At 38.7% G+C, this 72,089-nt stretch overlaps 4 protein-coding genes across 5 annotated transcripts; 2 read left to right on the forward strand and 2 right to left on the reverse strand.

Annotated features, from left to right (window-relative positions):
• Window positions 1–2,427: 2,427 nt before the first annotated feature.
• Window positions 2,428–3,695, reverse strand: LOC114300304 (uncharacterized). Its single transcript, XM_028245194.2, has 3 exons — window positions 3,241–3,695; window positions 2,854–3,063; window positions 2,428–2,746 (listed from the first exon to the last, which is right to left on the reverse strand). The coding sequence occupies exons 1-3, from the start codon at window positions 3,693–3,695 to the stop codon at window positions 2,428–2,430; spliced, it is 984 nt and encodes a 327-aa protein (XP_028100995.2).
• Window positions 3,696–8,703: 5,008 nt separating this feature from the next.
• LOC114300291 (UDP-glycosyltransferase 87A1) lies at window positions 8,704–12,040 on the forward strand. The gene is made up of 2 exons (XM_082904407.1): window positions 8,704–9,374; window positions 10,900–12,040. Exons 1-2 carry the CDS (start codon window positions 8,906–8,908, stop codon window positions 11,778–11,780), a joined length of 1,350 nt encoding a protein of 449 aa, XP_082760533.1. The 5' UTR covers window positions 8,704–8,905; the 3' UTR covers window positions 11,781–12,040.
• Window positions 12,041–12,148: 108 nt separating this feature from the next.
• LOC114300293 (uncharacterized) lies at window positions 12,149–14,984 on the reverse strand. Its single transcript, XM_082904826.1, has 6 exons — window positions 14,946–14,984; window positions 13,645–13,744; window positions 13,342–13,387; window positions 12,586–12,675; window positions 12,534–12,554; window positions 12,149–12,450 (listed from the first exon to the last, which is right to left on the reverse strand). Exons 1-6 carry the CDS (start codon window positions 14,982–14,984, stop codon window positions 12,360–12,362), a joined length of 387 nt encoding a protein of 128 aa, XP_082760952.1. The 3' UTR covers window positions 12,149–12,359.
• Window positions 14,985–18,308: 3,324 nt separating this feature from the next.
• LOC114300294 (uncharacterized) lies at window positions 18,309–20,449 on the forward strand. 2 transcript variants are annotated; one of them, XM_028245165.2, is made up of 3 exons: window positions 18,309–18,515; window positions 18,710–18,821; window positions 19,180–20,449. In XM_028245165.2, the coding sequence occupies exon 3, from the start codon at window positions 19,200–19,202 to the stop codon at window positions 20,181–20,183; it is 984 nt and encodes a 327-aa protein (XP_028100966.1). In that variant the 5' UTR covers window positions 18,309–18,515; window positions 18,710–18,821; window positions 19,180–19,199; the 3' UTR covers window positions 20,184–20,449. The 2 variants fall into 2 exon arrangements, with proteins under 2 accessions (XP_028100966.1, XP_028100967.1); XM_028245166.2 differs by lacking the exons at window positions 18,309–18,515; window positions 18,710–18,821 and adding an exon at window positions 18,885–19,077.
• The last annotated feature ends 51,640 nt before the right edge of the window (window positions 20,450–72,089 follow it).

Here is a 72,089-nt window from a genome sequence, read left to right on the forward strand (position 1 = left end):
CCTACAAATCAATTTTTACAATTTTTTATTACACATTTTTCCATAAAAAGTTAAAAAGTTAACCCAAACATCCATATTTTCTTCCTCAAGACAAAAAGTGCACTTATTTAGGATACCCCAAACAACCCCTAAATTAATTCACAAATTTCAATAAGATTGATAATAAAATTCATCATTTTTACTCTAGAGCATGATTTATCTACCTATTTTACACACATTTGATGAAATTCTTAAATGCATTAATTTGTAATTTTTTTTTATATATAATTATTCATCTATCAATTGGCAATATACAAAAAAATTGGGGAAATTATAAAAAAAAAAAAACCTCAGGGTTTTGCATGTTTTTCAAATTAAACCCAATCGTTTAAATTTTGACAAATTAAATATGGAGTTTCTTCCGTGTTTCAATGTGAACCCTTCATCTATATCCGTTTGATTGAACCAACGGAATCTAGATAAAATTCTTAGATTCAAGCACCCATGTTCAAACACTTTTATCACCCTTGTCGTAACTCTATTTCGCCTCATTTTTGCGTCGTTAGATTCATCTCATGGCCTAGTTTTCGTTCCACCCCTCATAAGCCTTGTTCCACTTTTTTTTTGCATACTGTCGAAGCTCCGAAAGTTGGTCAAAAATAAGATTTTTCTCTCTTTGGACAAAATTTTCAGATTCAAACACACATAATCAAGCACTTGTATCTCATTCGTCGTAACTTTGTTTTGTCTCATTTTTGGGTCGTTGGATTCATCTCATAGCCTAATTTTCTTTCCACCTCTGATACGCCTTGTTCCACCTCTTTTTGCGTGTTGTTGAAGCTCCGAAAGTTGGCCAAAAATATATTATTTTTTTCCCCGTCTATCGTATATCTCTATACTTCTTCCTTCCTCCTTCCTTTCCATAATTATTCTTTCTTTTCCTCTTTCTTCATGGTCCATCCCCCACTCTTATGTTTCTTTCCGTTCTTGTAAGTCATATACATTCATACTCGACAATACCACCACCGTCGAAGGTTCGGTGGCACCATGAGCTCGGTGGAAGGGCTATGTAGGAAAAGGAAAAAAGAGAATAACTGTGGAAAGAAAGTAGGAAGGAAGAAGCATGGAGATAGAAAATAAATGAGGGAAAAAACAAAAAAAAAAATTATTTTTTGCCAACTTTTGGAGCTTTGGCAGTATACAAAAAGAGGTGGAATAAGGCACATGAGGGGTGAAATGAAAATTAGGCCATGAGGTGAATCCAACAAAGCAAAAATGAGGCAAAACGGAGTTACGATGAGGGAGATACAAGTGCTTGAATATGTGGGTTTGAATATGAAAATTTTGCCCAAATAAAGAAAAAATTTATTTTTGGCCAACTTTCAAAGCTCAAACAATATGCAAAAACAGGTGGAACAAGGCTTATAAGGGGTGAAACGAAAACTAGGCCATGAGGTGAATCTAAAGACACAAAAATAAGGTAAAACGGAGTTACGACGAAGGAGATACATGTGCTTAAACATGTGTGTTTGAATATGAAAATTTTGCCCAAAGAGAGAAAAATCTTATTTTTTTTTCCAACTTTTGGAGTTCCAACGGCATACAAAAAGAGGTGGAACAAGGCGTGTGAGGGATGAAATGAAAACTAGGCAATGAGGTGAATCCAACGACGCAAAAATGAAGCAAAACGAAATTACGACGAGGGAGATACAAGTGTTTGAACATGTATGTTTGAACCTGAGAATTTTGCCCAGATTCCGTTAGTTCAATCAAATGGATATAGACGGAGGGTTCACATTGAAACATGGAAGAAACTCCAGGGTTTAATTTGAAAAATACGCAAAACCCTGAGGTTTTTTTTTTTTTTTTTGTAATTTATCCAAAAAAATATTTGTGCATGTATTAGTAAAATCTAGGAAGCACAGATACGGATACAGGATACAGATACGATACGATACGGATATGGCGATACGACAAAATTTGAAAAACTAGGATACGAGTATGGCAGGGATATGTTCATAAAAAAAATTATTTTTACAACTTTTAGTAATGTAACATACATAAAAATAAAACTTCAACAATTTTTTGTAATGTAGCATATATAAAAATAAAACTTAAAATAAAAGACAACTTGATAAAAAAAGAAAGATTCCTATAAAGCTGAGAGTCTTCAAGGTCAATAGCTTCAACTTGTTCCCCTTTATCAGTGAATATCACAGATTCCATATCTAGTTTATCAAGAGAAAGACTTGCAATTTCAAGTAAGCCTGCATCCTCCAATGAATCAAAAGTATCTTCACCAACATCCCATAACTTGGTTTCTCCTTTAATGTACTGTCGACTTCTCCTTGATAGGACACGAAGATTGTTGTGCACAAAAACCAAATCTTCAGCACATTGTGGTGTCATTTTGTTTCTTTTCATGGAGTGAATAAAGGAGTAGATGCTCTAATTCCTTTCACAGCATGATGAGGAACATGGCTGGCCAAGTAATTTTAATGTTAAAGATTGAAGCATAGGAGCAGGAAACCCATGTGTAAGCCACCAAATAAGTGGATCCAATACTCCTCTATCAATCTTTGAGTCAAAATCTCCAAACATATCCAAACCTCCTGAAAACTTGGCATATTCCACATTTACAACCCTTCTTTCCTCTAAATTTGGAAAGTATTTCTTGGAGCACTTGTTTCTCATACTTGAAATTTCTTCATCTCTATGAGAAGGGACACGATTGGGATTTTCATTGAGCCACGTTGAACTATAATATCTAGATTACAACATTAGAAAGTTTCAAAATTGAATTATGTTATTCATATTAAAAGACAAATGTCAACAAAGAAATCTAATTAGTAAGAGTATGAATTAAGTTATTACCTTGGATTCGAAGAATGTGCAAGGTAATGAAGAGGAGTGTTACTTTTGGCCCACCTCTTAACTAGTACATTGTGCACCACGGAATAAAAGATTGATTCCTCATGATCTAGCTTCCCTTCATGCCTAAAGATGCTTGCCTTCACCTTTTCAATCATGGTGCCCCACATTTCATAAACTAAGTGAAGGCATGGTTTGTCAGAGTCACAAAACCTAAGCATCTCATAGATAGGCAATGTAAAAGACAAAATGTAATCAATCTTATCTCACCACAGATCATTCAATAATTTTTCCTTCACAAATGCTGCTTTCTTAACATCGTCTTCTTTGTAAGAAACCCACTAGTCACTAATAACCATTGATTGAAGGCCATGCTTTATAAGTTTAAACCTTTTGAGCATGATAATGGCAGATGCAAAACGTGTGTCCACAACAACAAGCAACTTCAAGGGTATGAATTTATTGAAAACAACTAGCTGCATGGAATGGTTCATGATGAAGTTTTTGATAAACATCACATCATCAACACAAAGTATGATCCAGTGATATTCACCATAAGCAAAAGCAGTACCCCTTGTTTCCTTTGGAGCACAAATATTCTTTAGAGCAAGATTTAGTGTGTGAACTACACATGGTGTCCAAAAGATATTCGGGTACTTACTTTCAATGAGTAAACCAGTTGCACTACACACGGAAGCATTATCTGTAATGACTTGAATGACATTCTGATGTCCAACTTCTTCAATTGCTTGACTAACTAAGTTGGAAATAAAAAACTTGTCTTTGTGCTCACCTTCACAATTAATAACTTTCAAGAACACTGCCCCAGCTTCTGATGCTCCCATAAAATTAATAAGGGGCCTTCTTTGAGAATCAGTCCATCAATCTTAAACAATACTCAACCCCTTTTCCTTTCATGATGCTCTAGTTGGCTCCAACAACCTCTCTACATTAGCCCTTTCCTTTTGAAGCAATGTAGTCCTCAACAAGTTATAACCAAGTGGTACATAACCAGGAATTGGATTGTTGGCAGCAAATTGAAAAGCACTAACATAATATGTGTTCCTTGATAAATGAAAAGGTAACCTCACTGAATAAAACATGCAAGCAATCTCAGAATGTAATTGTTCCCGAATAACTGGGTTGAATGCCTTTTCTAGAGCAGAAGTTCCAGTAGCCTTTCTTTTTCTTGGTTCATACCCCTTCATCTTAAATTCTCCAGTATCTAAAGCCCCTGAACCTGTTGAAGTAGATTGGCAAGTGGAAGGTGGTAAAGGAGCTTTTTTAGGCATAGCCATCTTTAACCTTTTTTCAGCTTCTTCAATTTTCCTTTGCATTTCAGCAAGGTGTTGCGGAGTCACTTTGGGGCACATTCTAAGCCCATTGCCAGAAAGTTTTAACAAATGTGCCTTGACCCTAAAGTATGACCAGTTGTACTCATTTTGACAGTAACTGCATTTAAACTTGGTGTTACCCCTTCTCTCAATTTTTTCTAGTTTTGCAACATAACACCAAAGAGGAGCATGATCATCTTCTTCCGTTACTGTACCACTTGTTGAGCCTAAACTTCCCGTATCCGAACTCATTTCCTAAAATTTATAAATTTGGTAAACAAATAAAACAAAACATTAATGTAGTTATTTTTTGGCATGAACATCAAAAAAAAATTCATCAATTCAATTAAATTTCAGCAATTTCAACAATATAGCATCACCCATAACAACCATAATGCAATTCAAATTAAGAGGAAAAAATTTACAAAGTTCATTTATTTATTTGCTTATGAGAAATTAATTTATGGTGCTTAGTTGCAATTGTAAATTATAATTTATTTGATTTTTCAGGTAATTTGGCCCAAAACAGACAATGTATTTTTTTGAACTACATTATGTGGTTTTTTTTTAGCATAATTGAAATCCTTAAATATATATGAACAAATAAAGTGACATATATTTATTTTGATTATAACTTTTTAGGACATTTTTTTAATATTTTTTGCACAAAAAAAAAAAAAAAGTGACAATTTATTTAGCCATATAGGTTCAACTTTTTTCATAACCAAACACATTTACAACTTATTTTAATTCTTTTAAACTAATAACTAAAAATTTTATAGATATAAAAGCTAATATATATATATATATATATAATATCAAATGGGGCCAAAATAGGTTACAGAGTATACTTATAAAAAAAAAAAAAAATTGTATATCAAATGGGGCCAAAATAGGTTACAGTCTACAGAGTATACTTATAAAAAAAAAAAATGTGTCCAGAGAGATCGAAAGAGAGAGAGAGAGAGAGATCGAGCGAGATCTGTCCATCCAGACCAGAGAGATCGAGCGAGAGGGAGGGGGAGAAAGGGAGAGAGTGTGAGATCGAGCGAGAGGGAGAGGGAGAAAGTGAGAGAGTGTGAGATCGAGCGAGAGGGAGAGAGGGACGAACCTGATCGACGACTCTTTGTTGGTTGGTTGATAAAGACTCCTCCTCTCCTCTCCTCCTTAGCTGCTGCTGTCGCGACCTAGGTAGGGTTTGGTTGATTGATTTTTTTGTTTTATTTTACCTTACTTTTGTTATTTTATAGTTTGACCCCTATTATAAGTTTTTTAAATTATTTTTTTGCCCCGCCGTATCCCGAAAGTATTCCTGAAGTATTCTCGCGTATCCCAAACGTATCTGAAATTAAAAAAAAAAAAAAATAGGATACTTCTTTGCCGTAAAATTCTTAGTGAGTTTAAATTAAACTATGCCACTAATAAATTAAACTATTCTTAAGAAACTGTTATCAATTTAGTCATTTGTTAACATCCATTTCATTTCACTTGCTAAAAATAAAAAAACAAATAAATCATCATAGAGTAGGTGTGGTTTATCTAGGTTCATGGAGTTAGACACATCATACCCACCTTCGTTGACCCACCAACTAAATTGTTTATTTTGCGTTGATTAGTTAAACTCTTAACACGTTTCGATCCGAACAAATTTATTGAATCAGTCAATTTCTCAAATTTTTATATCATGTTAGGTTTATTATGAATAATGTTTTTTTTTTTTTGATAATTCACGGTGTCCGGACTAGCTTACGCGCACCTCAACTAATCTTTGAGAGACCAATCCCACCGTCCACTAGTGGGAGCCCATTTGAAGCCAGAGCAAAACTCTGTATGGACTGGCCCAACACAAGGATTGATAGCACTTAAGAGGTTTTAAATCATTAACTAGTGTACTAACTAATATATTAATTGATGATGTGATATAATTTAAGAGATTTTTGGTATTTGTGATGTGAGAGTGAGATCAGTAATAATATCATAACTAGTGTTAACAAACTACTTAATATACTAATTGATACATATAACACCACTAAATTATTATTATTGTTGTAATGAGTATATCTTCAATGCATCAATGCAATACCAACAAGATTGCTCCATCAAATAGTAATACATCGTAATAAATATATATAATTATTATAACATTAAACCTGATTCACTTGAATCAATCAAAAAGTTTAGGCTATACCCCCAGTGCTGATTTACTGTATATCACGACATAACAAACATGTAGGGCTTGTTTGGTAATATTTACGTTTTCAATTTATATTTACAAAAAATTTATAAATTGATTTTTGTTTATTTTTAGAAAAACATAAATTACAAACGCGTTTCGTTTAGACAAAATGTTTAAAAAATTTTAAAAATATAAAAAAGAGTAAGAAATGACAAGTGGTGGCTGGTGGTGGGTGGAGAGGAGTGGTGGAAAATGATGGCGGGTGGTGGTGGCGGCGGAAGACGGTGGTGGAAAATGGTGGCAGCTGGCGGGTGATGGCGGCAGAAGACGGTGGTAGAAAGTGGCGGGTGGTGGCGGCAGAAGACGGTGGTGGAAAGTGGTGATGGTGGGTGGTGGTGGCGGGTGGTGGTGGTCGGTGGGTGGGTGGCGGATGACGGGAGGTGGTGGGTGGGTGAGTGGGTGGGTGACGGTGGCGGGTGGTGAGTAGTAGCGAGTGGGTGGTGGCGGTGGTGGTGGCTAGTGGTCGGTGGTGGTGGTGGCAGGTGGGTGGCGGATGACGGGTGGTTGTGGGTGGTGGCGGAGGGTGGGTAGGTGACGGTGGTGGTGGTGGTGGTGGTGGGTGGGTGGATGGATGGGTGGGTGGGTGGTGGTGGCGGGTGGTAGCGAGTGGGTGGTGGTGGTGGTGACGGGTGGTAGTGGCAGGTGGGTGGCGAATGGCTGGTGGGTGGTGGTGGATGGTGGTGGCAGGTGGCTGGTGAGTGGTGGTGGCGGGCGATGGATAGTAGTGGCGGGTGGGTGGTGGTGGTGGCGAGGTGTGGGTGGTGGTGGCGGCGATGGGTGGGTGGTGGTGGCGAGTGGGTGGCAGGTGGGTGGTGAGTGGTGGTGGCAAGTGGGTGGTTAGTGGTGGTGGCAGGTGGTGGTGGGGGGTGGGTGGGTGGGGGGTGGTGGGTGGTGGTGGCGGAAGACGGTGGTGGAAAATGGTGGCAGGTGGTGGTTAGTGTTGGGTGGTAAAAAAAAAAAAAAACTAAAAACTCAAAATGTAAACTTATTTTTTGGCCAAATTTATAAACTGAGACTATTGATTTATAAATAAAAAATTTACCAAACAAGTTTTTATTTGAGTTATTTAAATTTTTGTAAATATAAACAGAAAACTGAAAACGTAAGTGTTACCAAACGGCACCGTAATAATTATTTAATAATTTTCAAGTATCATGTAATATTATTTAGGGAGTGTTTGGGAAGAGAGTTGTACTAAAATAACTCATTAAAAAATAAAATATTGTAAAATAGTCAATAAGACACAATATCACATTCAATTCATAATTATTTTATTTTTTTCTTTCACAACTATCAAATCAACTAAAAAAAATCAACAAATTTCCAAAACAAAACTATTTTAGCCAGGTTAAAATAGTTAAAAAATCAACTAGGTCTCGTTTGGGAATATGATAGTTTAGTAATTTTTTGACTTTTTACGAAAAAATGTGTAGAAAAGAAAAGAGAATGATGTGACAACTTATAGTGTCTTTTTAACTTTTTGATAAATAATAGTGCACTTTTTTATTTTTCTTTATAAAAATATGTATAAAAAAATAAAGAGGAGATGTTGATTAATGTGACCCAATAAATTTAAAAAGTATACTTATATAGTTTAACCCAAAAAGGTTTAGTCCCCAAATGAGACTTAAACTAACCAACTTCCTAAAGAAGGTCTTAAACATATAATCAAAAAACGTGGCAAATGAAATGGCTTATTTTGAAAAATAAGTTAAAAGTTAATTTAATTTTTTTTTTATAAAAAAAATGTGAAAAAAATAAAAGAAATAATATAGTAGTGTTTGGAAAAGTTGATTGAAAGTTGACTTTTTTTTTTTTGATTTTTTTGATTTTTTTATCTTTTTATAAGTGAAAATTATAAAAGTGATATGATTCAAAATGAGTTAAAAATTAAAAATTAACTTTTAACCAACTTACCAAATAGGCCTATAACCTCAAAAAGTTAAAAAATTAACATTTTAACTTTTAATTCAATTGACAAAATAAACAGACGCAATAATTATTTTTGTTAAATGATTTAGAGGATGGAATGTAACGCCCAACAACCCCACCATCATCAAAAGAGTTAGGTGAATTATAGCTCTCTGCCATAATAATTTCATTTTTTTTATATTGTTTTTACCAACGGAGTTAGGTAAGCCCAGATTCTTAAACATGGATTGAATTTTCAATTACGCTACAGTACAATCAAAAAATATATATATATATATATACTAATTAATATATACATTAATATAACAATTAATATTATATTATTATTATTAACCCCACTTATTAATTTCTAAAACTATAACACATATTAATTCATTAATTAATATATATAATATTATTCATCAAAAATCAATCTCAAAATTAAACATCACCCCATTCAGTCTCTCACTATATATACACAGACATACATACATACAAAATTTAAACAAAGCCTATCTTCTTTCGTAACAGTCAGATTAATTCAACACTGACTGCTCCGGAAAGCTTCGAACCAATGGCCACATGCCACGTGGTGGCCATGCCTTACCCCGGGAGGGGACACGTCAACCCCATGATGAACCTCTGCAAGAAACTGGCTTCCCGGAGCAGCCACATACTCGTTACCTTCGTCGTCACTGAGGAGTGGCTCGGCTTCATCGGCTCTGAAACCAAGCCAGATAACGTCCGATTCAGTACCATCCCAAATGTCTTGCCTTCGGAGTTGGGACGAGCTGCCGACATGGTCGGTTTCCTCGAAGCTGTCAGGACGAAAATGGAAGAGCCGTTTGAGCGGCTCCTCGATCGGCTAGAGACGCCGGCGACTGTCATCGTAGCCGATGCTTTCTTCAATTGGGCAGTTGACGTCGGGCACAGAAGGAATATGCCGGTGGCTTCGTTTTGGGCGATGCCGGCTTCGGTGTTTTCGATGTTTTACCATTTTGACCTCGTCGTTCAAAACGGACATTTCCCTGTTGAATTATCAGGTACGTCAATGCATAGTGTAACAATTCAACAAAAATGCTACAAATTTTAAAAATTCTACTCAGGCCAAGTTGGGTTACTTTCAAAAAAGTTAAAAAGTCAAAAAATTACTCAAAAAGTTAAAAAGTTAACACTATTCACCAAAAGTCAACAATTACGGCTGCACAACTCCCAATTCAAATTTTTTCCTACAAATTAATTTTTACAATTTTTTATTACACATTTTTCAATAAAAACTCAAAAAGTTAACCCAAACATCCATATTTTCAACCTCAATTTTTTAGTCCAAAAAGACAAAAGTGCACTTTTTTAATCTTTCCAAACTTGGCCTAAACATTTTACCATGGCGCTGTTTGGGAAGCTGCCAATGAGGCTATTATAGCCTCATTTCAGAAATAAACCAAAAAGTGGCACTGTTCACAATTTTTCAAAAAAAAAAAAAAAATAGGCACTGTCACAGCCGGAAACCCATAACATCAATGGCAAAATTACCATTTTGCCCCTTTATATTAATTTAAAAAATAAAAAGTTAGGGACAAATTTGTCATTTTAAATTTAAACATCATTTCAACACACTTTCCAATAGAAGAACCCAACTAAAAATTCATCTCATCTTCCCAAACACAAAATTAAAATAGCCTACTAAAATAGCTAAAAAGCCAAATAACCTACTAAAATAGCCACTTCCCAAACGAAGCCCATATATCTCACATAGATTTGGAAACCACATGAGACATATACTGTATGATGAGACATATACTGTACACTCATACGAGACATTTGATAAATTTTTTAAAATTTCAAATATTATTCACAATTTAATGACCAAGTTCAGATTTTGGTAGTATAAATTTGGGCGTTCGGGAACGAACAAAGAACAATGCAGCCTTTCTATCCTTTTTTTTAAGTGTTTTTTTTTATATTATAAATTATGTAATTTTTTTATTCCGTTCAAGAATTTAAAAAATAATAAATAAAAAAAACCAAAAATAAGTTTAAAATGTCCACTAATTTTTTTATTTATTTTTTTTGTCTTTTTTAAAAAACTTTCATGAATTGTTTTAAAAAAAAATAATTTTCCCCGTCAAATAGCCAAAAAGCCTGAAACCTTTTGGAAATTAGAAAAGAAAAGAAAAAAAAAAACCAATAAAAAAAATCACAAAGATGTAAATCCCAAAAAGTTTGCTGAGTAATGGAGCTATAAATTTAAAAATTGTTTTTTATTTTTATTTTATTATCCTTACAATTTAAATAAATAAAATGTTTTTTAAAGTTTTATTATTTATAAATAATATATCATATTATCCCTTATTTTTATTAATACAGACATTTTATAATTATAAAATTAACATACTCCTTTGACCCGTTAGCTTCCTTACTTGCCCTAGCTCCGATATGATTGGGACACGGGTAGCCCACCTCTGTGAGAATTCTGATTAGAATTTATGTTTGTAAGCACTAAAATCTCCATTATGTTACATTGATGACATTGACTTATGTGCTTCATTGCTCATGCATGCATGATAGAAAAAGGAGAAGAGTTGGTGGACTACATTCCTGGACTATCTCCAATTCGACTAGCAGACATTCCAACTATCTTCCACATGAAAGATAAACGACTCTCGCACAAAGCTCTTCATCTGATGTCCAATGTACCAAAATCACAATATCTCTTATTCTCCTCCATCCTTGAGCTTGAATCTCCAGTTGTTGATGCTTTGCAACTCATATTTCAATTTCCCATCTACTCTTTAGGCCCCCTCATACCTTACTTCAATCTTGAACATAGCAACTCTCACACCACTGCTTGCCACGACGATCCTGACTACTTCAAATGGTTAGACTCTCAACCTCAGAACTCTGTTTTGTACGTTTCACTAGGAAGTTATCTCTCTGTTTCAAGCACCCAAATGGATGAAATTGTAGCTGGTTTGCTCAATAGTGGTGTGCGGTGCTTGTGGGTGGCGCGTGACAAAGCGTCAACATTAAAGGAGGCATGTGGCAATGCAGGGATGGTGGTGCCTTGGTGTGACCAATTGAAGGTGTTATGTCATTCTTCAGTTGGTGGATTTTTGACACATTGTGGGTGGAATTCGACTATGGAAAGTATTTTTGCAGGTGTGCCAATGCTTACTCTGCCTCTAATGCTGGATCAAGCCCCAAATTGTAAATTTATCGTTGAGGATTGGAAGATTGGGTGGAAACTGAAGAAATGGGAGATAGAGAATTTGGTGCCGAGAGAAGAAATTGCTGATCTTGCACGGGCATTTATGGATTTGGAAAATCCTAAGAGGAAAGAAATGATGAAAAGATCAGAAAAAATGAAAGAGATCTGTCGAGGAGCAATCCAAAAAGGAGGGTCATCTGAATCGAACCTGGATGCTTTTATCAAGAATATCTCCAAATGAATCCACCATTTACTTGATGTGCTGTGTGCATGTCAGTGTTTAGACTATCGAGCAAAATTTAAACAGTTTTATTGTAAAACTTTGTTGAGAATTCCAAGCTCATGGCTACTAATGCATTGTCAGGACAAGTTGTTGCATGCATCTTTTCCTTCCCTTCTATTGGAAGCCATGCTCTACCTATGTTCTTTCTGATTGTTCTCTTTTGTAATGTTTTGTAGTGGAATACCCACAATAAAGCTTTTCCAATCTTTCATGTCTAACTTTTCCCCAATTCAAAAGATTACCGTATGTTTAGTGGTGAAATTTTCAGCAAGATGAATCAAAAAACACTTTCAAGACCAATTTAAGCAAGATGAAGCACAAAATCATTGTAAAATCCAACAATAAATTGCATTCCAAATCAGAAACAAATTAAGGATACAGAAGTCAACATACATAACATGCCGAAACCAAGCAAATCTTGATTTGTTCACTATCTACACAAGATGACATAATCTGCATGAATTCAAATCCAAAGCCCAGAGATCTGATACAGCACACTACATTTCTCATCACTACTACTCATAAACTCTTTATCCATTACTTCTTATTCTTATTATTAGCTACACTATTATTGTTCTTCCCTTGTGCTGCTTTTTTCGCCAATTTCTCTTGAAGTGCTCTCGCATCCCTAACCATCAAAATTCAATACCCAAATTAGAATTAAAAATTAGGTCTGAAAAGAAACAAATTTTGGAGAGATAGATACAGAACCTCTCTCTCTTTTGTTCAGGTGTTAAACAAAGGTCTTGGAATACCAAGAGATACAGAACCATCTTCCTTTGGCTGCCTGGCCTTGTTTCCTGCCCTGGCTTGAGCCCTTTCTCGATCTCGATCCCTTTGGCTACCGCGCTCGCTAAAGTTAAGGTCCACTAACACATATCAAAATCCCACACAAGCATTCCGTTTAGTTGCTGAGAAAATGCAGGAAAATAACTTTCTCATTTTCATAGTTTCTTCACGTAAGTTTAATTATTTGAGATCGAAAAAGATTTGAAAAAATACAATCATGACCTTAAATTTTCTCGGCGACCACACAGAGGGCCTAACAAAACCTTGTTATGCTTTCATTAAAAGAAAATTTGCCAAAAAAACGCTGCTAAAAGCCATCAAAATAGGAAAGCAACAGGTCGATCTTAAATCAGAGAAAGGAAACATATCATAAGGATACGAGACATTATTCTCGATTCTCGAAAACCCAAAGCCCTGAAAACTCCCCCCCCCCCCCCCCCCCCCCCCCCCCAAAAAAAAAAAATCCAGCTACTCAACAATGAGAAACAAATTACAAAACGAACAACAATGGTAGAGGACCCTAATTTTTGTGGCTCAAATGGCTCGAATTTGCCAAAACGACGTCGTTTTGAGTACAAAACAACATTAAAATTGCCAAAACGACGTCGTTTTGGCAAATTTGAGCCATTTGAGCCACAGAAATTAGGGCCCTCAAACATTTTTCCAAAACGAAACAAATTAACACAAAAACAGATTGATGAGTTTTAGAGAGAGAAGCGGGAATACCTACCTGATCGAAGCTGGTGGCAGAGAGCTATAATTCGCGTTAATTTGCAGGCCCGTTTGGGACGTACATTTTAGTCCAAAAAAAAAAAAAAAAAAAAAAAAAAAAATCAAAATGTTATCATTTTAGTCAAAAAGTCAACAATTCATATTAAAAAGTCAAATTTTTTCTTTTTTTTTTTCTACTCTTTGCACATTTTTTTATAATTAGTCAAAAAAATCATTCCAAACATATAAATTTTTTTTACTTACATTTTAGCTAAATAACTAAAAAATTACTTAAATTACCCTATTCTCAAACGAAGCGGTGGTGAAAGAATCGATAAATAGAGGGAAGAAAGGCTGTAAAGGCGGTATCCAGAAGGGTCGAGAAGCTGCGGAGAAGATAGGCTGTTTCTTAACCGTTGGATCTATAATTTTGTTTTTTTTTTTATTTGATGATATTATTTTCTAGTTAATGTGCGGTTCATAATACTAGTTGTTGTTGACCACTGATCAGTAATGCTAGAAATTTAAAGAATTTATTAAAAATTTGAAAAATGCCTAAGACTCCAGTGGGGTCACTGGGAGTCGTGTGTGTAGATCCGTGATTGGTCCAAATTTATTTATTTATTTATTTATTTTTTTGTTTCAGCGAATGGCAGCACGCCACGTCACTGAGGGTTTGAAGCAGCGCCCTAAAAATTTTATTAAGGTCTGATATGGGTATAAGTCTCTATGTTCGTGAAATGAGACTTACTATATGAGGTGTTTGTTTTGAGAAATAGGAATGAGACTTTCTAATCTCTTGGTATTAGGATAGACCTTGGAAGGGATACTAAGATGAAGGAGGTGGAGATGGTATTACAAAAATAGTCTTAGGGACTAGATATTTTTTTATTTTTTTATTTTTTACATGTAGGGCATTTTTTTTTAACATTAATGTTCAATTTTTTGTATTTTTTGTTAATTAAAAATCATTGTTTTATTTGTTTTATTTTTTTTTTGAATTTTATTTTTATTTTTTTACATGTTAGGCATTTTAAAAAAAATATTAATGTTTAATATTTTTGTATTTGTTTTATTATTTTATATTTATTTCACATAAAAATAATTTAACAATCCTTATATTAATAACTATCATCAAAACAAGCATAATTTTACTTAATTCTCTCACTATTAATCCCTCACTATTAATCCTTTCGTTATGAATCATTTTTATTCTACCTCTGCAAACAAATGAGGCGCAGGGGTCTTCCATCCATATAAGATATTTACTAAAAACTTTAATAGAAATTTTGAAATTTTAAATATTTTTTCTAATCTCAATCATCAGAATTGACACGCGGAGGTGTTATAGGTCATATGAGTTTGCATTTTGTAGCTCTACCAAATCATACGATGAAACGTGGTACTGTGTAGTGAATAGAAAAATGCTTCAGAACTCGAAATTCTTGAGGCTTGAGTGGCCCGAATTCAAAACGATGTCATTTTGAATTTTTTTTTTTCCCTTTCGTTTATTTGTCAAACAGAGGAAGGGAGGAAGAGAGAGAAAAAAGAGGAAGATAAAAGAAAGGAAAAGAGAAGAAATAGAGAAGAGGGAGGGGAGAGCAGATCTTCTCACGTCGTTGCCGTCGTCGCCGCCGCCTCTTCCTCTTCCTCTTCCGTCATTGCTGCGACTACTACTGTCGCCGTTACACCACCTCCGTCGGCGCCCTCTCTCTTCTTCTCTTCTCTTTTTCTATATATATATATATATATATATATATGTGTGTGTGTGTTTGTGTGTGTGTGTTTCATGGATTTGGCTTTTGATTTTTTAGATTTGTATATGTGTGTGTGTGTGTTTCATGGATTTGTGTGTTTGATTTGTATTGGTTTTGATTTTTGGGTTTGAATCTCTTTGCTTTATCTCTTTCCTCTCCTCATCTTCTTTCTTCTTCCTTCTTCTCTTGCCAGTCATGAAAAGGAAGAAGAAAAGGAAAAAAAAAAGAAAAGAAACTAAAGCGATGTTGTTTTGAGATTTCAGGCCACTCGAGCCTCTAATTTTTCGAGCTACCTAACGGGACTGGTAGTGAATAATACTTTGAAAAATGCTACTACCAATTGTTTTATTAAATATTTTATCAAATATCTGATGTAAATATAAAATTTATATTATATGAGTTTCACATTCATTAAAACATTTAAATCCTTAGCATAATAACTCTAATACTTTTTGCCCCGGCCATTTACACGATCGGAAGCCCATATTGGCAGATTGGTCGAGCTCAAGCCCATGTGCTTGATTCGAATATTGATCTGTTGGGCTTTCTTAATCAAAACTACATAGTAATTTGATAATATATAGTAAATGTCAGTTTTGTAAAATAATTATTATATTATTAATGTTTTTATTTAAAAATAAAATAAAATACTAAGTTATATAATTTTATACGTTTGTATGCAATTTATTATTATTTTTTTGGTATTATTAAAAAAACAATTTTACTTCTCATATGGGCGAGTCTTACATAGCTAATTTTAGGTAAAAAAATTATGGTGTACGTGTTAAAACAGCTTATAGATTACAACTTAACAGATTATAGATTATGACTTTAATCAGAAGTTGTTAATCTATTTGGTGTAGCTGTTGGATTATAGATTTAAGTTGCTGAGTAGTGTTTGTTAAATAAGCTGTGAAATAGCTTTTTTAATTAATTTTTATTTTTTGTTTGTCTACATTTCTCATAAAAAATAATAATAATAATCTATAGTCCATTTGAGTCTTTTTCTATTTTAAAAAAAATAAAAAATAAAAAAATTTAAGAGTATAACCATAAATTAACATGTTCACAGCAGAAGTTGATAATCAGAAACAAGGGGTGAGCAGCTTCTCAGAATCAGTTTTTTTGAGTTAAAATAAGCTGTTAGAATCAGAAGCTGTTTGAAATAAGTTTAACCAAACAGTCCAAAATAACTTTTTCAAAGTTAAAAACCATAAGTTGACTCTGAAAAGTTCAAACAAATACCCCCTATATCCCATGAAATTTTATTTGCTTAGATTTTTTCATAAAAATATAATCCTTTATGTATTTCGTGTGACTTTGGGATACCAAATGTCAATTGTCAAGCCAATTATAAGGTTCCGTGGGTTCGAAATATAAACTTTATTGAGAATGTCTAACATCAGCCAACTCATGCACCGTTAGCAGCCACTACAAAAAAGTTAAATTTGTTTTAATTTTGTTGTCTTTGTTTTTTTTTTTAATTTCTTTAAAGTTTGTATCAAACAAATTGCTAAGATGTATTTAAAACGAAAAAATTATTGGGAGAATTGCTCAACAGTGTAATAGAATAAAAAAAATATAAATTTGATGGGATCCACTATGTTTGTGTAATTTTTATTTTGTTCCATTATTAAGTGATATTTCAAAAAAATATTATGAAATTTTAAAAAATTAACTAAAAAAATTAGTTAGACTTTTTTAATTATTAATTATTTTTGGCTTTCTAGTTTAGTACTATTTAAAAAGTTAAAAAAATATTAAAAATAGAAAAAATCAACAAAAAGGGTTGGTAATAAAACATTTGTAACACCCAATCTCAAATATTTATGTTCAATAAAATACCACTTATAAATGGGTCCAAGTGCAACTTCTTCTTCTTCTTCTTTTCTTATTTTTTTTTTTTTTTGATTTTGATTTTTATTAATAAGCAAGTCCAAGTCCAACTTTCTTTTCATTTATACTGAGGTCAGGTTTGGTAATTACCTTAGATTTGGGATTAATTTTATTTATTTATTTATTGAGCTTTTTAATTTTTAATTTTTTTACATTTTAGCTTCTATTTAATTAGTCTCTCATTTAATTTTTTATTGTCTTAAAATATTAATCCATTTTCAAAAATTAAGAAATAAAATAATATAAATTTATTATTTTGTCATTCTTTCAAATTTATTAATAACATAAAAAGTATAATTATGACAACTAATATTTTTTAAAAGAGTTATGGCAGGGACCTCAAATAATTTATCAAATTTTCTACCAAATCTCTCACATGGGTGTAGAACCCGCACACATGTGGGTTTGTGTTGGTCCCACACCCATGTAAGAGTTTTGGTAAAAAATTTGGTAGATTATTTGCGGTCTATAACATTTTTCTTCTTAAAAAATGTACAGTCAAGGGTAATTTTAAAAATTTAATATTTTTAAAATGTAATGATTGTATTATCAAAAAAATTTAAATTCCTCATAAATAACTATTATTTTAGAACGAAGAGAATAACCACCATATTTGTTTCCATTTTTTGAAAACACTTTTAAGTAAATTCTACATTCTTATTTTTTCATATTTTTTTTGTTTTCACTAATTTTTTTTTAATATTTTAAACAATTTTTAAAAATTTTAGATACATGTAACATAAATACACTCTAAAAGTATACTTTTTGTGAAAAAATATTTAAAAAAATTCACTAAATATAAGAAATATAAAAAAATACGAAAATTCAATATATTTTTCGTATTTTATGTATTTATTAATTTTTTTTTCACATTTTAGATATATTTAAGTAAAATATATCTAAAAAAAAATATTAAAAATATTCACTAAACATAAATAAAAAAAAAATCAATTTTTAAAAAATTGAAAACAAACATTTTCAATATTTTTTATTTTTTATTTGGGTTGGCAGCAAAATTGTTGGCAGTTGCAGCAGCTACAGAAGTGATGGTCATTTAGGGTTTGTTTGGCGAGAAGAGTTTGGGGTTTTTTTGGCTATTTTAGTCACAAAAGATAAAATAGGCTATTTTAGCCACAAAAAATAAAACATCACATTCAACCCATAATCATTACACTCTTCGCTCACAAAAAAAGTTAAAAAAGTCAAAAAGCCAAAAAACCCTTCCCAAACCAAACTTTTTAACCCAGGCTAAAATAACTAAAAAACCAAAAAGTCAAAAAGTAAACCCCTTCCCAAACGGAGGCTTAATACAAAATTTTCCAAAACAGACGGCACGGCAAACGAAAGCCAACGGTTCCACAAGACTCGCTCCGCTGTTCACCTCCTTCCCCCACAAAGCTTTTCTGTTGGCTCAACTCTCTTCTGTTGTGACCCTATGATATACACACACACGAAGAGAGAGAGAGAGAGAGAGAGCAACACTGGGCCAGCAATGGAAGAGAGATAAAAAGGGACAAAACAAAGATGGGCAAAACTTTTGGTGCGTTTACCGTGTGATAATGATCTTATCTCTTTCTCTCTCCTTTTTTGACTCCACTCTCTCTTTTCTTTTTTGTCTCTCTCGCACATTCTCCCCAATCATTCTGATACTCTCTATCTATGCGTTTATTATTGTCTTTCATTGCCCGACCCCCCCCCCCCCCCCCCCCAAATAACTCACTTTTTACCCAGCAGACAATAAATAACACAACACGATCATTCGAAAGAGCTGTGGATATACATATATCAGATCTGATCAGGTCCTTTCATTGTCAATTGCTCAGACGTAATCGACCTGACACGAAAGGTATCCAATGCTCTGTTTTATACTTTCTCGCTCTTATAACATTTTCTATTCAACATATTTTCCGAGAAAATTCTCATTTTTGACTTGCACTTTCCCTGATTCGATCCTCGCATTTTGATTTTCGCTTTCTGTGCATTTTTATTTTTTAACCGTACAATTGAGCTTTTTTGATGCTAAACAAAAAAAAAAAAATGTAGATTTTTCCGAGAAAATAAATTTTGTATTTTCCTGAGCTGTAACTTTCCGATGAAACAAGGTTTCCGATTCTTACATTCCCGAGAAAGTGTCAATTTTCCCGAGAAAAAAACGCATTCTGTTTTCATTGAATTGTAATTGTTTGTTAATTTTTTTTTTTTAGGAATTAGTGGTTCGTATTGAATGGAAGGTGTCGGCGACGGTGGTAGTCGGAGGCGACAATTTCATGCTGACGAAAGGTCCGACTCGGCGAACCTTCGAGATTTTCTTCGAGTCAAAGAGGACGACGATGGCCGAAACTTGGCCGGTTTAACATTAAGCGCTGTGCTTGGTTGCGAGAATAGACCGGCTCAGCTTCAGGCGACCCGGTCTCTTCACGATATCATCCGAGACGATCCGTACGGCGGCAAAGACAGCAAGAAGAGCTGGAAGGCTTTCAAAGAGAAGCTTCGCCTCCGCCGCAACGGTTCCTGCTCCGGCGCCTCCTGGACCTCCACGGTTTCGACACCGGCCTCCGACGTCCCGATTCAGAACGCCAATCGTATGATTTCTCGGCGAAATTCGACTCGATTTGGGGATCAAACTCATCATCATCATCATCATCATCAAGAACTGTCATCGTTGAATTCAATCAACGGAGGAGAGAATCACGTGGAATTGAATTCAATGCCGAGTAACAGAGCCATGATGCTTCGCCGGAATTCGAGTCGGATTCCGTCACGCACGACCAGCCGGTACGGCGGTTCAACATCGTTCAACAATGCCGGTGAAGTTGCGGAGCTACACCGACGATTGCCATCTGGCGAAGAAGAAGAGGAGGAGGAAGGTGGAGAGGAGGGGGAGGAGGAGGAGGAGGAGGAGGTGGCGGAGGAGGACGGAGGAGAGCAGCCGGTGAGGATGTCGTTGATGGCGCTGTTGGCGGAGACGGACAGAGAAATGGGATTGGATGGAGCGAATTACATGAGTGATGATGAGGAGGAGGAAGAGGAAGTGATTGTGGGTGGAGAATACAACAATTGCTGTGTGTGTATGGTGAGGCATAAGGGTGCAGCGTTCATACCTTGTGGCCACACTTTTTGCAGGTTGTGTTCTAGGGAGCTTTGGGTTCAGAGGGGTAATTGCCCTCTCTGCAATGGCTTCATCTTGGAAATTCTTGATATCTTCTGATCCGCCATGGTCGACCATCAAGCTCTGAGATCTTGCAAACTTTTTCGTATTTGTTTTGGTGTTTTTTATTTTTAAAATTTGTTTTGGTATTTTTTATTTTTAAAAATTGTTTTGGTAAATAAGAAGTTTGTTTGTGTGATGTGCTTGATAATCACAAATCAGGGATGATAGAGTGATTTATTATGGTAGGTTGGGTTGGCCTTTGGCCCCCTTTTGTTGTATATGTAAGGTTGGTACATTTGCTGATATGCATTACAATTTGAAAATTTATAGGATAAATTACATTTATCCTATTTGGAGTTTGAGTTTAATATATATTATTTTTGACGTTTAAAAAATTACATTAATCCTTGTTATTGTAATTATTTAAACAGAATGAAAACATTAAACTCATGCATTATCTTCTTTTTTTTTTTTTTGTGCTTTACTTTCTCTATTTTTTTTTTCTCTTTCTTTTACTTTACTTTATTTTTTAAATGTAATTTTCTCTATTTTTTTATTAGGAGTTGTTTTATTTTATATAAATAGGATTGTGAAATGAGACTATTAATTACAAGAGTGATAATATAATTTATAGAATGTCAGGAGATTGAATGTAATTAGATCAAATCTAAAGGATATCAGTATAATTTATCCAAATTTATATTCGATGTTTTTTAGTGTATCACATAATATTGTAAATGTAAAATATATTTTTAAATAAAAAAAATTACATCTAATAATTACATCATTTTCTATTTTTGTAACCCATGTGGCTTAATTTGTTCCATTTATAAATAATAATAATAATAAAATACTAGTATGTAATAAATATGAAGAATCACCTACTAATGTTACCATAAAAAGTCACAAATAATGCCTATTTTGGGAAGTTGGTTTAGAGGCAACATACACACAGCAATTATTGTATTCTCATAATTAATATTTTTTTGACTCACATATGTCATGCCAACGCTCATAACCACACAATTTTGATCATAATTAATATTATATATGTCATAATCACTAATTACATATCTCATAACTAACACTTTTGGGTCATAACCAATACTCTTTGGCTTATCATCACACCACTTTTATCATAACTAATATCACATATCTCATAATTAACACTCTTTAACTCATAACAATATCACATATCTCATAACCAATCCCATTTGACTCATAACCACATTACTTCAATTATAACCAATATTATATATATACATATAAATACACACACATATATATATATATATATATATAATTTAACTAAAATTTAATAAAAAAATATGTTCAAATTCTTTAGTTACGGCGTGATTTTATTTTGTTATTCTAAATCATTTTCTCAATTTTTCTTCTTTTCTCTCCATGTTCTTTTCTTTCTTTTCTTTTGCTCTATCAATCTGTCCTCTTTTACTCTTGTTGTCTATTATATGGCTTCAAGTCATTGATTAAATTATTGAATGATTATTATTATATTTTGTTTTCTCAGTATCTTAAGAGGTCTTCATTAGTGATTTTATGATTTTTTAGTGGCTGGTTACTCATTTTATGATTGTTGTTACGAAAGTTTATATATTGATTACGATATTTATGGTTTTTGAAATTTTTTGCTTATTTTTATTGTGTCAATTAGTGTGTTGTTATATATATATATTTTTTATTGATGTTATGAAACTTTATGAATTGGTTACAACATTTGTGATGTTTAAAAATTTTGATTATTTATATTATGTCAATTAGTGGTGTAGTTACACATTTTGTAATTAATGTTACCAAATTTGGTGAGTTAGTAATGACATTTGTGATTTTAAAAAAAAAGTATTTTTGTTACGTTAATTAGTGGATAGTTAAGCAATTTGTAGTTGATATTACGAAATTTTGTAACTTGATTTCTAATAATTTCCAATAATTTTGTTATGGCAATTAGTGATGTGCTTACGAATTTTGTATTTTTGTGACTTAATTAAAATATTTGTAATTTTTAAAATTTTAAATATTTTTATTACGCAATTAGTAATGTGGTTATACATTTTTTTTGGTTGATAATTAAAATATTTTTTTTTCGACGATTTTACTTAATAAAAATAGAGAAATAATTTATGTTAAAAATAAATAAAAAATTTATAGTATAATTTAATAATTAATTTTATTATAAGACCGTATTGATGAATATTTTTACTTGTAATTGTTACTAATTTTTTTTAAAAATATTTTACCATAATTTTTTAATGTTACTAATAATTTATTTTATTATAAGACTTTCATTGCTCCTCACCTTGCCGATCGCCTCCGCTGCTGTTAGCGTTGCCAATCATCGACGTTGTCGCTGGTGTTTGCTGATCGTCGGCGCCACCGCTAGCCCTATCGGTCACTGTTGATCGATTTACTCAAGAGAAATTTATAGATTATGTAAACTACCCTTTCTAATTCAACTTTATGTTTTTTTTTTGTTATTTCAATTCTTAATTGATTCGTGTTTTCGTGTTTACGTATATGTGTTTGTGTGTTTTTGCTTGCTTGGTGATGATTGTCATTTTGATCCATGGAAAATCCATCGAATCGATGATGGATCATATTATTGAACTACATAGTATAGGGAATTACGAGCGTTTATTGATGATGACGCCACGTCTGCTAAAAAAATTCTTATCAAGAAACTAAATTTAGGTTTTATTCAATTTTCTGTGACATTGAAGGAACAAAAATAGAAAAAGGAGACTTCTTGGTGCAGAACCAGAAGATTCCACCCCAGGGTTTCTAAAAACATATTCTCAAATGAATAATAATTCATTCAAACTAAAAGCCTTAAAATATGCTCTAAAGAAGTGGAATTATGAGGTGTTTGGTATTGTGTAGCATAAGCTCAAAGCTACAGAGGAGGCAACTCATGCCCTTGATCTAGTTGCTGAAGATAAGGTACTATCTGCACATGAATTGGCCAGAAAGCGAGAATTAAAAGGTGAAGCTTGGCAGTTGGGTAAAATGTTGGAGAGGTTGTGGTTTCAAAAATCTAGGCTCTAATGGGCATTATTGGGTGATAGAAATACCTCTTTTTTCCATGCTATGGCCAGGTGTAGAAGCAATAGGAATGCCCTATGTTCCATTATGGTTAGTGGAATCACCATAGAAAATCCTCTAGGTATTAAAGCTCAGGTGTTAAATCATTTCAGTAACTTTTTTGCAGAACCTTGGTTGGTCAGGCCCACATTAAATGGTCCTTTTAAGGCTATTGGAGATGGCCATGAGGTAGGTTTTTTGGAGGCAGATTTTTCAGAGGAGGAAATTAAATGTGCTATCAAATCTTGTGGGGGAAACAAGGCCCCTGGGCCAGATGGTTTTAATATGAGTTTTTTTTTTCCCAGAAATGTTGGAATATAGTGAAGGAAGATGTCTTGGAATTTATGAGGGACTTTCACCAAAATGCTAAGTTGGTTAGAGGGCTGAACAGCTCCTTTATAGCTTTAATTCCAAAAATTGAGAACCCTTCTAGCCTTAATGATTATAGGCCTATCAGCTTAGTGGGTTCCCTGTACAAGATATTGGCTAAGGTACTATCAAATACGCTGAAACAGGTGTTGCCAAGGATCATTAGTGTCACGACCCAAACCCGCCCCTGTAGGTTTAGCACCGTAACCGGCCAGTAATCCGTGGATTACCAAAGGCCTCTGAACAGATTAGCAAATATTAAGGGGCTGCGGAAGCAATAATACAAAATAGACAAGGTCCAATGAGCTGTGATAACGTACATGGGACAGAACATTTCAAAACTTACTTATAGATATATAAACATGCTAGTCCAGATACACAATATTTACAAAATATTTACAGAAGTAAACTTCCCAAGATCTGACTTTACAAACAGTTACAGAGACTAGCATGAAATACAAAAACAGCCATGGCATTAGACTTCGATCAGAACCTCTTCGGGAGGCACAACAGTTGGCTGACAAAAACAGTACAAAAGGCCGTCAACTCTGGCCCTGGTCATGTGTTGGCTCACCTACATACATAATATAAACTGTGAGCGAAAGCCCAGTGAACAATAACAGAGTAAAGGGGTTATATGAATGATGTCCAGCACAAGTTAGAATCCAGCATTTAAATCAGAGCATAATTAGACTTCAAAACAGAAACAGATTCATATACATTTTCATATTCAGATTTTGCATAAGATCATACGTGGTACACCCATTAGCTATATATCAGATTGGTCCAGAGACCCACATATATAGTTGGTACCAATGACCACAAAGGTCCATAACTTGCGTGCAAGTAGCCATGGTATTGTTACCCCCAGGCAAGGGCCACGTGCAGATTGGCCGCGGTATTGTTACCCCCAGGCGAGGGCCACATGCAGATTGGCCGCGGTATTGTTACCCCCGGGCGAAGGCCACGTGAACTAAGGGTGCCACAAATACTTTTCAGAAAATTGGACATTCATTCATCATTAGTAAGATAGCATTTCAAAAAACAGATTATACCATACCAGTAAAAAAATACTTAGGTTAAACATAACTTTACATAGTTATTACTCACAGTGGGCCTTAAGTCAGACAGACGGAGTAAACTTGTCAAACGGTACGTGACACGTGACCTACACAACACATAACAGATACACACTTGAAACACACGTTCTAATTGTACAAAACTTATTTCATTGGCTCTTAGTGTGTTTCTAATCTCTTACCCTCACTATAGAGTCTTAAACATGGCCTAGGAATGCCTAGGATGGAATGAGGATGCAAAGATGCACTTTAAAACACTTTTCAAAATTTTGCTGAAACAAGGGTCCCGCTCGAGCGTGGCCTTCTACGCTCGAGCGGATATGCAGACAAAAGGAATCCGCTCGAGTGTGGATTACTCTACTCGAGCAGACTGCAAGCTACAGTAAAAGTACTGGATGCACGAAATTCACGCTCGATGGGCGCTCGATACCCGCTCGAGCGTGAGACACAAGTCCTCGCTCGAGCGTGTATTACCTCGCTCGAGCGGATTGTAAACACATGCAAAGTACTGGATAAATGAATTTCACGCTTGAGCGTTACCTTCTACGCTCGAGCGGAGTTCATGTATTCAGAGTGTACGCTCGAGCGTAAAGTCCTACGCTCGAGCGTGGGTCCAAAATCTAAAATTTCCAGATTGAACCTCCAAGCTCAAAACCAACTTTTAAAGCATCAATTTCGATCCTCTTGGGCTAATTTTCTGGAAAACTCTTGTAAACTCATAGTATGACATGTTTTGAAGATCAATTTGCTAAATCAACGTCCAAAGGTAGTTCAATTAAACACAATTTCACATAAAACTTCAAGAACAAAACAAGAGCTTACATGCAAGTGTTCATTTTAAATCCAATGCTCTAAAACATGACCAAATGTAAGATTGAGCTCAAAATCATGATGAATTCATGGACTAAGGCTAGAATATGAGCTTGCATGCAAGAACTACCATGAAAACACTTCAAAATGCCAAGATATGAACATTCATGCATGAATTAAGCCTCAATTCATCACTTAAAACCAATCCTTGACTCTAAACTCTAGTTTACCATGAACCATGCAAGAAGTAAATCAAAATCACAATGGAGAAGGTGAATTCTCTACTTTATGTCTTCAATTTCAAGTTTAGGAGCTCAAATTATGCAATTCTTCTACAATTCTACAAGTTTCAAGCCAAAACTTTGTTGAGCTCAATTTTCTCCTCTCTCACTCTCCTACGTTTTTCTTGGTCCCAAAAATGGCTGAGAAAATGAATCAAAAGCTCCTAATCAAAGATTGAACAATGTGGCCCACTAAGGGGCAAAAATGTAATTACGAGCATTCACTAAATCTATGTTTTATCTAGCATTATTTAATCTAATTTAATCATTCCAAATCAAATTTGAATTAATCCTACCATAAAATCACATATATTCTAACTATTCTAAAACACTAATCAATTTCGGAATCGGACGCCGATAAGGCTTTGAATTCGCAATTTAAAGTCAAAGACATGAATAGATCATTTTAACGCAAACAAATAGAAACACGTAAATAATGCAATACACAAGCAAATTAATTCGAAATCCTTCCTAGATTACTGTTAAGCATAATTAATCATGAATTAGCATTAATCGGAGGTCGGGGTCATTACAATTAGTGACACTTAATCAACATTCTTAAAGGGCAGAAACATATTAGATGGTATACTTATTGCTAATGAGATTGTAGACGGATGGAAAAAGGCTAGAGGGAGTGGAATTGTACTTAAACTGGATTTTCAGAAAGCTTATAACACAGTCAACTGGGAATTTCTGTTTTCTATGTTATCAAACTTTGGGTTTTAGAACTAAGTAGGTGAGTTGGATGAAGGAATGTATTGCATCTGCTAGAGTTTCTGTGTTGGTTAATGGGTCCCTAACATCAGAGTTTTGTCCACAGAAGGGTCTTCGACAGGGAGATCCATTGTCACCATTCCTATTCATCATTGTGGCTGAAGCACTCAATATTTTACTGGATAGAGCTAAAAGTTTAGGTCTGATCAGAGGGGCATCTGTTGGCTCCAGTGGCCTTAGGATCACTCATTTACAATTTGTAAATGACACCATTCTGTTTTGTGAAGCTGATTGGGGGGAAATTGTTAATATAAAAAGAATCCTTAGGTGTTTTCAAATCTTGTCAGGCCTAAGAATCAATTTCAACAAAAGTGTGGTTTGTGGGGTGGGGATTCCTAATGAACTGGGTCATGAGTTTGCAGCAAGGCTGAATTGTAAATATCAGAATCTGCCTCTTAAATACTTGGGCTTGCCATTAGGGGCCAGCCCAAGTAGAATTAGAACTTGGCAGCCAATGATTGATAAGTGCTAATCATGTTATTTAATTTTGATGATGTCTAAAATATAAATTGAAAATTTGTAAATAATATACATATTTTATAATATTTGACACAAATATTATATGTTTAAAATATATTTTACGATACATTTGTTAAATGTTATTTAAATAAAAAATATTCTTGAAAACTTTACTATTCACTTTTTGAAAAATTAGGCTGATAACTATTCATCTTTTGACAAATTTGATATTGATTGGTTTTATTAAATTTGATATTGATAAGTTGTCCTCTTTTGACAAAAATGATATATCTACACGGAGTGATAGGTTATATTTAATTTAAAATCTCCACAACATATACTTAAATTTAAAAATGGTATATATGTTCAGATCTATCATAAATATTACTTAAAGAGATTTTTTACTATGTATGCAAATATTTGTTTAGCATATGATATATAATGTATATAATATAAATAGAATACATCACGTGAGCAATTAGATTTTTTACACAATTGATTATATCATGACACACATATATATATATATATATATAAATTTTTATAATAAAAAAAGAAGAAAAAGATGGAGCAAATAATTTCATATCTTGCTTGTTTAAATTCAAAGGTGTAAATATTATATATATAGTCAAAGTCTTGAAAGTAATATAATCATTTGACAAGAGCTAAACGGGACTTTTTTGGCTATTTTAGCCACAAAAGACAAAACAGGCTATTTTAGCCACAAAAAACAAAATATCACATCCAACCCATAATCATTATATTCTTCTCTCACAAAAAAAGCCAAAAAAGCCAAAAAGCCAAAAAAGCCAAAAAGCCAAAAAACCCTTCCCAAACCAAACTTTTTAGCCCAGGTTAAAATAGCCAAAAAAGCCAAAAAGCCAACCCACTTCCCAAACGGAGGCGTAATGATTAAAGGAGAAGACTTATGTAATTTTTCATTATAAATGAATCTTTGAAGATGTTTTGCCTACAGAATGAAAAAGGAAAAAAGTTACAAAATGCTTTGAATTTGCTTACAAAAAGAAAAAGAAAAAGTGAACAAAAAAAATTTATAGTTTGACAAAAGAAAAGGTGCCCATGTCATCTATGATGTCTGTAAGGAGCGTTTTACCTCCAACGGATATATTTTTGTATATAAATAGAAATGTTGTGTGTGGAGAAAAATCAAAAACTTGAAGAGAAAAATTTCCGTGTGCTCCAAAATTCTAAGTTTATTGTATTCTGCTCTTTTACTTTCAGATCTAAGTGTAGCCTTTGTTCTTATGCTTTCATATCTACTCTTTGTGAGAGAATTATTGTAAAAGAAGGTTTAAGTACATTTTGTAAGGGTAAGACATTTATTGTTGAGTGAGGCTCAATAGATAAGAGTAAGTTTTGTGCCAAATCCACAAGCTTGGTGGTGTATTTATTTAATTGATAGTAAATAAATTCTTAAGGAGGTTCCTTGGGGATGGATGTAGGCCTGATGTGCCGAATCATTATAAATCTTAGTGTTTGATTTTATCTCCCTATCTGTCTTACTTTTATATTGATAATTATTATTCTATTTTTTTTATTTGTGAAAATTTTGAATATTGTGCTAATTTTAATATTGTAAAATTTTTAATAACCCAATTCACCCCCCTCTTAGGTTGCCTACTTGGGATAACAATTGGTATCAGAGCCTTGACTCTAGTTTGTGTGACTTAACTGTCTTAGAGTAGATCATGGTAACCCCTAGTTATTCCTTACCTGAGGGACAAGCATCCAATAGGTCACCACTATTTAGCGGCACAAATTTTAGCTATTGAAAAACTAGGATGACCATACATGTTCAATCTAATGATTATGAATGCTGAAAAATTATTTGCAATGGTCCAAAAATTCCTACCAAAACCGTAGATGGACTTAGGGTACCAAAACTTGAAAATGAGTGGAATGAATAAGATATTAGAATGGCCCAAATTAATGTCAAAGCTAGAAACATGCTGTACTGCGCCTTAGATGCCAACGAGTTCAACAGAATTTCCACATGTAAAATCGCAAAAGAAATTTAGGACAAGCTTATAGTGACTCATGAGGGAACCGAACAAGTTAAAGAATCTAGAGTCAATTTGTTAGTCCATAATTGTGAACTCTTTAAAATGAAGCCTGATGAAACTATTCCTTAAATGTTTACTCGCTTTACTGATATTATTAATGGTTTAACTTTTCTTGGAAAAATATATACTAATGCTGAAATAGTAAGAAAAGTGCTTAGGTCATTGCCAAAAAATTGAGAGACAAAAGTCATTGCCATTACTGAAGCCAAGGATTTATCAAAGCTAAGTTTAGATGAGTTAATGGGATATCTCTTAACTCATGAGCTCATAATGCAAGAAGGAAAGGAAGAGGAGGACAATAACAAGAAGAAATGAATAGCCTTCAAATCCACCTCGAAACATCAATAGGAAAATGATTCAGATGATGATGAGGAAATGACATTCATCACTAGAAAGTTCAAAAGGTTTGTGAAAAAGAAACAAGGCATGCGGAATTTTTTAAGAAAATATTTCAATAATAGGGATTTTCAAATGGGAATCACAAAAAATCTGAAGTTATCTGCTATGAATGCAACAAACATGGGCACTACAAATCAGAATGTCTAGAACTTAAGAAATAATTCAAGAAAGACAAGAAAAAAGCCATGATTGCGGCATGGGGAGAAGATAACGATGAAAGCGACTCAGAAACCAAAGTTTGCAAAAATGAGGTTACTAACCTATGCTTAATGGCACTTGGAAACGAAGATGAGGTAAATGATGAATCTTTTACGTTTGATAAATTACAATCAGTTTTTGATGAATTACATGCTGAATTTAAGAAACTTAGTTTGAAAAGTAATAGTTAAAAGAAAGTGATTTCAAATTTGTCAAAAGAAAATGAATCCTTAATTTCCAAGATAAATACTTTAGAAAATGAAGCCATAAAAATGAAAAAGGAAGATGAGATTTAATTTGAAAAGAGTCTTCAACTTCTGAGAAAAGATTAGTTGTATTACAAGAAGAAAATGAGTCTTTAAAAAAAGAGCAAATTATTTTGAAAGAAAATATTGAAGACTTGAAAAGTACTCTTTCAAAATTCACTCAAGGTAGAGAGACTTTAGATGAAATTCTTAAAAATCAAAATCGTATTTTTGGTAGACAGGAATTGGATATAAACCTTTTTCAAAAGTAAAAACCATCAAACATGGTTTTGTGCATGCATCCTTTGATCACTCTCATCTCACATGCCATTTTTGTGGTACAAAAGGTCATATTTCACCTTTATGTCTTGTTAAAAGAAATCTTTTTGCTAAAATAAAAAAGATGTGGATTCCTAAAGACATTTCAAGAGTGTCAAATTCTAACTTTTATGGACCCAAAAAAATATGGGTATCAACAAAAAAATCAAATTTTTGTAGGTATGTTTCAAGACAAAATCCAGTAACGATAGATGGTATCTCGACAGTGCATGTTCGAGGCACATGACCGGAAATAAAACTATGTTCGCCACACTCCAACCAAAGGATGGCCGATATGTGACTTTTGGCGACAATAGTAAGGATAAAATCATTGGTATAGGAAGTATTGGTAAAAATCCTTCTCCTATTATTGAAAATGTTTTACTTGTTAAAGGTTTAAAACATAACTTGCTTAGCATTAGTCAATTATGTGATAAGGGTTATAGAGTTATTTTTGAGAAAACTCATTGCACTATTGAGAACACCCTAAAAAACAAAACTTTATGTGTAAGATATAGACATGAGATTGTATATGTGTTTAATTTGCATGATTTATCTTCTCATTTTAATATTAAATGTTTATCTCCTATAAATGATAATGGTTGACTTTGGGATAGAAGATTAGGACATGCTTATTTTGATTTAATTTTTAAACTTTCAAAAAATGAGTTAGTCATTGGTTTATGAAAAATTGTTTTTGAAAAACACAAACTTTATGATGCATGTCAATTTGGAAAACAAACTATAATTTCTTTTAAATCAAAAAATATCGTTTCAACTACTAGACCGCTTCAACTCTTGCATATTGATCTATTTGGACCATCTAGAACATTAAGTTTAGGAGGAAAATCTTATGCCTTTATTTGTGTTGATGTTTATACTAGATATACATGGGTATTATTTTTAGCACACAAAAATGAAACTTTTTATAATTTCTCAAAAATTTGTAAAGAATTCAAAATGTGAAAAATCTTAATATTTGTAGTATTAGACGTGATCATGGTAGAGAATTTGGAAATGATGATTTTATTATGTTTTGTGATGACTTAGGAATAGATCATAATTTCTCAGCCCCTAGGACTCCTCAACAAAACAGTATAGTTGAAAGAAAAAATAGAACTCTTGAAGAAATGGCCTGCACTATGCTTTGTGAGAATAATTTACCTAGATATTTTTGGATTGAAGCTGTTTTCACTGCATGTTATGTTGTAAACCGTGCCATGATTAGACCTATTCTTAAGAAAATCCCTTATGAACTTTGGAAAGGTAGAAAGCCTAATATTAGTCACTTACATGCATTTGGTTGTAAATGCTTTGTATTGAATAACAATAAAGATAACTTAGGAAAATTTGATGCTGAATCGGATGATGATATATTTCTTGGTTATTCAATTTCCAGTAAAGCTTATAGAGTATTCAATAAAAGAACTCTACTTATTGAAGAATCTGTGCATGTTGTTTTTGGTACAAAATGGGTTTCTGAGAGTCCTGTTGGAAAGACACTTGATCACTGCTGTTTCTAACTGGAACTCTAGCAACGCCACGGGAATGTCATTATCCGGAAATGAAATTCGTATGTGTTTATGTGGTTATGTGCTTATGTAGAGTGAATTACAGTTGTCCATCGTATTAAGACGCGAGTGAGATAACTTCGGCACATTTGTAAATGTGCTAATCCTTTTGTTACCTTTACTAGGATGTCAGAACGAGGTCGTGGTAGTAGGCGTGGTAGGCTTAGGAGGTAAGAGATGCCTATACCGGATGAGATTCCGGCTCAGGAGGAGGGAGTTAGTCAGGCCAACGTGGCCGAGCCAGTAGGTCAGCAGGCCATGGGTGCCTTAGCCCATGAAATGGTCGGGGCATTGAGAGAATCTATGGACATTCTCAAGGCTAAGAATCAAGTCCAGGCCCAAGTAGCTGAGGCAGGGCCATCTTTTTTGAAGAGGGAGTTCTTCCGGTTGAATCCGGATGAATTTTTGAGTGATCTTAAGGAGCCACTGAAGGCGGATGAGGGGCTTGAGCAGATGACGAAAACGTTTGAGATGCTTGGCATCGAAGACGGGGGCTTGTGAGTGACCTTGGCGTCCTTTCAACTGAAGGGAGACGCGGATCAGTGGTGGAAGTATGTGCGGGGGCGCATCGGAGGGACTTGGGAGACCTTTGTTGAAGCTTTCCAGGACAAGTTCTTGCCTGCTACAGTGAGGGAGAAGCTGAGGGATCAGTTTTCGCAGCTCAAATAGTTAAATACACCAGTGGCGGAGTTCGAGGCCACCTTTACTAGCTTATCTAGGTTTGCACCTGAGTTAGTGGCGACTGAGGAACACCGTTGTTTGGAGTTCGAGAAGAAATTGAGGACCAGACTCATGTTCAGAGTTGTCGGGTCCATGATTAGGGATTATGGGCGCCTTGTGGAGGCTGTAGCCCATCTTGAGACCATTATGCATGCGGAGGAGGAGAGGATGAGGGGCTCCAGAGGGAGTCAGGATGGCCAGGGGAACGGTAAGAGGCAGAGGGGTTCTAACCCTCAACAGTCCCAGGGAGTGCATTCGAGATCTACCTTTCCAGTACCAAGTTTAGGTTCTGGGAGAGGCGGTCAGGGAGACATCACCTGTTACAAATGTGGTCAGATGGGCCACAAGTCTCCAGTTTGCTCACAGAGGGGAGGAGGACAGCGTGCAGCATCATCTTCGGCTCGTTCTCAGGGCCAAAGTCAGGGCAGAGGCCAGCCGCTCACTTGTTATCAGTGTGGGCAGGCAGGGTACTTGAAGTGGTTTTGCCCGTAGTTGAGTGGCACATCTGGTGCATCTGGTTCGAGGCAGACACAGAGCCTTCATCTAGTGCAGTCAGTTCGAGCGAGAACCAATCAGGGAGCCTCTTCGACTCAGTCTGTGCAGCAATCTTATGCTCCGAGAGGTGAGCAGGTAGATCAGAGACCTTTAGGGCGTGTATGCTATTACAGCGCCGGATCTTGTACCAGCTCCATCTGTTGTGAGAGATACCTTTTTGTTTTGCAACTCGATTGCTAATGTGTTAATTGATACGGGTGCATCCCACTCTTTTATATCTTCTGTATTTGCATCTGTTTTGGGATTGGAGTTAGCGCAGTTAGCATCTCCTATTTGTGTGGTATCACCAATTGGGGGTGAGATGGTTTTGAAACAGGGGTGTCGGGACTGTGATATAGAGGTCACCGACTGCCGGCTTTCATTTTCTTTTGTATTGATGGATATGTCTGGGTTTGATGTAATTTTGGGTATGGACTAGTTATCGTCATACTGGGCTGTTATAGATTGTTACCGCCAGAGGGTTACTGTATGTACCTTGAGCGGCGACTGTTTTCATTTCTTGGAAGATCGGGTTGGTAGAGTCTTACCACCGGTGTATGATTTGCGAGGGCAGAGTGAGCTTAGTTGTCTTCTCGCTAGCTTTATGGGTAGTGAGTGTGATGAGACTCGGGCTGAGTTGCCAAGAGTGGTTCGTGAGTACTCAGACGTTTTTTCCAATGATCTTATTAGTTTACCACCCCATCGAGAGATTGAGTTCTCTATTGACTTAGTGCTTGGCACGGCACCGATTTCCATGGCACCGTATTGTTTTGCCCCAGCTGAGTTGAGTGAGTTGAAGATTTAACTCCAAGAGTTATTAGACAAGGGTTTTATTCGCCCTAGTACTTCGCCTTGGGGAGCACCGACCCTCTTTGCTAAAAAGAAAGATGGGGCTTTGGGACTTTGCATTGATTATCGAAAATTGAACCAGATTACGATTAAGAACAAGTACCCTATGCCTCGTATAGATGACCTGTTTGATCATTTGAAAGAATCCCGTTGTTTCTCTAAGATAGACTTGAGATCGGGTTACCATCAGTTGAGGGTCAGGGAGGAGGATATCCCGAAGACGACATTCCGTACGCGGTATGGCCATTATGAATTTCTGGTGATGCCTTTTGGGGTTACCAATGCACCGGCTGTGTTCATGGACTTAATGAACCGGATTTTTTGAGAATTCTTAGATCGTTTCGTGGTCGTCTTTGTGGACGACATTCTGATTTATTCACCTTTTGAGGAGGAGCACGGGGAACACTTGCGAGTAGTGCTTGAGTTGCTTAGAGCCCATAAGCTGTATGCTAAGTTTGGAAAGTGTGAGTTCTGGCTAAGAGAAGTGAAGTTCTTAGGCCATGTAGTATCCAGGGAAGGGGTGACCGTAGATTCATCCAAGATAGAGGCAATGCAGGATTGGGTACAACCTAAGAATGTTTTCGAGATCCGTAATTTCTTGGGGTTGGCCGGGTATTACCATCGGTTTGTGAAGGACTTCTCCAGGCTAGCTTCTCCTTTGACTAGATTGACACGAAAATGGATCAAATTCGTGTGGAGTGAGACTTGTGAAAGGTCGTTTCAAGAGCTTAAGGTTAGACTTACCACCACTCCAGTCTTGATTATTCTGGAGAGAGATTTAGTCTATGCAGTGTATTGTGATGCCTTACGAGAAGGTTTGGGTTATGTACTGATGTAAGAGGGGAAAGTAGTAGCCTATGGCTCACGTCAGTTGAAGACACGAGAGGAACTACCCTACTCACGACCTAGAGTTAGCGGCTGTGATTTTTGCCTTGAAGATTTGGAGGCACTATCTTTATGGTGAGAGATTTGAGGTGTTCTCGGATCATAAGAGTCTGAAGTATCTGTTTACACAGAAAGACTTGAATTTGAGGCAGAGAAGGTGGATGGAGTTCATTGAAGATTATGATTTCGAGTTGCACTATCATCTAGGGAAGGCCAATGTTGTGGCAAATGCCCTAAGTAGGAAGTCCATCAGAAGTGTAGCTTGTATAGCTATCCAGGAATGGGAGATGTTGGGTGCCCTTGGTGAGTTTGACTTGCATCTGGGCGAGTCTATTGAATCTGCAGTCTTGTTCTCTGTAGTTGCACCACCTACACTTGTGAACCGAGTATTAGAAGCGCAGAAGGGTGACTTTAAGGTAGAATCCCTCCGGGAGAAGATCTCCAGTGGAAAGGTAGAGAAGGGTTTGACTGTGGAAATGGGAGCATGTCACAATGGATTTTGTTGTGGGTCTTCCGAGGACTCAACGGGGTAGTGATGCCATTTGGGTAATAGTTGACCAGTTGACTAAGTCAACGCACTTTATTCCTATGCATGTAAGAGATTCGGTAGATTATCTTGCCGACTTGTATATTCAGGACATAGTGAGGTTGCACGGTGTCCCAGTGTCGATTGTCTCAGATACAGATCCGCGTTTCACAGCTCGGTTGTGGCAGAGCTTGCAAAGTGCCTTGGGCACTAGATTGACCTTTAGCATGACCTATCATCCTCAGACTGGCGGGCAGTTCGAGCGCACTATTCAGATTCTTGAGGATATGATTTCAGGCTGTGTCCTTGACTTTAAGGGGTCATGGGAGAGACACCTACCCGTAGTGGAGTTTGCCTACAATAACAGTTTCTAATCTAGTATTGGTATGGCACCGTTTGAGGCCTTGTATGGCCGACTATGTAGATCTCCAGTGTATTGGGCCGAAGTGGGTGATGCACCTTTGTTAGGTTCAAAATTGGTTCGGAAAACGACGGAGAAAGTGACACTTATTTGTAAGAGATTGGTTACAGCCCAGAGTCGCCAAAAGAGTTATGCCGACCGTAGGAGGAGGCCGTTGTCATTTGAGGTGGGAGATCACGTCTTTTTGAAACTATCACCTAGACGGGGTTTGATGAGGTTTGGGAAGAGTGGGAAGTTGTCCCCTCGGTTTATTGGCTCTTTTGAGATCCTTGAGCGGGTTGGGGAGGTTGCCTACCGTTTGGTGTTGTTGCTGCAACTGTCCGGAGTACATGATGTGTTTCATGTTAGTATGCTTTGAAAATATGAGTCAGATCCATCACATGTGTTGGATTGGACCGACTTAGAAGTAGATGAGGATGCTTCGTATGAGGAGAAACTGGTGAGGGTCTTGGATAGACGGGACCAAGTCTTGTGAGGCAAGACGGTTCCCTTGGTCAAGGTGTTGTGGAAACATCACGGAGTTGAGGAAGCGACTTGGGAACGTGAAATGGTAGTCCGAGAGAAGTATCCGGACTTGTTTGCTAATGTATAACTTTGTATTCAGATTATAACTGTTGGTAAAGAAAAGTATGAACACTGTATATGTTTAAATTATGAGAACATTGTATATGTTATGGACATCTTGGAAACATGAGTTTATTGTAAACATTGCATATGTTTGGGAATATGGAATATCACGTGTATTGTGTTACCTTGGGAGCATTGTATATGCCATGTACACTTCTTGAGAATTTGAATTTTGATTAAACATTGTTAATGTTTTGAAAATTGTGAATTTTGTTTCAATATGGGGCTTGTGTATCGAGTCGGTGAAAATGAATGACCGGAGGATGGGTCATGGTATTGGATGTGTAAGAATAACATGGTTGGGAATGACCAAACGTTGATTTTGAATTTAATTTGTAATTTCGGGGATGAAATTCTTTAAAGGGGGAGGTTATAGGGATCCCGGATTTTAACCCGGCCCTTATGGTATTCTGAACTCGGGTCTTGTGGTTTAATGTTGTTGTTTATGCATTTTCTTCCTCGTACTCTTTGAATTTGAGTTTTGGAATGTCTTGAGCATGTTCAGAACAGGTGGGTTACTAGTTGGTCTAGAACCTTGTTGCCTAGAATTTTGGTTTTCCGCTCGAGCGGGCCTTCCTACGCTCGAGCGGGGTTTACAATCTTTTAGTACTTTGTCTGTCTGCAAAAATATTATAGAAGTGTTTTTCACGCTCGAGTGAAGTTTCTTACGCTCGGGCGGGTCTGAGCTCGAGCGGCCCCTATGGCGCTAGAGTGACTGTCTGAAGTCTGTAAAATACTGGACGAGTGTATTCTACGCTCGAGTGGGTATCATTGCACTCGAGCGGGTAGTGCCTTGATGTTGTGTCTTAGCGATCGAGCGGCCTTTGTTGCGCTTGAGCGGGTCAAATTTATGTGCCTGATGCTCGAGCGGACTGTACGTATATCAGATCACGAAAGCGACTTTTTAAATCACTTTTTCTGTCCTTCTCTCTCTAAAACTTTCCAAAACCCTAAGTTGAAAGCTTCTTTCTCTAAAATACTCTCTCTCTCTCTCTCTCTACATTTTGACCTAGATCTAATGATCTCTTCACCCTCCATCCCTTGATAAAAAGTTTGAGCTCTTTAAGATCTCCATTTTCATCTGAGTGGAAGTTGGTTTCGCCATCTTTGGAGCTAATCTCTTGCTTGGCTCATCTTCTCTTCTTGAGGTAGGGATTTTCTACACTCTAATATGGTTTTTAGCTTAGTTATTTGCTATTGTGTATAGATGATGAGATTTGGTTGTGGTTTGGACAAATCTAGGATTTGGGTGTGAGATGAAAAGAAGGGTTTTGATGAATATGAGGTAAACGAGTATGAGGCTTGAATATAAGATCATCCTGTGCCAAAATAGTTGATTTTGGTGTTTGGATTGATATTTGGTGAAAGAGGGATTCTGCCCTAATTTTGATTAAATTATTATTTTGCATAAATAATTGGGATTAACATTGAAAACGTGAAATTGGAAGGTTGTAATTATAAATGGCGATATTGGATATGTATTATCTCACCTATGAAAGTTTTGAATAAACTATTTATTTTGATATTGAACATCTCTTTATAAATAATTGCATTGGGCTATCAGTGGAGGATAGCTATGATTGTTGTAGAAATTACATGAAGATTAGGCGATTTAATGCTAATCCATTGTTGGTGTCATTGAATATGACCATGTTATAGATACATTGTATATGTATGTTTATTGAGAGGAGAAAGGGGATGTATTCCATATGTGATTATGTTTATAAATACATTGCATATGTATATTTGTTTGGGAGGAGAAAGGGGATGGACTCTATTTAAAGCAAGTTGGCCGGAGTGTCTTGGGTGAAAGACCCAAAATTTTATATATAAATGGGTGTCAATTCCTTCGGACGAAATATCCGTAAAATGGCAGGTTTGAAGTGTTTATGTGAGTTTTGCATAATTGGGAAATCATTGAGTTATAGTCTCATTTTGATTGTTGAAAGATAACGAATTTAACTCATGAATTGAGTAGCATATATAAACTGGAAATGAAATTAAAGGAAAATGGAATAAGGTTGGTTTTAGTGGCATATGGATATGTAGGTCTTGTGGATGTTTCCGGATCGGTATCGTTTATGTATGTGGTATTTATACTTTTGCTAAACCTCATAAATTGTGTTAGATTATTTCCACTGGGTTGTTGGCTCGCCCTATATGGGAATATCATTTTTAGGTATAGGTGAGATGCTTCCTCTAAGGCAATAGCGTGGATGGAGTTTTGGGAAGCAAGAGCTTGTTAATTATGCCTTATGTGTGTATGTTTGTTATTTGTAAAGCCAAGGGCTTAAGATGTAATTTGCGAGACTTAATTTGTGTAACCAAGTAATGACTTGGAAACATGTAAGTCTACATGACATTTAAGTGGTTGGTAAACAGTGAACTCTGATATATGAAAGTATGTTGTTTCTTATATTTATTCCGCATATGAGTTTTCTTTATTGTCTTATTTTGGGAGCGTGACATAAGGAATGACATGATTACACAAGAAGATAAAACAAATTTTTCTCTCCAACACTTGATATTTTCGTCTCTTTGCCTATCATTCTTGTCACTTTTTATACACTCCATCGATCCAATCCTCGATGCATATCTGCTTAAATCTTTTGTTTGTCAACATTTTGTATCTCGAGATGCTCCAAAATCCCCACAATGATCTCGACAAGACCTAAGGACTATTACTATATTTTTGGCATCTCAAATTATTTTATCAAATGTGTTTGTTTCCCATCTCCATCTTTTATTTTGATGATGTCAAAGGGGGAGAAAAAATATCGTTTTGAATTACTGTGGATGCATGTGCTTTAAATTATCAAGGGTAAATTACACTGACACCCCCCGAGGTTTATATTTATTACAGTTCCCCCCTCACATTTTGAAAATTATATCTCTCCCCTTGAAGTTTAAAGTTTCATTACAGATTCCCCCCTTAGCCCTTTTAATTTTTTTAAATACCAATTTTACTCTCATTGGGTAAATTACATTGACACCCTTCACATTTTAAAATTACAATCCACTCCCTAAGGTTTAAAGTAATATTACCAATTGCCCCATCGGTTAGTATTAGTTGGAAAAAAAATTCATTGAAAAAAAAAATTCATTGGAAAAAAATTAATTGAAAAAAAAATTTGTTAGTAAAATTTTTAAATTTTTGTTTAAAAACCAACGTAAACTCATTTTTTGAATTTACGTTTTTTTCTCAAATTTACAAACTGAGACAACTATTTATAAACCAAAAAAATTATCAAACAAGTTTTTATGACAGTTTTTAAAATTTTTGTAAATATAAATTGAAAACTGAAAGCGAAATGGTTACCAAACAGGCTTCAGATGGTAAAAATGTCGTAAAATTAACAAATAATTAAATAAGTTACCAATTTTAGAAATGACTTATCAAAAGATTCTTAGGCTATGTATAGTTTGATTTTTAGAAATTTTTTTAAAAAATTAAAAATTAATTTGGTTAAGAAATAAAAAAAAAAAAATTTCATTTCGTTTAAAAAATAATTTTTTTTTTATTTTTTATTTCTTAACCAAATTAATTTTTAATTTTTTTAAAAAATTTCTTAAAATCAAACCATACATAGCTTAAGAATCTTTTGATAAGTCATTTCTTATGTTGGTAACTTTTTTAATTATTTGTTAATTTTACGACATTTTTACCATCTGAGACCTATTTGGTAATCGTTTTGTTTTCAGTTTTCAATTTATATTTACAAAAATTTTAAAAATTGTCATAAAAACGTGTTTGATAATTTTTTTGGTTTATAAATTTTGTCTCAGTTTGTAATTTTGAGAAAAAAAAGTAAATTCAAAAAATGAGTTTACGTTAGTTTTTAAACAAAAATTTAAAAATTTTACTAATAAATTTTTTTTCAATTAATTTTTTTCCCAACTAATACTAACCGAGGGGACAATTGGTAATGCTATTTTAAACCTTAGGGAGGGGATTGTAATTTCTAAAATGTGAGGGGTGTCAATGCAATTTACCCAATGAGAGTAAAATTGGTATTTAAAAAAATTGAAAGGGCTGAGGGAGGAATCTGTAATGAAACTTTAAATCTCAGGGGGGAGATGTAATCTCCAAAAAGTGAGGGGAGAATTGTAATAAACATAAATCTCAGGGGGGTGTCAGTGTAATTTACCCAATTATCAAATAGCTTAAATATCTTATGTAAATATCTTATGTTGCAAAATTATCTAATAACTTGTTGATTTTTATTTTGTGTCAAATTCATACAAATATTGCCATCATTAAAAAGGGAGAGATTGTTAATCATGTTGTTTAATTTTGATGATGTCTAAAATATAAATTGAAAATTTGTAAATAATATATATATTTTATAATATTTGACACAAAATATTATATGTTTAAAATATATTTTATGATACATTTGTTAAATGTTATTTAAATAAAAAATATTCTTGAAAACTTTACTATTCACTTTTTGAAAACTTAGGCTGATCACTATTCATCTTTTGACAAATTTGATATTGATTGGTTTTATTAAATTTGATATTGATAAGTTGTCATCTTTTGACAAAAGTGATATATCTGCATGAAGTGATAGGTTATATTTAATTTAAAATTTCTACAACATGTACATAAATTTAAAAATGGTATATATATTCAGATCTATCATAAATATTACTTAAAGAGATTTTTTACTATGTATGCAAATATTTGTTTAGCATATTATATATAATGCATATAATATAAATAGAATACATCACGTGAGCAATTAGATTTTTTACACAACTGATTATATCATGATATATATATATATATATATATAATTTTTTATAATAAAAAAAGAAGAAAAAGGTGTAGCAAATAATTTCATATCTTGTTTGTTTAAATTCAACGGTGTAAATATTATATATATAGTCAAAGTCTTAAAAGTAATATAATATGATGTAATGATTAAAGGAGAAGACTTATGTAATTTTTCATTATAAACGAATCTTTGAAGATATTTTGCTTGCAGAATGAAAAAGGAAAAAAGTTGCAAAATGCTTTGAATTTGCTTACAAAAAGAAAAAGAAAAAGTGAACAAAGAAAATTTATAGTTTGACAAAAGAAAAGGTGTCCATATCATCCATGACGTCAGCAAGGAGCGTCTTACCTCCAACGGGTATATTTTTGTGTATACATAGAAGTGTTGTGTGTGGAGAAAAATTAAGAACTTGAAGAGAAAAATTTCTGTGTGCTCCAAAATTCAAAGTATATTGTATTCTGCTCTTTCACTTTCAGATCTAAGTGTAGCCTTTGTTCTTACTCTTTCATATCTACTCTTTGTGAGAGAATTATTGTAAAAGAGGGTTTAAGTACCACTTTTTTTTTTCATTATTTTTGTGAGAGATTTTGTATGGGTAAGGGATTTATTGTTGAGTGAGGCTCAATAGATAAGAGTAAGTCTTGTGCCAAATCCACAAGCTTGGTGGTGTATTTATTCAATTGATAGTAAAGAAATTCTCCAGGGGGTTCCTTGGGGGGTGAACGTAGGCCTGGTGTGTCGAACCACTATAAATCTCAGTATTTGATTTTCTCTCCCTATCTCTCTTACTTTTATATTGATAATTATTATTTTATTTTTTTTAATTTGTGAAAATTCTGAATATTGTGTTAATTTTAATATTATAAAATTTTTAATAACCCAATTCACCCCCCTCTTGGGTTGCCTACCTAGGATAACAATTAGTGTAAGCAAAGACTTGCTTCTTGGAAGAGAAGATTTATGTCTTTTGCAGGGTAGATTGACCTTGATTTAGTTTGCCCTTGATAGCTTACCTTTTTATTATCTTTCTCTTTTCCAGATGCCTGAGCTGGTAGCAAAACAGATTGAAAGAATCCAATCTTCCCTCCTTTGGGGTGGCTCAGATCTGAGGAGGAAAATGCATTTGGTAAAGTGGGAGGATGTTTCTAAAAGCAAAAGCATAGGAGGATTGGTGTAACATGCCCGAGAGGTAGCCGCGCGCGTTAAATAGTTCGAACCCTCGAGATCTTTGATCTAGTCTCACGAGTGCAATGTGAAATATAGATGAGAGTCTAGATTTGGCAACTTTTATTGTAAATCCATTTTATTGCAATTTTGTCAAAAATGGATTGTGTCATCAAATCTCAGAGTTGCCACGTAATATTTTGGGAGAGAGTAGTTGCCCTTCTACCTCCTAGAGAGAGCAGCCATGTCCTCATAGATTACATGTGTCTATTTTCTCCAAACTACCACTAAACCACCCTCTCAAAACCACCATGAAAACCACCATGGAAGCCATGAAAGATGCTATAATCAGCTGGTTAGACCAGCACACAAGCCACAACCCCGGCGCGACAACCCACTAACGAACGACGCAAGCCGGAAACCCATAACAATGACCTGCAACGAGATTCGTAAGACCCATATCACATAACAGAGCTGGTTTGATCAGAATAACCAGTGAACATGGCCACTCCGGCGAGAACCACTGCAGCATTCCAGACCAGCGCCATTTTCCCACAACTGCTGCTGAATTGGCATTGCAAATCCGACCACGTTCCGGTGTACTCTTGACAGTGTGTTCAACTGTTGATGACGGTGCAAAAATCCGACCATTGTTCTTTGTTCCTGTCTACTACGTTGGCTGTAATGTCCTTCAATGAACAACTGTAGCACATACCTTTTTTGCAATGTCATCTCATGGGAACGCCCCTCTTCTATCTCTCATTCTTTTGAGCCTAACAACAAACTTGTTTCAGAAGCCCCCGAAAGAGAGCCTCGTGAAGGTGCTACTGCTGCCATTCATAAAAGACCAAGCTCATCATGTTTCCTACCCTATCTCACATATATTTCTCACATCACTCGGCCCTCAGGCTCGGTTTTTCTCTAAAAACCCTTTTTTCGCTTTTCTCTCCATGTACACCTCTCTATTCTTTAATCTCTCATTTTTCATCCCTCCCCAGATATAGTTGATGGATAAGTTGAAGGTTGTGGACTCATGCCCAGAATATTCAGCACCCGGCTATTTCTTCCGTCAACGGCTAGTTGATGTTCTTGATGAGGGATGGTGGTACGAATGGATGTGCAGTCTGTCTGCTGTCAGCATTGCTTGGCGCTGCCCCTGGCTCAATCCGCCAGCGATGAGTTACAGCATGTCCCGACAATTGGACATTCAGCTGATTGGCCTGACACATTGTGTTTTTTACTTCCCATTTCAATTCCGGCTCCAATTTGGGCATGATCAGACTTGTCCAGAAGAAGGGGTAGAGTACCCTGCCGTATTTCCAGTCCGAGGTGCACAACTAGCTCAGTATGCCACAGTATGGAGGACGAGAGAGCTTTTGGCCCCCGCTCCCACTTTCAGCTGCATCCTCTCTGATGAGTGCATAGCTTGGCTCGATGAAGAGGCGCAGGTTGGGCCTACTTTGGCATCAGAGGCTTCCACAAGCTCTGGAAGGGGGCGCACGAGCACCTGACTTATCCATGCCCCGAGTTTATTGCTTTATCAGTACTTTCAAGTTTTCTTTATGAGTGTAATAAAAAGCAACTTCAGTTTGAATTCAAGAGTAGGAGAACTCTATACTGAAATCAATGAAATTGAAGGTTGTGGGTGCTGAAAATTTTCTGTTTGGTCCAAAAATGGTCTAAGTTGTAAAAAGATTAATTTGAGCAAAATCAACTTTTATTAAAACTTTTCAAAACCATTTTCGATATGGATTAAAACTGGACACACCCGAGATCTATCACTGAGATGTACAACCCCAGATCCCAGCAACTAGAAAGTTGCCCCTAGTCTGAATAGCACTGCACTGGAGATCACAACCGAGCTCTTGAATGTAGAATAGACAAAGATGACCAACATGATCACATGGACAAAGTTGATCGGGCAAGTGTTTACGGCTGGACTTCAGAATGAAGTTGCCTACGTATCCCGAAGATGGGAATCAAGCCTTATGTAGTTCGGTTCAGGTTCACTGGTGTATTAACCCTCTCCTTTTGCGCTCTAACTTTTGCCAAGGCCTCCCTTTTCTGGGTTTTCAACCTTGCGAGCTCAGTTTTTATTATTTCAAATTTTTCATGCTCTAACTTTTGCCTAGGTCGCCCTTTCGGGTTTTCGGCCTAGCGAGCCACTCAGGGATAGTATTTCTTCAACTTGTCCATGTTGATCAGCTGGGAGAACTCAAGGCCATCTAAATCCATCAGAACAGCAGCTCCACCCGACCAAATAGACTTGATGATGTAAGGGCCAGTCCAATTGGGTCTGAACTTGCCCTTAGGGTCGTGGATGGGAGCTCGGTTGTCTTTGAGCACTAGATCCCCTTCCTTCAAATTCTGGACTTAACCTTCTTGTTGAAAGCCCTGGCAATTCTTCGTTGATAACCCTGGACGTGATATAGTGCTTTCAGCCTTCTTTCATCAAAGAGCATGAGTTCTTTGAACCTGCTTTGCTGTCAATCTGCCTCAGCTATCTGACACTTAGCCAATACCCGTAATGACGGCACCTCAACTTCGATAGGCAGAACAGCCTCCGTCCCATAAACCAAGGAATACGGAGTTGCCCCAATAGAAGTTTGAATTGAAGTCCGGTAGCCCCAAAGAGCAAATAGCAACTTATTTGGCCAGTCTCTGTAGGTTTCCACCATCTTCTGCAGAATGTGCTTGATGTTCTTGTTGGCGGCCTCAACTGCTCCATTGGTTTGCGGCCGATATGTAGATGACTTATGAAAAGCCACGTTGTATTTCTCCAACAAGTTGATCACCTCCTTCTTGAAGTGGGAACCATTATTTGAAATAATCTTGTTCAGGACCTCATAGCGACAGATGATGTTGTTCCTGATGAACTTAGCAACGGGCGACGCCTTCAACACCGCGTAAGATTGGGCCTTAACCCACTTCGTAAAGTAGTCTATTGCTACCAGAATATACTCATGCTCATTGGACCCCTTCGGAGTGACAACCCCAATTACATCAATCCCCCAGACTGAAAACGGCCATGGAAAAGTCATGTTGTACAGCTTTGACGGCGGAATGTTCATGCAGTTTGCATGGATTTGACATTTGTGGCATCGCCGGACAAAGCCAACACAATCCTCCTCCATGGTTGACCAGTAATAATCCTGTCTAAGGATCTTTCGAGCTAGCAGCACCCCGCTCATGTGCGCTCCACACTCTCCTCCATGGATGGCCTCCATCAAGCGTTTAGATTCTTCAGCATCAACACACAGTTTGTGCATCCTGAGATGACCCCTCCTGTACAGTTTACCCCCGTAGACGATGAACTGAGCAGCCATTCTTCGAATTGCCCTCTTATCTTAGGCATTTGCCCCTAGTGGATACACTTCCTTTTCCAAGAAGTTCCAAATGTCGTAATACCAGGGATTCTCATCTTGTACCTCATCTATGGCAGTAATTAGCTCATAGGCCAGCACGAATCTCTGTTCAATGATGATCGGACCCATCCAGACTCTGAAAGGGATGTCGATCATAGAAGATAGAGTTGCTAATGAATCAGCGAACTTGTTGTTCTTTCTCAACAGATGGGCGAAATTCAGTTTCTCAAACCGAGGAATCAGAACGTCCAAGGTCTGGTGATAAATTCTCATATTTTCTTCTTTAACTTTCCAATCTCCTTTAGCTTGAGATACAACAAGGTTCGAGTCCCCGATGACATCCAACCGTTTTGTCCCTAGTTCCAGGGCGCCTTCCAATCCAGCAATACATGCCTCATACTCTGCCTCATTGTTCGATACTTTGAACTGGAGTTTGAATGCTAGAGGTATACGGGAGTTGTCGGGCGCTATCAGTAACACCCCTATCCCATACCCGTACTGGTTTGACGCTCCGTCAAAGTACATCGTCCAAGTCTCTTTTTCGACATACAGAATGGCCTCGTCTGGGAACATATATTCATTTGCTTCATCCCCTTCAACTGGGTGGTTGGTTAGGAACTCCGCTACTGCTCTCCTTTTCACTAACTTGCGCGTCATGTACTTTAGATCGAATTCGGAAAGCAGAAGCAACCAATGAGCTAGCCTACCCATAAGTGCCGGTTTCTCAAAGAGATATTTGATGGGATCTAATCTCAAAACCAGTATTATAGAGTGAGCTAACAGGTAGTGCCTCAACTTCCTAGTAGCTCATACCAAGGCCAAACAGCCTTCTTCAGTGGAGTGTAGCGGGTCTCGTAATCCAGCATTTTCTTGCTCAAGTAGTAGATAGCCTTCTCTACTTTGTCCTTAGACTCCTGCACAAGCATGCAGCCCATTGTCGTTTCGGTCACTGATAGGTACAGAATCAACGGTTTTCTCGGCTCAGGCGGTGACAACACAAGTGGGTTTTGTAAATATTGCTTGATCTGTTCGAAAGCAACTTGGCATCGGTCGTCCCATTGAAACTTCTTTCCTTTCTTCAGGAGACCAAACAGTGGTTCACAAGTCAAGGTTAATTTTGTAATAAACCGTCTTATGAATTGCACTTTACCCAGAAAACCTCGTACCTCCTTTTCAGTCCTCGATGGTGGCATTTCTAAGATGGCCTTGATTTTGGAAGAATCGACCTCGATACCCCTTTGTGTGATCAAGAACCCCAGCATTTCCCCTACTGTAACACCAAATGTACATTTCTGAGGATTCAGTCGCAACCGATACTCTCTAATCCGTTGGAAGAATTTCTGCATGGCGGTGTAGTGGCCCTCTCTTTCCTTGGACTTGACAATCATGTCGTCCACATACACCTCAACATCTTTATGGATCATATCGTGCAAAATCGTGTTCGTAGCTCGTTGATACGTAGCCCCAGCGTTCTTCAAGCCGAACGGCATCACCCTATAATAGTAGGTTCCCCATGGGGTGGTGAAAGCAGTCTTCTTCCTATCTTCGGGTGCCATCAAAATCTGATTGTAGCCTGAAAACCCATCCATAAACGAGAGCAGCGCATGCCCAGCAGTGAAGTCCACTAATTCGTCGATATGCGGCAGGGGAAAGTCGTCCTTCGGACTAGCTTTGTTCAAATCCCTGAAGTCCACACATACCCGAATTATGCTATCTTTCTTCGACACCAGAACTATATTGGCCAACTAAGTTGGATACTCAGATACTAACAGGAACCTTGCATCGATCTGCTTGGTGACCTCTTCTTTGATTTTCAGAGCCCAGTCTGGGGGGATCCTTCAGAGCTTCTGTTTGACAGGTCGGGCCTCTGGGTCAAAGGGGATCCGGTGCTGTACAATCTCAGGATCGATTCCAGGCATGTCTTCATAGGACCACGTGAAAACATCTTTGAAACTTTTAATAAAGCGACTAAGCGCTCGCGCTCCTCCGCAAATAACGTGAACCCGATCTGGACCAGCCACAGGTCCTTCTCAGTAGCAACATTAATTGTGGTGATTTCATCAACCAACGGTTTTACAAACCTCTCCTGCTCTTGATCAAGCAAATATTTCAAAATCGGAGAAATTTCTTCCTCGTTGTTTTCATCAAAATTTTGAAAGTCTTGATTAATGCAATAAATTAAAGGCACAGAAAAGTACTTGGAAGCCACAGCTGTACCATTCTCATTAATAACATCTAGTCCGCTTGATTCCTCTGTTACAACAGACTCAAAGGAAAAAGAAAAAGACGACCTGGACAGGACAGTGGCATCCGGGTTATCACCCCCAAGAATACCAGACTCAGACTCAGACGAGCTGGAACCTGATTCCGACTCCACAGACTCAGTGGAATTAGATTCTGGCTCACTACCTGACCCGGTGCTGCTTGATAAAAAGCCTCCTCGTATTGCCAGACGAGAGAGGGTGCGATGGATGCATCGAGAATGCCTGAAGATGGGCCCACAATCGCTTCATCCCCGATCATGGAAACTGAGAAGTTATCCCCCAAGCATTTCGGTACGATTTGAGGATCTTAAAGGAGACAAGCCAGTGCTACCCCCATCTCAATTTCTGTGCTCTCGGAATCTTCCTCCTTGCACTGCTCAGCCTCAGCTGGTGGGTCTGTCTGCTCTACGGCAACTTCATCCCTGGACAACTGAAGATCAAAAAAGATGTCGAAGCCGGGCAAGTGCCGTTTCTCTGCATTCAACCATGGCTCTGGGAAACTGCAAAACGGGAAGTCTTCCCCCTCCCGGACAAAGCGTCCGTTCAGGGTCCCCTGGATAGGTCGGTGCACCAACTCATAATGCTTCCCGGCTTGCTTTGCCCTGGCTCTTCCGGCCATTTCTCTTCCTTTCCTTGCCCAATCCTCTTTGGTAGGCAGATAACCTAAGCCAAAGGTATATGGGTTATGCGGCACTTCGGCCGATGCTGCAACGCCCTTCCGGCCACTTCGCCCCAATCCCATCCCGAGCATGTGTTGAAGCTTGTTCATAAGGTAGACAGACTGTGCACTAACGTATAGCCTCTCATTAACAGCTAGTATATTCTGTACAACCTGGGCCTCAGCTAGGGTGAATCCTGACAAAAATACATCTTCCGTGCCATACTCACTCCCTAGAACTGGTGTAAAAACGCGGATGTATCGAAGAATTCCCAAAAACGATAGCCACCCCCTTCCCGTTGGGGTACTTCAGCATTTGGTGTAAGGTGGAAGAGACGACTTTCACTTAGTGCAGCCACGACCGCCCAAGGAGTAGATTGAAGGTTGCAGGAACATCCAAGACATGAAACTCAATGTCCTATTGCCTCGGACCAACCTGAGTCTTAATCCGTACGGTCCCCATCACCTCTCGGCTAGTATTATCATAGGCCCGTATCACCTGGGCCATAGACACAAAATTTACAGGCTTCAACCAGATAGCATACGCCGTTCTAGATAGACATACATTGATAGCAGATCCTGTGTCAACAAGGACCACCGGTATCTATTTCTCTCTACACTCGACAGAGATATAGAGCGGTTTGTTATGATCTGAGTCCTTAGGCTACAATTCCTTGTCAGTGAAGGTCAAGGTCGGGAAAGCTCCTCCCGGGAAAACCAGCCCTACCAATTGGTCGGGTGTGGTATCAATTGAAAGCTTCGCTTTGTCCATAGCAGAAAGAACAGCTTGTCTGTGAACCCTTGAGGCCATAAGCAGTCCCCAGATGGAGATATCTACTTGAATTTCCTTAAGCTGCTTCAGTACAGCCTCCTCCTCCAACAGTTTTTCCTTCTGTCTCTTCGCTTCTTTGTCCTTTCTAGACGCCTCCGGCTGGTCTAAGTGTGGGGGCTTGAAATACCGCCCACTCCTGGTCATATGGTCAACCTCCTCAACATACCAGCACATTGCGTCCCCGCAGGGGCTTTGGCCTTCCTAGCCCTCTCAAGATCCTTGATCTTTTCTTGCTCAAACTGCTTCAATGCAACCCCCTATTCAGTATCTACTGTACTCAAACTGCCCGGATCCCGAGCAAAATTCTTAGCACCGGTGCTCTCCGGCGATGCTTCATGATTCTTGGCCATTCTGGCCACAACTGATGTTCTCGTTCCTGACAGTGCCTGTTCTGGCTAAGGTGTCTCAACAACATCCGGCTTGTCGCTGAGCCACCCAGTATTTCCTGCTGATCCCTTCAAATCGAACCAGTTGATGTCGAGATCCCTTGAGTCCTGCTCGTTGAAGAACTGTAGATTGGCAATATCCTCTTCCAGCTCTGCTAGGTCATCTAACCCCTGACTTGGTCCATCTTGCCGGACCACACTGATTTCTGCCCCAGTTGGCAATTCTACCCTCGGCTTAACCTGATCTGTTGATGTGATATAACCACTCGGGTTGTACGCAAAGCTCCCAGACCCCTCAAGCTTTGAATCAATATTTCCATCTGCCTCCAAAGTCATCCCGATTCTATCTTCGACAGTCACCACCACCGGTTCAGGTTGGGTTTGGGAGATGCTCAACATGCACAAGTCTGTGCTGTCTAGGATGAACACCTCAGGCTTAGGTAGGTGGGAGGGTGTGACATATATGCTTGGGTCATATGAAATGGCCGCGGTTTGGATCAGGTTGATGTGTTTGGATGGAGGAACTTGGTTATGTGGTGGGAGTGGGTTGGTGGTGACATTTGGTTTGTCGGGGGGTGCAATCACCTTGTTGTCAATGAGATCTTGAATCTCATGATGTAATCGAAAGCAGAAGTCGGTGTCGTGACCTTGCTGTTGATGGAATGCACAGTATTTAGTCGGGTCATGCTTTGGAGGGAGGGGATCGGGTAAAGGCCATTGTTCTAACGATTTCAGATGTCCTTTCCTGAGTAGGACCCCTAAAGCTTTAGACAAAGGCATATAAAGTGGGGTAAAAAGCCTCTTGCCTCGGGGTGGATAGTTTGCTGGTTGAGAGGTGGTTCTGGATATATTGGTGATACTGGTGAAATGTGTAGCTGTTTTTGGGGTGGTGGTGGTGACTATGCCCACATCAGAAGTTCTGGCAGCTGCAGCACTACTTGTGCCTCCATTCGAACTGCCGGTAAATGCCCTCTTGGGTTGCTCTCTCTCGTGGTCGATCAGGCCCTATTTCATGGCTTCCTTAATCTGTACCCCAATGTCGTGTAAATCCGCAAAGGTGGGAAGGGGTAAGATGATCATCTTTTGTATCAGTTTGGGTTGGAGGTTGCACACAACCATCCTTATCTGATCCTTCTCCAATGGCCGAATTGTCATCATGGAAGCCTTAGCCCTCCATCGAGTGAAAAAATCAGAAAAGCCTTCTTTCGGCTCTTGCCTGATCACTTCAAGATCACAGATCGTGATCTTAATCTGGGCGTTGTATGAATATTGTGCGACAAAGGCCTCAGCCATTTCCTCCCAGCTCCTTTTCACTGAGTCCTCCAGCTTGGTGTACCAAATGGCCGCAATACCCGGCAGGGTCTAGCCGAAGAGTGATAGTTTCTGGAGTTTCGTCAAGCCCATCGGGCGCAAAATATCTGAGAACAGCCTCAGGTGAACCATAGGGTCGCCTGAGCCGTCAAAACGATCTATGTGGGGCATCTTGAATCTGTCCGGCAATGTTACTGCCGAATCAGTGTATCCATCCTCTATGTCTGGAATGGAGTTGACTCCCTGGGCCCATTTAAACAGCTTTTCAAGCTTACTCATCTTCAGAGCGGTCCGGTCCATCTCAGATTCAAATGGTGTATCTGTTGAGAAGGCCGGTGTCTTTGAAGTATGTGGTAGGACTGGTGACGGGACTAGTCCTGTTGGAGCATCCGTATCTTCCTGGACGTTTATAGTATCCCTGGGTGTTGGAACTTTAGGTGGAGGTGGGGGTGGATGCGAAGCAGATGCTCCGGCTTGTTGTGGTTGCTGCTGTGTCTGAAGTCTGGCAATCAGCTCTATCTGTTGAGCCATAAAGCACATAACATGCATTCCCTGTCCTATCTTGTAAGGAGCTAGGGTTTTACTATGCACGCAACGGTTTCAAATAACCTACAATTGGGGTAAGCAACCTGTCCTAGTTTGGAATGGTCACTATGGCTTCCGATATGCAACTAGGTCGAATGGTCAAAAGGGTGCCTCGGTAAAAACTGAGGTTTGTGTTCCCATCGTGGCAGAGCCCGTAACCGGTCAGCCTTATGGCACGCTTTTCCAAGCAAGCCTCCGGCAAACCGTTTAGGAATAGCAGACGGGAAACACGATGCCCTAGGCACACCAATGCAAATGCAATGCAATGCAAAGAAACACATAAGTGTAAACAAAACAACATATCATGAGTTCGAGTCAAAGTTCTCTAAATCCCCAGCAGAGTCGCCAGAAACTGTAGACCGCCCGAAACTCCGCTCCGCGCGCGAGGGCTCGAATTGTAGTTCTTAGCTACTACAGTTCGTTCTCCTATCACGGTTCTGAATCTAATCTCACAAAGTGCAATGTAAGATTGATAAATCATCAAAGAGTCCAAATCCGGCAAATCGTTTTAGAAAACTGATTTTAATCAAAAAGCGCCAAACATGGACTACTTTGTCAGATTTCAGAGTCGCCACCTAAATATTTTATTTTGAAAAATTTAAGAAACCCTGACTTGTGCCTAAGGCCACGTGTCCGTCATCACCAAAGTTGCCTCGGCTCGGGAACTTGGGTACGAAAGGGGAAGGTCATGAAATGAGCACCCCTGCTCACCCGATCAAAGATCGGTCTCTACTAAGCATGATATGTTGTTTTTGAAAACACATGTGTTCTTGTTCCGGTTTATTGGCTAACTTACTACGTGATGCGCACAGAATACAAATATAGACTAAATTGCAAGAATTAGAACAAAACGTCTCATGTTTGTTTTTCGAAAATGGTTTGAAGTTGCTACCCGCAAGTAGGCTAAGACGCGGATTTGCCACCCTCAAGTGGGCTTAGAAAACAACATGATTTTGCCACTCCACAAAATGGGCTTAAAACGCATATTTTGATGAATTGTTTCAATTCAAGCAATGAAGCCTTCATCCACAGGCATTCATGCAGTTAAACACTTAAGCAGTTAGCTTCATGGCATGCTATCATGGCACTCACTTATACACATGCGAGGATGCTAAAGCATAAACACTCACAGTGTACTCCGAGCCAAAACAAAAGCTAGTTAGAAATCATGCATGATCTTAGCTATGTTAAAATGCCTAATGCAACACATGCAAAAATGCAACTAAGTAGGCTCGGCTATCTAAGATGGCATATGAATGCAACACTTGATAACATGCCTTGAAACACGTATTCAAGTAAGTGTATTGAAATACGATGCAGTTTAAATGATGCGCCTAGCCTGGTGCATGCAATACGAATGAATAATGCATGCATACAAGTCATAAGTATGCTAATTGAAGCATGCCCTAAAACTAACCACCGAAAGCGGGTAAATAAAAGGGAGAAAGACGTGGGGTTGGAAGACATGCATCACACACACGCACACTTATTACAACATTGTGCCCTCTCGACGGAGGGTTCGAATAATAAGCTAACTAGCTACGCTAATTAAACTAATTATTACAAACTGAATTGAATCAACTAACTATTCTAAGTTAATTAAGTACAAACCAAATTAATTAATTAAACACTTTAACTGATTAATTACAAAATAACTAAGCTAATGAACTAGTTTAGCTAAGAAATTTAAACAAATGGCCTCGGGAAGCGAGGGGGATATGCATGTTCGGTCGGCTTCGCTCGGAAATCCACTATCTTGCCTCATGATGCCTCTATTTGCACTCTTTTGGACTTCTGAAAATTATGCCAACTTCCAGAATGCTTCTGACCCACCTTAAGAACATGTTGAGGGATGATCGGCCAAGAGTGATGGCCATCGGCCACTTCTGATAGCTGATCGGTAGACTTGGTGGCCAGTTGGCAGCTTTGATGGCCAGTCGGCCACTGCTTCCTGCAATTTCTCCTTTTGCTGCAGCAGAACGCAAATAGAGGCATGGCAGTGTATTTGCAAAGAAATGTGTGTGCGACCACACTCCTTCTCATGTCTCAAGCTCAAAGGAATGTAGTGCTCGGCTCTCGAGCCACCAATCACGTATCTTAGTGCATGATGGCCAAAGAGTCGAGCTTGCACAATGTTGATGAATGCACAAATAACACATAGGACTCGATGAACCTCCACCTTATCATACACGATCAAAGGTGTCGGTGACCTAAAGAATGAGGCGCGTTTCATCACTTTGAGTATGAAATGTTCCTCGTTCCTCGTGTTTGGACCAAGATCTGATCCAAACACAATGCAATGCAACACTCATGCAAACAACATTCTATGCAAACCACATGCTAATTTTGACATGCTAAGATAGTATGCACAAGACTCTTAACATGCAAACAATGCATGCATGGCATGTTTAGGAGTTAAGGCATCAAGGCAAGTGAAGTGTATCACACATGAAGCACGTACCACAATGCTCAAATGGTCAAACCAGCCCCGGATAAAGGTCATGCATGCCAAAACAGTGGCCAATACTCAACAAAACTTAGGCACGAAAAGCAAAGAATGCATACTCAACTCATGGCTCACAAGCAAGGCATAAGGGCACAACTCTTAAATGCAATTAAAGAGTGACATGTATGAGAATATGACAATGTTATTGCTCTGAAATCAAGTGTTTAATGATACCAAATCACACAAACACCACAAGTGAGGCATGCTAGAAGGCTCAAAACTCAAAACTAGCCTAGGCACTTACACCATAGCCATATAGAGAAAGCCTCAAAGGGCCAAGATGATTCAAAACAGTCCTAAGGCAGGTCAAAACAATGCCAAAACATGCATGGAGTAGAGCTAACACATGTTAGAATGAGAGGTATAAAGCATGACGCATGCAAGGCCAATGAGCATGATTACACTACAAGTGTAAGAAGCAAATGAAGGATGCTCTAACCCACCAAAAACAGAGTTGTATCATGACAAAATAAGACCAAAAACACACTGAGATTATAGCCGAAAAGGCTTAGGCAAGCATGCATGCCAATTAGCTCATGATTGAGGCACAAATCTGTAGACACCCCATTTTTGACCGCCTTTAAGACTTGGGCACTACTGATGGTTTGCTCGGTGTTGAGAGATTGTGCAGGGCAAAGAATCAGTTTCTTCGGCTAGAAGAGAGGCAAATCCTTCAAAACACTTTGTTTAGGGGTTTGGAGTTGAAGAAGAGAGGAAAGGAGATGAGAAAACTAGTTTGGGAGAAGTTCGGCCTGAATCCGGGTAGAAGCGAGTCGAGCAGCCCTCGCTGAATCGGGCTTATCTATCTGTACACTTGGATTTTAGCTATGGGGCCACCACCGTCGGAAAGCTTACTTCCGGGGCTTCACTTTGCACTCAAGAATCTCCTAGAGCCAAGTCTGGGTGAGGGAGATATGATCAGTTGAAGTCGGGCATCATCCCGGTTGGATCGAATCTGCGCGGCTTCACGGAAAAGGGCATAACTTTTTGCACAGGAGGAATTTTGATGCAAGGTTTGCGCCATTGGAAAGCTAACTTCCGGGCTTCAATTTGGACACCAATCAGCAGTTTTTTGACCTTACCGGCCATCCACCGGCACTATATATATCCGGCCGGCAATTTATTGTGCCGACCGGCACTTTATTTTGCTGACCGGCAATTTTTGCTAGCCGACGACCTTCCGGAGCATTCTGCAGATTGAGTGGATTCCAGCTGTGCCAGCTGGAATGCACAGAATCGATCCCCCACGTGCATGTGTGTTTGTTTTGCACCTTGTGAGCCTTTGAACCCCTTAACCTTCTAGAAGCTTGAACCTTTTGGCCAAGCTTCTCAAGAAGCTTGGCCAGCTGTTTTAGCTTCCTCTAGAAGCCTTGCACCCCCCTTGAACCCCTTGGCCCCTTTGAAGCTTGTCTTAGAAGCTTAGCATTGCTTATATAAGCACCTCTCCTCCTCCTTTGTTTAGGTTAGAGATTTGAGGCAATAAAAACCAGAGATATACCACATATATCTGATATACATACATACAAACCTCCATCTCTCTCCATATCTCTCTCATTCAACCATCAAACACCTTTGTTCTTGGGCCATTTCTTCATCAACTCATAGCACAAGGCATCCAACGCCCATTCCAGCAGCTTGAGGCTGTCCTCCAGAGGTTAAAAGCTCCCAAACTCAGTCCAAAGGTTGCTAAAGATTGGTTCTACAACGGTGAGTCTCATTTTCCCTCTTTTGTGCATTTTTTGGGCCTATATCTTAGCTCCTTGTGGTTACATCTTTGGGCTCCGACCCAAACTTCAAATCATCATATTTTGAGGTCCTCTTCATGTTTGATTGAGGACCTCTTGCTGTTTGAGGATAGTAGCTAGCACTTCCTTCTTTATCTCTCTTTCAGGCCCTAATCTTGCATGTTATTTTTGGCCTATGTGTAATCTGTTTTTGGGCATATAGTAAACTGTATATAGGCTTATTTTGAGCCCTTCTTCAACATTGAAGAAGGTCTCAACACTGTTTCGGACCTCCATGTTATACTTGCCTTTATATTCTCTTTTTGGTCCCATTTTTGCATGCCTTGGAAGCCCCTGATGTTGCTATTTTTGGACTTTGGTCCGAACTAAAAACAGCCATATTTTGACCCCCTTGTCATGTTTTATTAAGGGTCTTTGGATGTTTGATGAATGTTTTGCATACTTGCTTCTTTGGCCACCTTTTGGCCCATTTCTTGCATAAGAGCTTAGCCCTACCCATGTTTGTTTTTGGGGCTTTTACAGTTCTGTAAATGTGCATATTTTGGGTCCCTCTTCAATGTTGTTGAAGGGCCCTAACCTATTTGGAGTTAGCAGCTGTGAGTTGCTTCATAATCGCATGTTTAGGGCCGTTTTTGTATGCCATTTTAGCCCCATCTTTGCTTGCTGTTTGGCCATGCCATAAACTGTAAAAAGGCTTATCTCAGGGCTGCCTTGCTTCTGTCTTCATGCTCCATGTCCATATTATGCATGCTTTGTATAGCTGTAAGCCATTTCATGTGCCTAATTTTTGCATTTCGGGATTCATTCCATGCGTTGAGTGTTGTTTCGTTATGTTTCGGGGCTGTTTTGCATCACCTATCGCCTCTGAAATTTGCATGAAAATTGTCCATGTTTGTGCCTTTCAAATGCGTCGAAAAGTTGCTTCATTACGCTTAAGTCTTGGACCATGTATCTATGCATGTTTGCGTGTCATTTGCCTCCATGCACTTAGCATTATGGCCACTGTTTTAGGCCTTATTAGAGCTGCCTAATTCATGTATAAGACCACCTTAACATTAGTTTACATTGCCATATGTATGCTTGTATGCTTGCATAAGCTTGTCACCATGCCATGTTGCATCCTTAGCTTGCATGCTTAGGTTGCATTGCATCTTACATGCATGCCTTGTTCCTTGACTTGATGATAGGAATTGGGCCTTGTTTGGTTTGATTTGGTTTGCATGCATTTGAAATCAAAGTTGCATACTTGGTTCTTTGGGCCATCATGCATGGAAATGCGTGATTGGTGGTCCGAGAACCGAGGCACATGTCCCTTTGAGTCATTACAATGATAAGAGACATGGTTGGTGCATATATGCCTTGAAATGTGCTGCCATGCTTTGCCTTGTCCTCTGTTGCTGTGGGTTGCAGGTTCTGCAGGAATACTCTGCCGACCGGCAGTGTAAGGTGCCGGCCGGCAACAACTTCTCTGCCGACAACTTCATTTGGTGCCGATAATCATACAACACTGCCGGTGGAAATTCCACTTAGCCGGTGGTACTCCCCAGTGCCTAGGGATGCAACCCTGAGGTTTTGACAGCCTCCAGAGGAGTGAAGGAAGGAAAACAGAGGCAACCTATGCATGGCGGCGCATTTCCCGAGGCGGTTTACCTGTTTTCCTAGATTAGTTAATTTGTTAATTAATTAATTAATTTGTAATATTTAATTAGCTTGCGTAGTTAATTAATTTGTAATATTTATTTGGTCCCTCCGAGCGAGGGCATATTTGTAATAAGTGTGCGTGCGTGTGATGTATGTCTTCCAAACCCACTTCTTCCTTCCCTTTTATTTACCTGCTTATGATGGTAGATTAGGGCACATTTATCTTAGCATACCTTATGCTACGCATGCGTGCATTCATGCATTTGTTGACATGCATCAGGCTCGGCACATCATACAAACTACATTGTCCTTTTCAATTCCAAATTGAATACATGTTACCTGTAGCATTTCATATGCCATTTTAGGGTTAGCCGAGCCTGTTTAGATTGCATCTTTGCATGTGTTGCATTAGCCATTTTTAACATGGACTTGGATCATGCATGTTTGCTAACAAGTTCTTTGTTTTGGCATGGAGTACTATGTAAGTATTTCCGCTTTAGCATATCGCATGCGTGTGAGTGTTGCCATGACAGTATGATTACCATGAGGCTAGCTGCTTATGTGATATAACTGCTTGAATGCCTGTGGATGGAGGTTGAATTACCTAAATTGGAATAATGCATTAAAACTGTGAGTTTTAAGCCCACTAGATAGTGGCAAAATCATCTTTTCTAAAAGCCCACTTGAGGGTGGCAAAATCTGCATTTTAGCTTACTTACGAGTAGCAAACCATTTTTAAAACAAACATGAAATGTTTTGTTCCAATTTGGGCAATTTGGTCTATACTTGTTTGCTGCGCGCATAACATAGTAATTCTAGGCTAACAATTGGTTTAAGAACACATAAAGTTTTCAAAAACGGATATCACGGTTAGTAGAGGCCGGTCTTCGAACCGGGCGAAAGGGGGTGCTCATAGCTGACCTTCCCCGATCGTACCCAAGCTCCCGAGCCGAGACAACTCCGGTGATGACGGACACGTGGCCTTCGGCACCGAGTCAGGGTTTCCTAAATTCTCCCATTTTAAAATATTTAGGTGGCGACTCTGTATCTAGCAAAGCAGTCCATGTTTGGCACTACTTTTTCAAAAATCTGTTTCTCAAAACGATTTGCCAGATTTGGACTCTTTGGTTCAGATTAAGAACCGTGACACAAATCGAGTCCGAACTGTAGCACGAGGCCCACGCGGGCGCTGTTACAGTTTCTGGCGACTCTGCTGGGGACTTTAGAGAGCTTGACTCGAACTCGTGATATCCTGTTTTGATTTCGCTTATGTGTTTCTTTGCATTGCATGTGCATTGGTGCGCCTAGGAACACAGTGTTTGCCATCTGCCATTCCTGAACGGTTTGCCGGAGGCTTGTCTTGTCAAGACATGTCCATAAGGCTGACCGGCTATGGGCTCTGACAGTATGGGAACACAAACCCCGGTTTACCGGGGTACCCTTTTGACCATTCGACCTAGTGCAAATTCGGAATCCATAGTGACCATTCCAAACTAGGACAGGTTGCTCACCCGATGTTAGGTTGTTTGAAACCGCTATATGCGTAGTGAAACCCTAGCTCCTGACAAAATAAGACAGGAAAACCCTACCCCAACATAGGGGTGTTTTGGCTCTCTCTTACTTGCTATGTGCTTTTAGAGTGTATCTCTACAGGAATGCATATACCAGTTTACAAGTCTGGACATCAGGCCTGTGGGCATCAGCATCAGTATTTGGGGAATCAGTTTTACCCGAGGGTATCAGTTTACAGGCAGATATTTGGGAAACAGTGATCAGTATTGGGTACATTCATCCTAGTATGCTCAAATCCGTTCCAGTGAAATTAGGCTGAGATGCTCTCTGTTTTCCCTTTTGCAAGGTAGTCCTGGAACCATAGCTTCAGAAGGCTCCAATATCCCCCGAGGTTCATCGGACTTGTGCTGATAGACTTTGTCAGGTCAGAGACTCAGTTCAAGGGTAATCAGGGCTAGAGAAGGCTAGTCAGGCACAGACCACCAGTACAGCAGCTACCAGATCAGTGATCTTTGAGCAGTCAGGCTGAGATTTCCGAACCTATTGCCGACACAGATATACCAGTTGCTCAGTTAGATTAGAACAGTATGTCGAGTCTGGAAGAGATGGTGCGCCAACTCCAGGATAGTATGAAAGCCATGCAGCAAGACGCTGTCCGTCAAGCGGAATTCGCCAAACAACAGGCTGTGGCCATAACCCAACAGGCAGAGACAATTGCCAGATTGGAGCAGCAAACTGGAGTATCTACTTCGCACCAGACTCCTCCCCCACCAAGAGTTCCCATACTCGGGGAGGCAACCCACGTCCAGGAGGATACCGACCTTCCAACGGGGCCAGCTCCGCCCCCAATCCCGCCTCAACTATCCAAAGCACCCACTCCTGTCAATCAATCGGATTCTCCCTTCGAGTCCGAGGTGGACCCCATGGCATTAAAAATGAGCAAGCTTGAAAAGCTGTTTAAGAAATCTCAAGGCATAAAGTCCATCCCGGGCATTGAGGACGGGTACACCGACGCAGCTGTGACTCTACCGGATAGGTTCAAGATGCCTCACATCGACCGTTTTGATGGGTCAGGAGATCCCATGGTCCACCTGAGCTTGTTTTCAGATGTTTTGCGCCCGATGGGCTTGACAAGATTACAGAAGCTCTCCCTTTTTGGCAGGACCCTGTCGGGTATTGCAGTCACCTGGTATGCCAAATTGGAGGATTCAGTAAAACAAAGCTGGGAGGAGATGGCCGAGGCCTTCGTCACACAATATTCATACAATACCCAAATCGAGATTACGACCCGTGATCTTGAGACGATGAGGCAGGAGCCGAAAGAGAGCTTCTCAGAATTCGTGGCCCGCTGGAGGGCCAAGGCCTCAATGATGACCATTAGGCCAACAGATAAGGATCAAATACGGATGATTGTGCGCAATCTCCAGCCCAAGCTAATGCAGAAAATGATTGTGATCCCCTTCCCTACCTTTCCAGACTTGCATGAGATGGGAGTGCAGATCGAGGATGCTATGAAGCAGGGCCTCTTTGACCAGGAGAAAGAGCAGCCTAGGAGGGCGTTTTCCCGCAGTTCGAATGCGACCACCAGTGGTGATGCAGGTTCAAGATCTTCTGAAGTAGACATGGTTACCACCACCGCATCAAAAACAGCCACCCCATTCACCGGTGCGTCCGGAAGTAGCTCACAAAAAACCAAATATCCACCTCGAGTCAAGAGGGTCTTCACCCCACTTCATATGCCTTTGTCAAAGGCTCTAGAGGTCTTACTCCGGAAAGGACATCTGAAACCGTTGGAACAACGGCCCCTACCCGATCCTATCCCTGCAAAGCATGACCAGACTAAGTACTGTGCGTACCACCAACAAACCGGTCATGAGACCGATAGCTGCTTTCGTCTGCGCCATGATGTACAGGATTTGTTTGACAACAAGGTCATTGCCGCACCAGCTCAGTAAAGTCTATCACCACTGGATCAGTGAACTCGGGGGATAGTACGAATATGTGATCAGGGGATGAACCACCTGTGGGCGGCACTCAGTTTACTCTAGATGTGGCGTTTGGCACGCACTGTTTCGAGCATTTTACGAATGCTAGTTTTTGTGTTTTCTGACTTGGGTATTGGGTCAGTCTTCTCAATTTGTATTGAGTCAGTCTTTTCATACTGAGTCAGTCGGGTCTGTCTTGTTGTATCGAGTCAGTCCTGTTTTGTTAAAGTCGGGTGATTCCGGGGGTGTTACTTCGGATATCACTATTTTGCTTTGTGTTTGTCCTTTTGAGTCTGTTTCTGCCAGGGACCCAGTTGTGCCAACAGATTTGAATGAACAGTAGTGATTTTCACACTCTTGTGTTTGCTTCTACCGTATGCCAGTTGCGCTAGAAATTCTAAACGAGATGGCAATATTTGACTAGAAGCTGTGCCTTTTCTGTGCCTTGAAGTCATTGTAATGACCTAAGCTTTTCAAAACCTTTTTGAACACCGCGGTGATAAAAATGAAGGGGAAGGAATTCCTCAGATTTCGCAAAATTTGATCAAACTGAGGGAAAGAGAGGCGTGCTAAGCCCTTAATGAATGAGATCATGCTTGTTAATGTGAGTACTGAGAAGGATCCTGGCTTGATCCAGATTGGTCCCACACTGTCTTCAGCGCGAGCGATTTGTCGCTTTCTTAAAAACTTTCGAAAAATGTTTTGCGTAGTCCTGTGAAGACTTGTGTGGAATCGCTCTTGAGATTGTGCAGCCTAGGATCGCTCTCAACCTCAAGATTCTGTCCATTTGTTTTCAAACCCCGGACTTAAATTCAGAATGTTCAATGGTCAACCGCCATATGAGGCCTGTGTGGCCAGATTCGAAGCAGCCCTCGGACAAGAGGCAAGAAAGTCAGATCAGAAGATCAGAAGAAGCTTGCAAAGCTAGAACAGAAGTACCCTTCAAACTAGGGGCAAAGATGTCAGACGTGCTCGAAGAGTCGAAGATGAGTCCTCTTGCAAATCAACAGCCACTTTCCTGGATACGGATGGCTTCAAAATCCTACAACCATTTGGCATGGACCAAACCACGCTTTTACCCTTTGAGAGGCTCGCTGGGCCGAAAACCCGGAAGGGCGACCCAGGCAAAAGTTAGAGCAAGAGAAAAATACAAAAAAGGAAAAAATGCAAAGAAAAGAACAAAAAAGAAAATCAAAAAAAAAAAAGGAAATGAAATGAAAAGAAATGAAAAGAAAAGAAATGAAAATAATTGAAAAGAAAAGAAAAACAAAGCTCGCAAGGTCGAAAACCCGCATCGGGCGCCTTGGCAAAAGTTAGAGCCTAAAAAGGAGAGGTTAAATACCCGAGTGTACCTTAACCCCGAACTACGTAAGGCTTGATTCCCATGTTTGGGATACGTAGGCAACTTCATTCTGAAGTCCAGCCCTGAAACACTTCAAATTCAACTGTGTCCATGTGATGGTTTTAGTTATCTTTGTCTTTTCTGTATCCGGGAGTTCGGTTGTGATCATCGCTATGAGGACTGATTACAATACACTACGGTGCCATTCAGACAAGGGGCAACTTTACGTTGCCATTCAATGCGCTGCGGTGCCGTGCAAACAAGGGGTAACTTTCCGTTGCCATGTAGCTCTCTTCGAGCAAGGGGGCAATTTTCCTCCAAATCCGAGGTTGTGCGTCTCAAGAGTGGGTTCCGTGCTTGTTAAGCATCGGCCATTTGCAAAAATAGTTTTTGAGAATTTTTACTGAGGTTGACTAATTTCCTCGAAAATTGTTCCATCTTTTCCAAAAACTGGACCATTTCTTGGACCCAAAATAGGAAAATTTTCAGTGCTCATAGCCTGACTTGCATGATTTTCAAATCAAAAAATCGAACAAGTATGTTAATCTAACTCTCATATTGGTCAAAATTGTTTTAGTAGAAAACCAAAACAAAAAATGGTCAAAATGATGAACTAGGGGCACAGTTGAGTCAGGCTTCCTGTCTTTCCCCCGTTGTCAATGCACCTGCCAGAAAAGGGCACCTCTGAAGCTGACCGCAAAAGGGCAGAAGGCTCTCACATCCTCCACGCAACGAGGTATCAAGCCAAGTGCGAAGCACGGACGGGAACGGATCAAGATATTCCACTCCTTTGTTTGGACAGATCTAATCACGTCCGAACTCCCCAGCAGGGCATCATCAACCGATGTTAGCTGCAGATTTGCTACACACCCAGTTGTAGCACAACCCCTCTATGGGAGAAACTTACTGTTGTGAACAAAAGCTGGTAGAATACCAGGGGTAAGAGCCCACAATTTCCAGCTTATCCATCAACCACCCAGGGGAGGGATGAAAAACGAGAGATTAAAGAATAGAGAGATGTGCGCTGAGAGAAAAAGCGAGAAAAGGGTTTTGAGAGAAAAACCGAGCTTGAGAGCCGAGTGATGTGAGAATCACAAATAAGAAAGGGTGGGAATAATACCCGGTTAAACAGGCTCCCTGTGCACGTCTGTGTGTCGTGTCTTTTGTTTTGTTTGTCTCGATTCTTGCTTTGAGTCGTTCCGAGCGTGTCTCGACGTGTTTAGGTTGTTTACCTTTTTTTTTCCGTTGTTGAGTCTTTCTCGCTGTGTTCAGTCGTAGGCTCAATACCTGGTCGAAAACTCATCTCTCAATTTCAAAAATAAATCGTTTTGTGCTCAGAGTGCTGTGCCATCCTTCGCGTTTGTGCAAAACAAGATTCTCTTTTCCATAAAACTGCAGGGTCCACCCCCGATAAGTGTGAACGGTGAAACCAGGACCTATCTGAAGCTATAATGGTTCCAGACTGCAAAGCAAAAACAAAAGAGCGAAAATCGAAGTATCTGAGTTTGTGTCAACTTCAGAAAATTCTGTGATTGTACTCCGGACGTACCTCTTCAGGGCCTTGTCAATGCTCCGAAATATGAGTATACCTCTACCTCAGGCGCAAGATCAATCCTGCTTTAAGGTTATGCACTCTTCCACTTACATTGTTATGCATCCACTTCACTTGCATTGTAATGCATTATACCTATCAAGTTTCTTCCTTAGTCATGCACGATATTGTATGCACGGTTCATTCAAAGAAATTCCGTTTTAAGGTCATTCACTTTCGTGTATCAATCACACACCTTCACTTTAGTGTATCAATCACACTTCATTTGCCTTAGTGTATCAATCACACTTCAATCACTTTGAGTATCTATCACCCACATTCTCATTTAGTGTATCAATCACACTCTCTTCACTTAGTGTATCAATCACATTTTTTTCATTTTGTGTATCTATCACACACATTCTCGTTTTCTGTATCACACTTTGTGTTCACTTTCAGTGTATCAATCACACTTCATTGATTTAGTATATCAATCATACTTGTTCACTAAGTGCATCTATCACACTTTGTGTTCACCTTTAGTATATCTATCATACTTGCTCACTGAGTGCATCTATCACACTTCTTGTTCACCTTTAGTGTATCAATCACACTTTGTTCACTAAGTGCATCTATCACACTTCGTGTTCACTTTTAGTGTATCAATCACACTCTGTTCACATAGTGCATCTATCACACTTTGTGTTCATTTTCAGTATATCTATCATACTTGCTCACTGAGTGCATCTATCACACTTCGTGTTCACCTTCAGTATATCAATCATACTTTGTTCACATAGTGCATCTATCACACTTTGTGTTCACTTTTAGTGTATCAATCACACTCTGTTCACATAGTGCATCTATCACACTTTGTGTTCCCTTTAGTATATCTATCATACTTGTTCACCTAGTGCATCTATCACACTTCGTGTTCACCTTTAGTATATCAATCATACTTTGTTCACTTAGTGCATCTATTATACTTTGTGTTCACCCTTTGTGTATCTATCACACTATGCTCACCACACTCGCTTAGTGTATCTATCACACGCTCAATTACTGTATGTATCACATGTTGCTTCATATAGTGTATCTATCACATGCTCGCTTTGTGTATCAATCACACACGTTCGCTTTGTGTATCAATCACACACTCTCACTTTGTGTATCTATCATACTTGTTCACTAAGTGCATCTATCACACTTTGTGTTCACTTTTAGTGTATCAATCACACTCTGTTCACATAGTGCATCTATCACACTTTGTGTTCACTTTTAGTGTATCAATCACACTCTGTTCACATAGTGCATCTATCACACTTTGTGTTCACTTTTAGTGTATCAATCACACTCTGTTCACATAGTGCATCTATCACACTTTGTGTTCCCTTTTAGTATATCTATCATACTTGTTCACATAGTGCATCTATCACACTTTGTGTTCATTTTCAGTATATCAATCATACTTTGTTCACACTGTGCATCTATCACACTTTGTGTTCACTTTTAGTGTATCAATCACACTCTGTTCACATAGTGCATCTATCACACTTTGTGTTCCCTTTTAGTATATCTATCATACTTGCTCACTAAGTGCATCTATCACACTTCGTGTTCGCTTTCAGTGTATCCATCACACTTGTTTCGCTTTGTGTATCTATCACACTTTGCTTTGCTTAGTGTATCCATCACACTACGCTTACCTAGTGTATCCATCACACTCTCTTCACTTTTGTGTATCTATCACGCATGTTTGTCCACTTAGTGTATCTATCACACTTCGTTCACTTTTGTGTATCTAACGCACATGTTCGTGAGAATTGCATAATTCTCTTACATCCTTTCTACATGAGATGTAGTTTGGTTCATGTCTACTTGCTGGCATAGCATTCGCTTAAAATGTCGCATTTATTTTGCATAATTGCTTCATCACAGCTACATTCGCGCTATTTTGCGCATCGCATTGTTTTGTGCAGTTTACATTCGCGCTATTTTGCGCACCTCACTTGTACTTGTTAGTACATTGCATTGTTTTGAACTTTCAAAACCGGCTTCGCGCAGCGTGTAAGTCCAACTTTCAAAACCGGCTTCGCGCAGCGTGTAAGTCCAACTTTCAAAATCGGCTTCGCGCAGCGTGTAAGTCCAACTTTCAAAATCGGCTTCGCGCAGCGTGTAAGTCCAACTTTCAAAATCGGCTTCACGTAGCGTATAAGTCCAACTTTCAAAACCGGCTTCGCGTAGCGTATAAGTCCAACTTTCAAAACCGGCTTCGCGTGGCGTATAAGTCCAATTATCAAAGTCTTCCTGCATATCATTTGCATCCTGCCCCCCTGAACTACGCTGGTTTGATTCCTTGCAAAGGGATACGTAGGCAGCCTGTGGGCACAACCATTTATTTATCGGTATTTTGTTTGTTTGTCCAAGTCTTCGGCCATGTCAAAAATGGGTCGTCTCTGGGCTTTGACATTCACTCCTGTCATTGTTATGACTTTCGAGTTCTGTCAAAGAGGGGCAACTGTAGACACCCCATTTTTGACCGCCCTTAAGACTTGGGCACTACTGATGGTTTGCTCGGTGTTGAGAGATTGTGCAGGGCAAAGAATCAGTTTCTTCGGCTAGAAGAGAGGCAAATCCTTCAAAACACTTTGTTTAGATGTTTGGAGTTGAAGAAGAGAGGAAAGGAGAGGAGAAAACTAGTTTGGGAGATGTTCGGCCTGAATCCGGGTAGAAGCGAGTCGAGCAGCCCTCGCTGAATCGGGCTTATCTATCTGTACACTTGGAGTTTAGCTATGGGGCCACCACCGTCGGAAAGCTTACTTCCGGGGCTTCACTTTGAACTCAAGAATCTCCTAGAGCCAAGTCCGGGTGGGGGAGATATGATCAGTTGAAGTCGGGCATCATCCCGGTTGGATCGAATCTGCGCGGCTTCACGGAAAAGGGCATAACGTTTTCCACAGGAGGAATTTTGATGCAAGGTTTGCGCCATTGGAAAGCTAACTTCCGGGGCTTCAATTTGAACACCAATCGGTAGTTTTTTGACCTTACCGGCCATCCACCGGCACTATATATATCCGGCCGGAAATTTATTGTGCCGACCGGCACTTTATTTTGCTGACCGGCAATTTTTGCTAGCCGACGACCTTCCAGAGCATTCTGCAGATTGAGTGGATTCCAGCTGTGCCAGCTGGAATGCACAGAATCGATCCCCCACGTGCATGTGTGTTTGTTTTGCACCTTGTGAGCCTTTGAACCCCTTAACCTTCTAGAAGCTTGAACCTTTTGGCCAAGCTTAGGTTAGAGATTTGAGGCAAGAAAAACCAGAGATATACCACATATATCTGATATACATACATACAAACCTCCATCTCTCTCCATATCTCTCTCATTCAACCATCAAACACCTTTGTTCTTGGGCCATTTCTTCATCAACTCATAGCACAAGGCATCCAACGCCCATTCCAGCAGCTTGAGGCTGTCCCCCAGAGGTTAAAAGCTCCCAAACTCAGTCCAAAGGTTGCTAAAGATTGGTTCTACAACGGTGAGTCTCATTTTCCCTCTTTTGTGCATTTTTTGGGCCTATATCTTAGCTCCTTGTGGTTACATCTTTGGGCTCCGACCCAAAATTCAAATCATCATATTTTGAGGTCCTCTTCATGTTTGATTGAGGACCTCTTGCTGTTTGAGGATAGTAGCTAGCACTTCCTTCTTTATCTCTCCTTCAGGCCCTAATCTTGCATGTTATTTTTGGCCTATGTGTAATCTGTTTTTGGGCATATAGTAAACTGTATATAGGCTTATTTTGAGCCCTTCTTCAACATTGAAGAAGGGCTCAACACTGTTTCGGACCTCCATGTTATACTTGCCTTTATATTCTCTTTTTGGTCCCATTTTTGCATGCCTTGGCAGCCCCTGATGTTGCTGTTTTTGGACTTTGGTCCGAACTAAAAACAGCCATATTTTGACCCCCTTGTCATGTTTTATTAAGGGTCTTTGGATGTTTGATGAATGTTTTGCATACTTGCTTCTTTGGCCACCTTTTGGCCCATTTCTTGCATAAGAGCTTAGCCCTACCCATGTTTGTTTTTGGGGCTTTTACAGTTCTGTAAATGTGCATATTTTGGGTCCCTCTTCAATGTTGTTGAAGGGCCCTAACCTATTTGGAGTTAGCAGCTGTGAGTTGCTTCATAATCGCATGTTTAGGGCCGTTTTTGTATGCCATTTTAGCCCCATCTTTGCTTGCTGTTTGGCCATGCCATAAACTGTAAAAAGGCTTATCTCAGGGCTGCCTTGCTTCTGTCTTCATGCTCCATGTCCATATTATGCATGCTTTGTATAGCTGTAAGCCATTTCATGTGCCTAATTTTTGCATTTCGGGATTCATTCCATGCGTTAAGTGTTGTTTCGTTATGTTTCGGGGCTGTTTTGCATCACCTATCGCCTCTGAAATTTGCATGAAAATTGTCCATGTTTGTGCCTTTCAAATGCGTCGAAAAGTTGCTTCATTACGCTTAAGTCTTGGACCATGTATCTATGCATGTTTGCGTGTCATTTGCCTCCATGCACTTAGCATTATGGCCACTGTTTTAGGCCTTATTAGAGCTGCCTAATTCATGTATAAGACCACCTTAACATTAGTTTACATTGCCATATGTATGCTTGTATGCTTGCATAAGCTTGTCACCATGCCATGTTGCATCCTTAGCTTGCATGCTTAGGTTGCATTGCATCTTACATGCATGCCTTGTTCCTTGACTTGATGATAGGAATTGGGCCTTGTTTGGTTTGATTTGGTTTGCATGCATTTGAAATCAAAGTTGCATACTTGGTTCTTTGGGCCATCATGCATGGAAATGCGTGATTGGTGGTCCGAGAACCGAGGCACATGTCCCTTTGAGTCATTACAATGATAAGAGACATGGTTGGTGCATATATGCCTTGAAATGTGCTGCCATGCTTTGCCTTGTCCTCTGTTGCTGTGGGTTGCAGGTTCTGCAGGAATACTCTGCTGACCGGCAGTGTAAGGTGCCGGCCGGCAACAACTTCTCTGCCGACAACTTCATTTGGTGCCGATAATCATACAACACTGCCGGTGGAAATTCCACTTAGCCGGTGGTACTCCCCAGTGCCTAGGGATGCAACCCTGAGGTTTTGACAGCCTCCAGAGGAGTGAAGGAAGGAAAACAGAGGCAACCTATGCATGGCGGCGCATTTCCCGAGGCGGTTTACCTGTTTTCCTAGATTAGTTAATTTGTTAATTAATTAATTAATTTGTAATATTTAATTAGCTTGCGTAGTTAATTAATTTGTAATATTTATTTGGTCCCTCCGAGCGAGGGCATATTTGTAATAAGTGTGCGTGCGTGTGATGTATGTCTTCCAAACCCACTTCTTCCTTCCCTTTTATTTACCTGCTTATGATGGTAGATTAGGGCACATTTATCTTAGCATACCTTATGCTACGCATGCGTGCATTCATGCATTTGTTGACATGCATCAGGCTCGGCACATCATACAAACTACATTGTCCTTTTCAATTCCAAATTGAATACATGTTACCTGTAGCATTTCATATGCCATTTTAGGGTTAGCCGAGCCTGTTTAGATTGCATCTTTGCATGTGTTGCATTAGCCATTTTTAACATGGACTTGGATCATGCATGTTTGCTAACAAGTTCTTTGTTTTGGCATGGAGTACTATGTAAGTATTTCCGCTTTAGCATATCGCATGCGTGTGAGTGTTGCCATGACAGTATGATTACCATGAGGCTAGCTGCTTATGTGATATAACTGCTTGAATGCCTGTGGATGGAGGTTGAATTACCTAAATTGGAATAATGCATTAAAACTGTGAGTTTTAAGCCCACTAGATAGTGGCAAAATCATCTTTTCTAAAAGCCCACTTGAGGGTGGCAAAATCTGCATTTTAGCTTACTTACGAGTAGCAAACCATTTTTAAAACAAACATGAAATGTTTTGTTCCAATTTGGGCGATTTGGTCTATACTTGTTTGCTGCGCGCATAACATAGTAATTCTAGGCTAACAATTGGTTTAAGAACACATAAAGTTTTCAAAAACGGATATCACGGTTAGTAGAGGCCGGTCTTCGGACCGGGCGAAAGGGGGTGCTCATAGCAGACCTTTCCCGATCGTACCCAAGCTCCCGAGCCGAGACAACTCCGGTGATGACGGACACGTGGCCTTCGGCACCGAGTCAGGGTTTCCTAAATTCTCCCATTTTAAAATATTTAGGTGGCGACTCTGTATCTGGCAAAGCAGTCCATGTTTGGCACTACTTTTTCAAAAATCTGTTTCTCAAAACGATTTGCCAGATTTGGACTCTTTGGTTCAGATTAAGAACCGTGACACAAATCGAGTCCGAACTGTAGCACGAGGCCCACGCGGGCGCTGTTACAAAATCATAACCTTCTAAAAGCATTGAAAGAGTGAAGCATGAGAGAATATGACCACATTTCATGCACTGAAATCATATATCAAATGTTGCTAAATCATGTAAATAGCCCAAGCAATGCATGCTAGTAGACTCAAAACACAAAGCTAGTGAGCAAGATTGTACTATGGCTATATAAAGCAAGGCATGCATGACCAAAAACACTTAAAATAGAGCTTAAGCATGGCAAAACATGAGTAAAAGCTTGCTGGAGTGGAGCCAAAAACATGCTAAAATGATGGTCCAAAGCATGATGCATGCTAAGGCTATAGGGAGGATTGCACTACAAAAATATGAATCATGCAAGAGGCAATCAAACCCACCCAGAACAGAGCTATACCATGGAAAAACAAGGCCTGAAACATGCTAAGATAGGGGCCTAAGAAGGTAGAAAAACATGCTAACTTGGTGAGCCATCAACACAAGCACACAAGAGAAGAGGAGGGGGACAACCCCCACCTATTTGAGGCCTCAAAGCACACTTTCCACCACTGAAATTCCTTTGGAATTCAGTGGTTAAAAGGCCAAGAGAAGGTGATCTCAAAGACCTAAAGAGATGACTCAAAACACGGCAAAATAAGGCACAAAAGGGGGTAGACCACCCCCAACACTAAAGAGGCCTCAAACAAACACTTTAATCACTTGAAAATAAAGCTTTTTACAGTTGAAAGTTAAGCCAAAAGAAGCATGCAAAGATGGCTAAATAAGCAACTACAACAAAGCTTTAAAGAGGATAAAGACTCACCCTTTAAGAACAACTTTAGAACAGCAACTTCAGAGGCAAAAACCAAGCCAAAACCCCTCAAATGCAACCTCCAAGAACCTCAGCTCAATAGTGAAGGTGTTTCACTAGGTGCTTTAGTGCAAAAGTGTGAAGAAAAACCACTTTAAGGCACAAACTAGTGCAAATATAGAGAGAAAGGGATATGTATAGGCCTAAGCCAATTTTCTGAACCTCTAAAAGGGGAGAGGAGCCTCCCCTTATATAGAATCACAAGTTTCAAGCTTGTTTGACAAGCTAAGAGCTTATTACAATCCCTTCATACACGTGTATGGAGGATGCTTTCTGTGCTCACCAGCTGGCACAGCTGGCAACAAAATATCTGAAAAAGCAAAGACAAAGGCCTCGGCCAAAAGTTATGGCTGACCGGCCATTAAAGGAGTCGACCGGCCATCAGTGATGCCGACTGGCCACAACTGATGGCCGATGGAAAGAGGGCATGGCCGATGGGCATAGGGCTTGGCCGATGGGTAGTAGGGCTGGCCATCAGGCCACCCCCTTCCCTTAGAAACAAAGCCACATGCTCTTGGTCCACAACCCATGACAAAACAGACAAGTTGAGAGACTCCAAGGCAAGACGCACAACCGAGACCTTCAGGAACTCAAAACGAACACGAGCATGGATGATCATCGAGTGTTCAAACGATGACGTCCAAGTCTTGAGGAGGGTAAAAAATGGGGTGTCTACACCAGGACACTCCAGTCAACTTGCTTTAAATGGAGTCCATCCCCTTTCTCCTCCCAAACAAATATACATATGCAATGTATTTATAAACATAATCACATATGGCGTATATCCCCTTTCTCCTCCCAATAAATATACATATACAATGTATCTATAACATGGTCATATTCAATGACACCAACAATGGAT

Source organism: Camellia sinensis, chromosome 14 (assembly GCF_055761805.1).
Source record: "Camellia sinensis isolate YWXY chromosome 14, ASM5576180v1, whole genome shotgun sequence".
NCBI classification, from domain to species: Eukaryota; Viridiplantae; Streptophyta; class Magnoliopsida; order Ericales; family Theaceae; genus Camellia; species Camellia sinensis.

What these genes read in the sequence shown, in the direction of transcription:
- LOC114300304 (XM_028245194.2), bottom strand. Translation starts at nt 3,695, where the DNA reads ATGGGAGCATCAGAAGCTGGGGCAGTGTTCTTGAAAGTTATTAATTGT. An exon ending in GCCATTATCATGCTCAAAAG is followed by an intron (nt 3,064 to 3,240) that starts GTTTAAACTTAT and finishes TGAGATGCTTAG; the next exon opens with GTTTTGTGACTCTGACAAAC. An exon ending in GCACATTCTTCGAATCCAAG is followed by an intron (nt 2,747 to 2,853) that starts GTAATAACTTAA and finishes GTTGTAATCTAG; the next exon opens with ATATTATAGTTCAACGTGGC.
- LOC114300291 (XM_082904407.1), top strand. Translation starts at nt 8,906, where the DNA reads ATGGCCACATGCCACGTGGTGGCCATGCCTTACCCCGGGAGGGGACAC. An exon ending in TTTCCCTGTTGAATTATCAG is followed by an intron (nt 9,375 to 10,899) that starts GTACGTCAATGC and finishes CATGCATGATAG; the next exon opens with AAAAAGGAGAAGAGTTGGTG.
- LOC114300293 (XM_082904826.1), bottom strand. Translation starts at nt 14,984, where the DNA reads ATGACGGAAGAGGAAGAGGAAGAGGCGGCGGCGACGACG. An exon ending in CTGCCACCAGCTTCGATCAG is followed by an intron (nt 12,676 to 13,341) that starts GTAGGTATTCCC and finishes CCTTAACTTTAG; the next exon opens with CGAGCGCGGTAGCCAAAGGG. An exon ending in CCTGAACAAAAGAGAGAGAG is followed by an intron (nt 12,451 to 12,533) that starts GTTCTGTATCTA and finishes TTTGATGGTTAG; the next exon opens with GGATGCGAGAGCACTTCAAG.
- LOC114300294 (XM_028245165.2), top strand. Translation starts at nt 19,200, where the DNA reads ATGGAAGGTGTCGGCGACGGTGGTAGTCGGAGGCGACAATTTCATGCT.